At 43.9% G+C, this 71,808-nt stretch overlaps 4 protein-coding genes and 1 long non-coding RNA gene across 7 annotated transcripts; 2 read left to right on the top strand and 3 right to left on the bottom strand.

Moving 5' to 3' along the window:
* Nucleotides 1-30,653: 30,653 nt before the first annotated feature.
* LOC125507857 (vacuolar-sorting receptor 1) lies at nt 30,654-37,414 on the top strand. 3 transcript variants are annotated; one of them, XM_087525494.1, is made up of 10 exons: nt 30,654-31,108; nt 33,767-34,447; nt 34,533-34,621; nt 34,704-34,773; nt 34,870-34,953; nt 35,569-35,651; nt 35,751-35,832; nt 36,238-36,302; nt 36,642-36,681; nt 36,770-37,414. In XM_087525494.1, exons 1-10 carry the CDS (start codon nt 30,817-30,819, stop codon nt 36,796-36,798), a joined length of 1,515 nt encoding a protein of 504 aa, XP_087381620.1. In that variant the 5' UTR covers nt 30,654-30,816; the 3' UTR covers nt 36,799-37,414. The 3 variants fall into 3 exon arrangements, with proteins under 3 accessions (XP_087381620.1, XP_048528335.1, XP_087381619.1); XM_048672378.2 differs by lacking the exons at nt 36,642-36,681; nt 36,770-37,414 and having other exon boundaries at nt 35,572-35,651; nt 36,238-36,625; XM_087525493.1 differs by lacking the exons at nt 36,642-36,681; nt 36,770-37,414 and having other exon boundaries at nt 36,238-36,625.
* Nucleotides 37,415-37,688: 274 nt separating this feature from the next.
* LOC125507859 (NAD(P)-binding Rossmann-fold superfamily protein) lies at nt 37,689-39,498 on the bottom strand. Its single transcript, XM_048672380.2, has 6 exons — nt 39,201-39,498; nt 38,911-39,063; nt 38,725-38,818; nt 38,538-38,620; nt 38,281-38,434; nt 37,689-38,067 (listed from the first exon to the last, which is right to left on the bottom strand). Exons 1-6 carry the CDS (start codon nt 39,357-39,359, stop codon nt 37,835-37,837), a joined length of 876 nt encoding a protein of 291 aa, XP_048528337.1. The 5' UTR covers nt 39,360-39,498; the 3' UTR covers nt 37,689-37,834.
* Nucleotides 39,499-40,106: 608 nt separating this feature from the next.
* Nucleotides 40,107-40,967, top strand: LOC147968004 (uncharacterized). Its single transcript, XR_015603217.1, has 3 exons — nt 40,107-40,318; nt 40,495-40,721; nt 40,793-40,967. It is a non-coding gene; the product is annotated as an uncharacterized LOC147968004 (long non-coding RNA).
* Nucleotides 40,968-41,853: 886 nt separating this feature from the next.
* LOC147968003 (uncharacterized) lies at nt 41,854-42,986 on the bottom strand. The gene has a single exon (XM_087525492.1). The coding sequence runs from the start codon at nt 42,806-42,808 to the stop codon at nt 42,383-42,385; it is 426 nt and encodes a 141-aa protein (XP_087381618.1). The 5' UTR covers nt 42,809-42,986; the 3' UTR covers nt 41,854-42,382.
* Nucleotides 42,987-43,307: 321 nt separating this feature from the next.
* Nucleotides 43,308-51,146, bottom strand: LOC125507856 (uncharacterized). The gene is made up of 13 exons (XM_087525491.1): nt 50,507-51,146; nt 47,811-47,985; nt 47,636-47,719; nt 47,318-47,559; nt 47,010-47,247; nt 46,220-46,299; nt 46,063-46,147; nt 45,823-45,954; nt 45,638-45,751; nt 44,529-44,576; nt 44,240-44,324; nt 44,066-44,122; nt 43,308-43,969 (listed from the first exon to the last, which is right to left on the bottom strand). Exons 1-13 carry the CDS (start codon nt 50,710-50,712, stop codon nt 43,839-43,841), a joined length of 1,677 nt encoding a protein of 558 aa, XP_087381617.1. The 5' UTR covers nt 50,713-51,146; the 3' UTR covers nt 43,308-43,838.
* Nucleotides 51,147-71,808: the final 20,662 nt, after the last annotated feature.

Raw genomic sequence — 71,808 nt, 5'->3', positions numbered from 1 at the left:
CTCTTCTGAAATTCACAAGAAAATCTAGGCAGCAGGGAAAAATCTCATTTTTGGTGAGCTGCTAGATTTCTTTGCAAAGAACACAATGCAAAAAGAATCAATTCATTTGGACTTATGGTTGAAAAGTTATAGCTGTTTGAAGTTCTCTGGATATAAATGAAATTTGAATTTAATTAAACAGACTGGGGAGGGGGTGACGTCGAAGGCGTAAAGCCTCAGGGCGCCACCACTCGTACCACTTCGTGTGCGTACTGAGTGGCTGACTAGCAGGCCCCGCTAGTCAGGTGAGGGGGAGAGGGAGAAGGAAACAGAGGAGGTCGCGGCTTCGCCGGAGCATACGCCGGTGACGAGTGCTCCTTGGTAAAAACGAAAGGGAGGGATCGAGAGAGGGGATGGAGGCGCACCTGCCCGTACCTGTAGCGTAGCTAGGGGTGGACGGATGGCGTCGGAATCGACCTCGCAAGCGGAGGCAGAGACAGGAGGTCGCCGGAGATGAAGACGATGACGAACAGCGACGACTCTAGGGGCTCCAACGAGGCGGAACAGCACCACAAGAGAGTGGCGGAGGCCCTGGAAGGGTTGCCCAGGCCTGGGGGGCTGGAGCTACCGTGACGACCCGAGGTGAACGCCAGCGAGCTCGAGCTCCGGGACGGCGTCCCGCGGCCTGCCGGCCGGGCTACGGCTTTCTACTAGGTTGTGGAGTGTGTGGGAGTGGAGGATGCTGCTCGAGGAGGCTGGGGTGGCTCCATTTATAGGCGAGCAGTGAGGGGGGGATCGGGCTCCGCCGTTGACACCTGGACACGGCACCTGGCGATGAGCGGCATCAGTGAGAGGGGGAGAAGGCGACGCAGCTCACGCGGGGACTGTGGGTGAACGGGGACGAGCACAGGGGCACTGGGGTGACGACAAGCACAGTGCGCACCGCACTGTTGCGTTGGTCGGACCGTGCCCGTGCTCGCTGCGGTGAGCGCCGGTGTCGGCGAGTGCCACAGGAGATTTAAGGGGGCTAGGACGAGGATTGTGGCGCGGTTTGGCAAGGCTAGGCAGTCGGGGAAGCGAGCACGTGCGAAACAGAGCGCTCGGCGGCACTCAGAACGTGTCGACACGCGGGCTGGCAACGTGTACACGCGTGGTCACCACGTGAACTTCTCCCTCAGGCCGGCCTACGTCCAAAGTTCATGTCTGGCTTGTTGTTCATGGTAGTTTTGAAGATTACCACGATTTGGTTTGGACCCAGACGCAGTAGAAAGGATTTCACAAGCCAAGTAAGTTTCTGATCAGTAACTTTGAGAGTTTACTGAGGTCAAATGGCTGGGAGTTTGGAGCTGAGCTTTGGAGGGTAGCAATCATCTACTTAGGTGAAGATGCACCAGAAAAATCAGCCCCAAAGGAGCAAGTAAAATGGTAGTTGCTGTAGAAACTACCATTTCTGTCCAGAACAGAAAATATTTTCTGTAGCAAAAACATTCCAAAAAGTTGTGCAATATTTTTGCTTAGGAAGGTGCCCTAGGGTTTCAAGAATATTTGTGAATTTTCTCAGATTTTTGTGGGCAAGAAAAATCGGGGTTGCTTTGGAGCACACTGATCTAGCTAGGGTTTAAGAGAAGGAAATGAATATTTTTCATTAAAGAAAAATATTCCAAATATTATTATGAGGTGAACCAGAGAGGAAATGATGATTAGGGAGGGAGATGAGGCACTTGGGTGAAAGCCAAGGGTACCCAAGTGTTTAAGTCCATATGAAAGGATTCAAAAACTCCAAATTTCAGAATCAATTCAATTGAAAATCAGGCAAATAAAGGGGGCAAAAACTAGGCTGTCACAAACCTCCCCCACTTAGAATGAATCTCGTCCTCGAGATTCGATTGCTTGGGAAAACCATTCAGGATAATGTGTCTTGAGAAACTCTTCCCGTTCCCACGTCAATTCTGACTCTGTGTGATGCTCTCACTGAACCTTGTAAAACTTTCTTACTTTGCTACATGTGACCCTTTCCATCTGATCCAAAATTTTAACCGGCCTCTCTTCATATGTTAAGTCCTTTGCCAGCTCTACCTCAGTCAAAGCAGTCTTTTTGTCAGGCGGTAATATGCATCGCCTCAACTGTGAAACGTGAAACAAGCTATGCACGTCCGACAATTCAGGGGGTAGTTCCAACTGATATGCAACAGTACCCACTTGTGACATGACTAGAAATGGACCAATAAATCTGGGTGACAGCTTCCCACAAGTCTGAAATCTCTTGACTCCTTTCATAGGAGTGACTCAGAGTTAAACCTGTTCTCCGGGTTCAAAATTGATCTGTCGGTGCTTTGCATCATAATAACTCTTCTGTCGAGATTTGGCCAATTGCAATCTGTCTCTGATTTCCCTAACTTGTTTCTCAGCTTCCATCACGAGATCCGTCCCGAAAATACGGCTATCTCCGGTTTGAGACCAATTTAAAGGAGTGCGGCACTTACGGCCATACAAAGCCTCATATGGTGACATCTTTAGACTGGTCTGGAAGCTGTTGTTATAAGAGAACTCGGCATACGACAGACAGTCTTCCCATTTAGATCCTTGGGCCAAAGCACAGGCTCGCAACATATCTTCGAGTATTTGGTTCACCCGCTCTGTCTGGCCATCGGTCTGGGGATGATAAGCAGTACTGTATTTCAGTGTTGTCCCCAAGGCTTGATGGAGACATGACCAAAAAGCGGAGGTAAAAAGAGAACCTCGGTCAGAAGTGATGGTTCTGGGTACTCCATGCAGACTGACTATCCTGGATACATAGTGCAAGTTGATCTGCTCGATATGTGGTTCTGATTGAGATAAAGTGAGCAACCTTGGTTAAGGTGTCCACTATGACCCAGATTGCGTCATTTCCTCGCGGAGTCATGGGCGGACCTGTGATGAAATCCATGCAATCATCATCCCATTTCCATTGTGAGACTGGCAGGGGTTGGAGAAGTTTGGCTGGCTTCTGATGGTCTGCCTTTACCTTGTTGCATATGTCACAACAGGCTACAAGATATGCAATGTCTTTCTTCATCCCATCCCACCAAAATACTTGTCACAGATCCTCATACACTTTCGTACCTCCAAGGTGAATAGAATACAAAGATTCATGTGCTTCCGACAGGACCTTCTGCCTTATATCTGCCTGATTTGGTACACAAATTCTTCCACAGAATCGAAGAGTACCGAATTGATCCTTTGAGAAATCTGACGTCTGTCCTGCTACCACGTTCTTGGCACGCTTCTGCAGAATGGTGTCATCTGGCTGTGCCTTGCGGATCTCTTCTTCAAGGGTGGGAGCGACTTCCAAAATATTAGCAAGGCCAACTGATACGTCTCCATCGTATCTATAATTTTTTATTGTTCCATGCCAATATTATTGAACTTTCATATACTTTTGGCAACTTTTTATACTATTTTTGGGACTAACATATTGATCCAGTGCCCAGTGCCAGTTCCTATTTGTTGCATGTTTTTTGTTTCACGGAATATCCATATCAAACGGAGTCCAAACGGGATAAAAACTAACGGAGATTTTTTTGGAATATATATGATTTTTGGGAAGAAAAATCCACACGAGACGGTGCCCGAGGTGGCCACGAGGCAGGGGGCACACCTGCCCCCCTGGGCGCGCCCCCGCCCCTGGCCCTCGTGGGCCACCCATAAGGCGGTTGATGCCCTTCTTTCACCGCAAGAAATCTAATATCTGGATAGAGATCGTGTTAAAATTTCAGCCCAATCGGAGTTACGGATCTCCGGGAATATAAGAAACGGTGAAAGGGCAGAAACAGAGAGAGACAGAGAGATAGATCCAATCTCGGAGGGGCTCTCGCCCCTCCCACTCCATGGAGACCATGGACCAGAGGGGAAACCCTTCTCCCATCTAGGGAGAAGGTCATGGAAGAAGAAAAAGGAGGGGGGCTCTCTCCCCCTCGCTTCCGGTGGCGTCGGAACGCCGCCGGGGGCCATCATCATCACCGCGATCTACACCAACACCTCCGCCATCTTCACCAACATCTCCATCACCTTCCCCCCTCTATCTATGATTTCTATGATGATTGTTATGATCCCGTTGATTCTTCTGAAATATCCCTTTTTGATGATGCTTGCTATGCTTGTGGCCATGATGCCAATATGAATGATGCTTATAGAGATGAACTTGCTATAGTTCCTTATGTTAAACATGAAATTGTTGCTATTGCACCCACGCATGATAGTCCTATTATCTTTTTGAATTCTCCCAACTACACTATATCGGAGAAGTTTGCTTTTATTAAGGATTATATTGATGGGTTGCATTTTACCGTTGCACGTGATGATTTTGATGAATATAATATGCATGTGCTTGCTACTCCTACTTGCAATTATTATGAGAGAGGAACTATATCTCCACCTCTCTATGTTTCCAATATGATAAAATTGCAAGAAACTGCTTATGCTATGCATTGGTCTTTACTATGTGTGCATGAATTGTTCTTTTATGACATGCTGATGCATAGGAAGAGAGTTAGACTTCGTTGTTATATGATATATGTTACTTTGTGCTCATTACTAAATTACAAATCATTGTTAATTAAAATTGGCTTTGATATACCTTGGGATCCGGGTGGATCCATTACTTGAGCACTATATGCCTAGCTTAATGGCTTTAAAGAAAGCGCTGCCAGGGAGACAACCCGGAAGTTTTAGAGTCATTTATTTCTGTTGAGTGCTTTTATATAGTTTAAAAACAACAAAAATAAAGAGGGGAACCCAAAACTTTTTCAAAAAGGAAAGCGAAAGTGAGAAAGACAAGCATTGTTGAAGTGGGAGCTAGCCTTGAACTTTGTTCATGCTCATGGAAACTTTGTGAATCTTGATTACAGAAACTTTTCAATAAAAATAATTATCCCCTTGTACAATTCCATTGTATTATAAAACATAATGTGCCAAGGTTTGCCTTTAGGATGTTTACATTTGCTTGATGGTTTGTACGGTGCAGGACAGAAACTTTGTCTGTAGTGCGCGCGATTTTACATTTTTTGCTGGAACGTAAAATGGTTCTGATTCTTTTTGAACTGTATTCCTATACAAATTTTTTATTTTTCCTAATTTTTTTAGAATTTTTCAAGTATCATAAGTATGGTGAATGTTCAGATTATTACAGACTATTCTCTTTTAGACAGATTCTGTTTTTAATGCATAGTTTGCTTGTTTTGATGAAACTATCGATTCATATCAGTGGATTAAGCCATAGAAAAGCTATATTACAGTAGACACAATGCAAAAACAAAATATGAATTAGTTTGCAATATTACTTAGAGTAGTGATTTGCTTTATTATACTAACGGATCTTACCGAGTTTTCTGTTGAAGTTTTGTGTGGATGAAGTGTTCGATGATCGAGAAGGTCTCGATGTGAGAAGAAGGAAGAGAGGCAAGAGCTCAAGCTTGGGGATGACCGAGGCACCCCAAGTAAATATTCAAGGAGACTCAGGCATCTAAGCTTGGGGATGCCCCGGAAGGCATCCCCTCTTTCTTCAACAAGTATCGGTATGTTTTCGGATTCGTTTCGTTCATGCGATATGTGCAATCTTGGAGTGTCTTTTGCATTTAGTTTTCATCTTTGTTTTATGCACCATGCTGGTATGAGATAGTCCTTGGTTGATTTATAGAATGATCTTTGCACTTCACTTATATCTTTTGAGTATGGCTTTATAGAATGCTTCATGTGCTTCACTTATATCATTTGAAGTTTGGATTGCCTGTTTCTCTTTACACAGACAATCGCCATTTGTAGAATGCTCTTTTTCTTCACTTATATTTGTTAGAGCATGGGCATATCTTTTGTAGAAAGAATTAAACTATCTTGCTTCACTTATATCTATTTAGAGATATGACAGGAATTGATCATTCACATGGTTAGTCATAAAATCCTACATAAAACTTGTAGATCACTGAATATGATATGTTTGATTCCTTGCAATAGTTTTGCGATATAAAGATGGTGATATTAGAGTCATGCTAGTGGGTAGTTGTGGATTGTAGAAATACTTGTGTTGAGGTTTGTGATTCCCGTAGCATGCACGTATGGTGAACCGTTATGTAACGAAGTCGGAGCATGATTTATCTATTGATTGTCTTCCTTATGAGTGGTGGTCGGGGACGAGCGATGGTCTTTTCCTACCAATCTATCCCCCTAGGATCATGCGTGTAGTACTTTGTTTCGATGACTAATAGATTTTTGCAGTAAGTATGTGAGTTCTTTATGACTAATGTTGAGTCCATGGATTATACGCACTCTCACCCTTCCACCATTGCTAGCCTCTCTAGTATCGCGCAACTTTCGCCGGTACCTTAAACCCACCATATATCTTCCTCAAAACAGCCACCATACCTACCTATCATGGCATTTCCATAGCCATTCTGAGATATATTGCCATGCAACTTCCATCATCATCCTATACATGACTTCAGCATTCATTGTCATATTGCTTTGCATGATCATAAGATAGCTAGCGTGATGTTTACATGGCTTGTCCATTTTTTGATGTCATTGCTACGCTAGATCATTGCACATCCCGGGACATCGCCGGAGGCATCCATATAGAGTCATACTTTGTTCTAGACATTGAGTTGTAATATTGAGTTGTAAGTAAATAAAAGTGTGATGATCATCATTATTAGAGCATTGCCCTAGTGAGGAAAGGATGATGGAGACTATGATTCCCCCACAAGTCGGGATGAGACTCCGGACTTTAAAAATAAATAAAAGAGGCCAAAGAAGCCCAAATAAAAAAAAGAGGCCAAAGAAGCCCACCAAAAAAATAAAAAAATAAGAAACAAAAAAATGAGAGAAAAAGAGAGAAGGGGTAATGTTACTATCCTTTTTCCACACTTGTGCTTCAAAGTAGCACCATGTTCTTCATATAGAGAGTCTCTTGAGTTATCACTTTCATATACTAGTGGGAATGTTCATTATATAACTTGGCTTGTATATTCTGATGATGGGCTTCCTCAAATGCCCGAGGTCTTCATGAGCAAGCAAGTTGGATGCACACCCACTTAGTTTTTAGTCCGAGCTGTCATACACTTATAGCTCTTAGTGCATCCGTTGCATGGCAATCCCTACTCACTCACATTGATATCTATTGATGGGCATCTCCATAGCCCGTTGATATGCCTAGTTGATGTGAGACTATCTTCTCCTTTTTGTCTTCTCCACAACCACCATTCTATTCCACCTATAGTGCTATATCCATGGCTCACACTCATGTATTGCGTGAGGGTTGAAAATGTTGAAGCGCGTTAAGAAGTATGAACCAATTGTTCGGCTTGTCATCGAGGTTGTGCATGATGTGAATATTTTGTGTGGTGAAGATGGAGCATAGCCAGACTATATGATTTTGTAGGGATAACTTTCTTTGGCCTTGTTATTTTGAAAAGACATGATTGCTTTATTAGTGGGCTTGAAGTATTAATGTTTTTATGTCAAATGATAGACTATTGCTTTGAATCACTCGTGTCTTAATATTCATGCCATGATTAGATTACATGATCAAGATTATGCTAGGTGGCATTCCACATCAAAAAAAATTATCATTTACCTACTCGAGGACGAGCAGGAATTAAGCTTGGGGATGCTGATACGTCTCCGTCGTATCTATAATTTTTTATTGTTCCATGCCAATATTATTGAACTTTCATATACTTTTGGCAACTTTTTATACTATTTTTGGGACTAACATATTGATCCAGTGCCCAGTGCCAGTTCATGTTCGTTGCATGTTTTTTGTTTCGCAAAATATCCATATCATACAGAGTCCAAACGGGATAAAAACTGATGGAGATTTCTTTGGAATATATATGATTTTTGGGAAGAAAAATCCATGCGAGACGGTGCCCGAGGTGGCCACGAGGCAGGGGGCGCGCCTGCCCCCTAGGCGCGCCCCTGACCCTCGTGGGCCACCCATAAGGCGGTTGATGCCCTTCTTTCCCCGCAAGAAAGCTAATATCCGGATAGAGATCGTGTTAAAATTTCAGCCCAATCGGAGTTACGAATCTCCGGGAATATGAGAAATGGTGAAAGGGCAGAAACAGAGAGAGACAGAGAGACAGATCCAATCTCGGAGGGGCTCTCGCCCCTACCATGCCATGGAGACCATGGACCAGAGGGGAAACCCTTCTCCCATCTAGGGAGAAGGTCAAGGAAGAAGAAGGAGGGGGCTCTCTCACCCTCACTTCCGGTGGCGCCGGAACGCCGCCGGGGGCCATCATCATCACCGCGATCTACACCAACACCTCCGCCATCTTCACCAACATCTCCATCACCTTCCCCCCTCTATCTACAGTGGTCCACTCTCCCGCAACCTGCTGTACCCTCTACTTGAACATGGTGCTTTATGCTTCATATTATTATCCAATGATGTGTTGCCATCCTATGATGTCTGAGTAGATTTTCGTTGTCCTATCGGTGGTTGATGAATTGCTATGATTGATTTAATTTTCTTGTGGTTATGTTGGTGTCCTTTGGTGCCCATCATATTATTGCGCGCGTGGATCACACCCTAGGGTTAGTTTTATGTTGATAGGACTATGTATTGGAGGGCAAGAGTGACAGAAGCTTCAACCTAGCATAGAAATTGATGCATACGGGATTGAAGGGGGACCAATATACCTTAATGCTATGGTTGGGTTTTACCTTAATGAACATTAGTAGTTGTGGATGCTTGCTAATAGTTCCAATCATAAGTGCATATAATTCCAAGTCAGGGATGACATGCTAGCAGTGGCCTCTCCCACATAATACTTGCTATCGGTCTAGTAAAGTAGTCAATTGCTTAGGGGCAACTTCGCAACTCCTACCACCACTTTTCCACACTCGCTATATTTACTTTATTGTTTCTTTATCTAAACAGCCCTACTTTTTATTTACGTACTCTTTATTATCCTGCAAACCTATCCAACAACACCTACAAAGTACTTCTAGTTTCATACTTGTTCTAGGTAAAGCGAACGTCAAGCGTGCGTAGAGTTGTATCGGTGGTCGATAGAACTTGAGGGAATATTTGTTCTACCTTTAGCTCCTCGTTGGGTTCGACACTCTTACTTATCAAAAGAGGCTACAATTGATCCCCTATACTTGTGGGTTATCACTCATTAATAAGGAGCTCAAAAGAGAGGGTTAAACCCACACATGATGTGAAGAAGAAAAAGGAAAGACGGGCTTTCGACTGAGTGCATCGGCGACCACGTTGGCCTTACCCGGGTGGTAATTTATTCCAAGATCATAATCCTTGACTCAAGCCACCTTCGTTGATGGAGATTTAAATCTGGCTGAGTAAATATATACTTGAGGCTCTTGTGATCGGTAAAAATTTGGCACCTCTTCCCGATGAGATAGTGCCTCCAAATTTTTAGAGCATGAACCACCACGGCCAATTCCAGATCATGAGTGGGATAGTTTCCCTCGTGGGGTCGTAGCTGTCGCGATGCATAAGCTACTACCTTGCCGTCTTGCATAAGTACGCATCCAAGTTCTTGTCTGGAGGCGTCGCAGTAGACATCAAAACTGCAGTAAATATCTGGAAGAGTTAACACCAGTGTGGTCATCAGCCGTATTTTTAGCTCATTGAAACTTTTCTCACAGTCCTCTGTCCATTCAAACTTCTTATCCTTTTTGAGCAGCTCTGCCATTGGTTTAGCAATCTTGGAAAACCCTTCAATGAAACGACGGTAATACCCGGTTAATCCAAGAAAACTCCAGATCTGTGATACGGTTGTGGGTGGCAACCAATCGAGCACATCCTTTACTTTTCTTGGGTCCACTGCTATACCTTCGGCGGATAGCACATGTCCAAGGAACCCAACCTGCTTGAGCCAAAATTTGCATTTACTGAATTTGGCGTATAGCTGATGGTCGCGGAGTCGTTGTAACACTGCTCAGAGGTGTTCCTTGTGATCTTCTTCACTCCTTGAGTAAATAAGTATGTCATCGATGAAGACTACCACGAACTTATCAAGGAAGTCCATGAATACCTTGTTCATCATATGCATGAAGAAAGCAAGGGCGTTGGTGAGACCAGAAGACATCACTATATATTCATAAAGACTGTACCGAGTGGTAAAGGCGGTCTTAGGAATATCCTCCTTTTTAATCTTGAGTTGATGATATCCAGTCCGTAAATCAACCTTGGAGAATACTTTGGCCCCAGTGAGTTGATCAAACAAGTCATCAATCCTGGGCAGCGGATATTTATTTTTGATGGTGACATCGTTCAGTTGACGGTAATCCACACACATGCGGAGGCTGCCATCCTTTTTGTCCACGAAGATAGCAGGTGACCCCCATGGTGAGGAGCTAGAACGGATATATCCTTTCTGGAGCATTTCATCAAGCTATTTCTTTAGCTCCACTAATTCTGATGAGGGCATCCGGTAATACTTCTTGTATAACGGTGTGGTTCCGGGCACAAGATCTATTGCAAACTCCAGCTCGCGATCCGGTGGCATGCCTGGCAACTCTTCGGGAAATACATCTGGAAACTCACTGACCACATGAATTAATTCCAATTCAGCCACAGCTGTGAAGGCAATTTCTTTCTTAGGTATGCTTCTGCAAGCATAGAATTTGGTAGTCTTCCCATCCTGACTGGTCAAAGTGACCTCTCGGGTTGCGCAATTTATGCATACCTGGTATTGAGTTAGCCAATTCATACCCAAGATAACATCCAGTTTAGTAGACTCAATGAGTATCAAAGAAGTTGAAAAGCAGACTTCGTTGATCTTGATTTCCAGATTACGGCAGACCAGATTGCTCTTGATTAAGGATCCCGGGGTTTGTACCAATATATTCTTGCCCAAAAGCAAACAAGGAAATTTGTTTTGGGCAACAAAACTCCGAGAGATAAAAGAGTGGGAAGCCCCAGAGTCAAATAAAATTATTGCAGGTATGTTGTTAACAGGAAACATACCAATGACGACATCGGGGTTTTCTTGGGCTTCATCGGCGGAGAGGTGATGAACGTGCCCAGTGATGTGGTGCTGGTCCGGATATGATTCCATAAAGTTGACTTATAGCCTGTATAGAGCATTCGCCTTGCCGTTCTTGGGACACTGTCTGGCATAATGTCCGGTTTTCCCATAACTGAAGCAAGCATTGATGCGCTGGGGCTCCTCGTGCACTGGGTTGGGCACGACATTCTTGACTTGGGTGGTGGTCTTGTTAACATTTTGTTGCCAGTTGGGCTTGTATTCCACCTGAGTCTGCTGCCAGGTACGAGCCTTTTGAACGGGTTGCCCATCCTTCTTTGGTTCAAACTTGCGCTTGTGATCGTTATGGACAGGCCTGTTGTCTGACACGAGTTTGTGCTCCCTTTCCGCAATGAAAGCTTTGCTCACCAGAGTTTGAAAGTCTGGGAAATAAAACATGCTGAGAGTACACCGGAGTTGCGGGTTTAGCCCACCAAGAAATCTGTCAATCTTTCTTTCTTCAGTGGCCACGTCATGAATGGAGTAACGTGACAAATGATTGAATTTTTACAAATATTCCCCCACAGACTGATTTCCTTGGATGAGCGCGAGAAATTCTTGTTGCTTAGTCTTCATAATTTCAGTAGGGATATGATATTTCCAGAACTGATCCGTGAATTTCGACCAGGTGATTTCCTCATCAGCCGGCCACATGGCTTTTATATTTTCCCACCATATTGCAGCAGCGCCTTCGTGATAATGAGTTGCAAATGGAACTTTATCACCTTCTTCGGTACGAGCAATCTCAAGTTTACTCTCAATGGTTCGCAGCCAATCGTCGGCTTCCAAGGGGTCAATAACCTGACTGAAACTGGGAGGCTTGGTCCTTTGAAAATCTGACAGCTTTGAGTGATGACCGTTCTGATTCCCATTCTACCCAACCATAGCTTGCACACTCTTTAAAATTTCAATCCGATCATTATTCCGTCTTTCCTCAAACATACTTAGTATTTGCTCGGTGGAGGGCGGATTTGGCGGTGGAGGCGGTGGTGGAACGTATGGCTCGGGGGAGTGTCCTACCTGTCGTGCGAAACGACGAACAGGGGTACCCTCGCGAACGTTGCTACTGCTGCCCCCCGCGGCATCCTATTGTGAACTTTCCCAAGACAACGCAACCGAGATGAGAAGCATTCAAAATAAATTTGGGAAAGGCCAGCAAAAAAAGCCTGAGAAAAACCGAAATGATGAATAAAACATGGCGAAAGAAATAGAGTTCCAACATAATTATACATAGACTCATATATGAAAGATACATAACATGCCAGGTTCAACTACCCTTATACATGAAGCGAAACCTCATGACTCGTACGACCACACTCGTACAACATCCGGACGACTGCAAATACTTAGAAGCTCTACTGCTCTGCTGGTGCTGCGGGGTCCTCCCCGGACTCGGATCCTGAACTGACATGGTTAACTGAGACCTCTGGGTTAAAGGTAACACGGCGACGCTGCCTCAAGGGCTCTCCCTCAGGGGCAAGTGCGGGGTGAAGCATCGGGGCTACAGGAGTAGTGAGAAGTGAAACCCACTCAGCAGGAGCACTGAGAGGATTCATGGTCGAGGTGCCCGAGCTACTCGGAGGAGTAATCGGTGAAACCGGGGAGCTAGAACTGACTGGAATATAAGGAGTAAATCCCAAAGAGGATGGAGTAGTGGAAGATCTAGTAGTGACTAAAGCAGCGGCTAAAGCAATACGGGCACGAGTCAGCTCCCGAGCCAGCTCGTGGATCATAAGATAGCTAGGGGTGATGTAACGAGCAAGATGGCTGGCAACACCATCGGACTCCGAATCAATGATAGGGAAGCGGACACGACCATTGTCGTGCAGAGAAGGATAGTAGTAGAAACTTTGGTGGTTCTGCATCCGGACCTCGTTGTAACGAAGCTCAACAAGGACCTCAAATGCAGTAAACTAGACAGCCTAGGATGCGGTAGAAGCGCAACTGCTCCGAGAGGTATGGGTGTAAGTGTTGGAGTCGGTACTGGTGCACAGAGTGACTACTGCGTGATACTCATATACTGAGTCAGCTAGATGCTCCCGGTACACACGATAAATTGGATCGTCACCGAGGGGGTACAGCGGACGCCACATGTTACGAAGAAGATGTGGCGACGTGTACGGCATCAGCTGCAACTGGCATGGATACGGCACCGGAGCCATCTACACTCACAACCATTAGTAGGTTAGTATAACAATAAGACAAGTATATGCAATGCATCATCCAGTTACCAATGCTACCGGCACTCAACGTAAACTCGTAGCTACCGTCTAGTCAACACGTCGTAGTCTAGCGTGGCCTATAGTCAGCGCGGCTCTGATACCAAGCGTTGTGGCATCCCGGCTCAGAGCAACCGGTTTACCATGCATTGCCAGCCCAGAGACCATGTCTTCTGGCAACACACAACATCTTGGTACAAAAAACAACCGCTTTATTGATGCTAGTGGATCAAAGTTTACATTACAACAGGTAGCGAGGCCAAGCGGCACACACGGTGCAGCTGGAAAATATGTACATTATTTAGTGAACATAAAGGCCTCGATCATAACAACTACGCGGCAGCGGAACAACGTCGTAGCGGAAGCTCCATAGTATAGGGACACCGATGTGGACACGATCTAGACTCGGACAGCACTCCTCTCCAACAAGTCTTTTCCTAAAATCTGGCATGACACGTCAGGTCAGTACATTGAATGTACTTGCAAGCTCACAACAGACATAAACATAATGACAAACAATATCATGATCTTTAACCAATTATTTATAATGCAACAATATATTCAACATGTTGTGATCATATCCTTGTGAGGCAAATTCCTCTTACCAACGGTGGTCACTTCTTGGATCACCACCGTACCAACCTCAACATCTTAACCATGAATATCTCGTGATCCTTTCGACGATCACAACCACGACCCATACTAGGTCTGCAACAATGATCCTTCCGACGATCACGACCACGACCAACACTTGGTCTAAACAGTGATCTTTCCGGCGATCACAACCCCGACTAACACTTGGTCCTATCCAACCGGTGGCCTTCCCGCCATCCTCAACAGTGTAGAGTTCATAACTTAGTGTGCAAGTTTTTATTAAATGTTGACCCATGGTGTGACCTACTTTCGAGCGTGTCTGTAACCGTGGACTCGGCTATCGATAGATTAATACACTCTGCAAAGGTAGCGCGTTGTACCCACACCACGGAACCCATGGCCTCGTACTCCCATTCGGGTGGACCAACGGCATTCCAATGAAACCCCTCCGTTGCCATGACACTCTCTCGGCCACTCCAACCCACTCCCCAACTGGGCTAGTCCTGGGTGGCCCCGTGTCTACCAAAGACACAACGACCACCGTCGTGGCCAATGTCCCACACGGGGACCAGTACCAAAAATTCTCAACAACAGGTTCACAAGGTTATGTCTGCTTACCGGGCCAGGGTACCGCACGCCCATAAACTTCCCTAGTTGGAGGCATCGACCAGAGGCATGACAACGGACCGAATAAAGACCTTCCAATACAGGCAAATGAGGTTGCACTGGGAAAAACTCGATTTGGTGGCACCATGACCCGGTCAACGATATATTCAAGTTGTATTATTAGCAGGTTCAACTTAAATTGAAAATAACCGATGTCATAGTATGCCATGAAGTGCAACAATACCATATGCATCACATAATACCGGAAAAGACTGAGTCAACTATATCCACACTAAACATAATCATTAACAACTCTTGACACTCCTCTGGTCAAGGTTAAACCTCACTTTAAACAGAATCTTTTCTAACAAGTTTTATCATTATCCTCATGCAAGCAAAATGACTTCAATGAATTACTTATATCCATAACCCTATTATTTCTACCATAGCAAAATAAATTTTAGTCTCTTTATCAACTTAGTTGGCTCTAAACTTTATGTAACACAAGCATATTAACTTGAACTAGCACTTAACAGAATATGAGTAACACAATAATGATCTATATGCATGGCTTAAATCATTCATTCAAATAGGAAAATCACAAATAATGCAATGGCACCATGAAAATGTTGTTGTGGCTTGCCTTAGTGCAGATGAGGCTCACAAGCCTCCTGGTGACCCTCAAGACAAGCTTCCCTGCTCTGAAATCAATTACAAACACAAAAAGAAAACATCAGAACTCTTCTGAAATTCACAAGAAAATCTAGACAGCAGGGAAAAATCTCATTTTTCGTGAGCTACTAGATTTCATTGCAAAGAACACAATGCAAAAAGAATCAATTCATTTGGACTTATGGTTGAAAAGTTATAGATGTTTGAAGCTCTCTGGATATAAATGAAATTTGAATTTAAATAAACAGACTGGAGAGGGGGTGACGTCGAAGGCGTAAAGCCTCAGGGCGCCACCACTCGTACCGCTTCGCGCGCGTACTGAGTGGCTGACTAGCGGGCCCCGCTAGTCAGGTGAGGGGGAGAGGGAGAAGGAAACAGAGGAGGTCGCGGCTTCGCCGGAGCTTACGCCGGCGACGAGGGATCCTTGGTCAAAACGGAAGGGAGGGATCGAGAGAGGGGATGGAGGCGCACCTGCTCGTACCCGTAGCGTAGCTAGGGGTGGCCGGACGGCGTCGGAATCGACCTCGCAAGCGGAGGCAGAGAGAGGAGGTCGTTGGAGACGAAGACGACGGTGAACAACGGCGACTCCAGGGGCTCCAACCAGGCGGAACAGCACCATCGGAGAGTGGAGGAGGCCCTGGAAGGGTTGCCCAGACCTGGGAGGGGCTGGAGCTACCGTGACGACCCGAGGGGATTGCCGGCGAGCTCGAGCTCGGGGACGGTGGCTCGTGGCCTTCCCGGCCGGGCTACGGCTTTCTACTAGGTTGTGGAGTGTGTGGGAGTGGAGGATGGTCCTCGAGGAGGCTGGGGGTGGCTCCATTTATAGGAGAGCAACGAGGGGGGATCAGGCTCCGTCGTTGACACCTGGACACAGCGCCCGGCGACAAGCGGCGTCAGTGAGAGGGAGAGAAGGCGACGCAGCTCACGCGGGGACTGCGGGCGAACGGGGACGAGCACAGGGGCACTGGGGTGACGACGAGCACAGTGTGCACCGCACTGTTGCGTTGGCCGGACCGTGCCCGTGCTCGCTGCGGCGAGCATCGGCGTCGGCGAGTGCCAGAGGAGAGTTAAGGGGGCTGGGACGATGATTGTGGCGCGGTTTGGTAAGGCTAGGTAGTTGGGGAAGCGAGCACGCGCGAAACAGAGCGCTCGGCAGCACTCAGAGCGCGTCGACACACAGGCTGGCAACGTGTACACGCGTGGTCACCGCGTGAACTTCTCCCTCAGGCCGGCCTACGTCCAAAAGTTCATGTCTGGCTTTTTGTTCGTGGTAGTTTTGAAGATTACCATGATTTGGTTTGGACCCAGACGCAGTAGAAAGGATTTCACAAGCCAAGTAAGTGTCTGATCAGTAACTTTGAGAGTTTACCAAGGTCAAACGGCTGGGAGTTGGGAGCTGAGCTTTGGAGGGTAGCAATCATCTACTAAGGTGATGATGCACAAGAAAAATCAGCCCCAAAGGAGCAAGTAAAATGGTAGTTGTTGTAGGAACTACCATTTTTGTCCAGAACAGAAAATATTTTCTGTAGCAAAAATATTCCAAAAAGTTGTGCAATATTTTTGCTCAGGAAGGTGCCCTAGGGTTTCAGGAATATTTGTGAATTTTCTTAGATTTTTGTGGGCAAGAAAAATTGGGGTTGCTTTGGAGCACATTGATCTTGCTAGGGTTTAAGAGAAGGAAATGATGAACCAGAGAGGAAATGATGATTAGGGAGGGAGATGAGGCACTTGGGTGAAAGCCAAGGGTACCCAAGTGTTTAAGTCCATATGAAAGGATTCAAAAACTCCAAATTTCAGAATCAATTCAATTGAAAATCAGGCAAATAAAGGGGGCAAAAACCAGGCTGTCACAGCTTGACTGAGATAACCAGATAGCACATCACTTATACTCAGATGAGCATAGTGAGAGATGTCAAACCTCACTTTCTGTCTCTCCATGGCTTCTTGCTTGGCGGAGTGTTTTGCCAGCACAGTTGGATTCCCCGGCTCAACGAATCTGGAACGAGTAATCAGAATACCATTGCCATGGGTCTCTGGCGGCTTAACTAAGCTTGTCGGTTCAACAGTTGAGGGATCACGAGTGGTTTCGTCAACAGACGGTTCAGGAAAAACCGGATGAATGTTGACAAAAGGATCCTCCAATGCTTCAGACTGTTCTGGTACAAGAGGTGGCTGCTCAGATTCAACAGTTTTTGGATCCTCAGCCGGTTTTGACACCTTTGCTTTTTTAGGCTTTGCTTGACTGGTATAAGAGAATTTGTGATGAGTCAGCATGGTGACAAAGATATAAAGGAATAGAAAGAGAATTAGTTATCTTTACCCAGGGGCAGTCTTGAAAGCCGGTAGTTGAGTCTGTGAAGAATCACCATAAGAACGAGAGACCTCCTGCAAAAGTGCAATCACAGTTAAGAGAGCAATAGAATAACTCATGGGTAAGGGCAAAGGTCAAAGATGAAAGGAACCTCATTTTGGCATTTCTGGAGAGTCTTTGGTAAATAGGAGGGTAAATTGTCGTCTCCGCCGGTCCGGGTCTGGCAGCGGCTCTCATGTTGCTGTCGTTTCAAAAGAAAATGAGGATCTAAATAAGCCAAGGGGTGTGAAAACCTTACTTTCCGGGTTACCCGCCGAGGTTTCTGTCTTGGTAAAGGTTATGAGTCGGAGGAAATAATAGTTACCTCGTCTTCGACTACATGACTAGTTCCCGTGTCACCCTGATAATAGTCAGTGTCAATAAGGTTGTTAAAAAACTGGCCAAGAGAGTCAAGAGCTACCTCCGACTTAGAGGTGTCGTCCAGCTTGAGTAAATTAGAGGAGGTTTGTTTCTTCCTAGATTTTTTGATGGTCTTCTTGGCGGCCATCATAGCAGCTTTAGCTTTTTTGGCAGCCTCATGGTCATATTTGGCTTTCCAAAAATCAGATTTGGCCGGGGAAAGGATAACATGTTGAAATTTGTGCGAATACTTAACTGCCAAGGGAAAAGAAGTTAAAAGGATTTACCTCTGGAGCCGGGTTAAGCTTGCAGAAAGGATTTAAACCCACGATGCTGCAATCTTCATATTTGCCGTTAACAAGAGTGCTTGCCATTTCAATGATGGCCTCTTCGCTCAGACATAGAGGACTATGGTGTAGAGGGTCATCTGTTCCTCCAGTGTAATTACACATCAAGCCGGGTCGGCGGCTTAGAGGGATGATCCGCCATGCGACCCAGCAACGGACTATGTCAACACCAGTTAACTCGTTTCCCAGCAAAGCTTGAACCTTTTTGATCTTCGGCATAAGTTTCTTGCGTTCGGCGGCAGTGAGTTTATCAGGGAGTTGGTAGGTGGTGTCAAGACGCTCAGCACGGTAACCCGGCATCGAATTTTCATCAGACGGTGAGGAGTCCTGGCAATAGAACCATGTTTGATTCTGGTCCTTGGGATGGCTCGGTAAGACTACTAGAGGGAAGATGGCATCTCGTCGGCGCTGAATTGAGATCCCACCAAGTTCCAAGCTAGGACCATTGGTGCATTCATTCTGGTGGTTCAAATAAAAGTATTCACTGAAAAGCTCAACAGTGGGTTCTTCTTGCAGATAAACTTCATAGAAAACTTGAAAGTTACAGATGTTGGATATGGAATTGGTTCCGATATCATGTGGATGAAGCTTGAATAAATGCAGGATATCTCTAAAGAATTTTGAGCTGGGCGGCGAGAAGCCCCGGTTCACATGGTCGGTGAAGACAATAATCTCGCCGTCCTTTGGTTGTGGTCTTTCTTCAGCCGGATCAGGAGCACGATAAGACATGACACTTGTTTCAGGTAAATACCCAACGGTGACAAAATCTGTCAAAGTGCTCTCGGTGACTATGGAAGGGTCCCAGTTGCAAGTTGTCATCGTCTTTGGCGGCATTGTGAAAGGGCAATCTAAAAGAAAACAATTCACCGGCTTAAATTAGTTGGTGGGATTACAAGTTAACGTTTACAGTGCAAGTTTATCACGACGGCTTAAAGAAGGGCTAATGATATATGGATAAGCCAGCTAAACCGGCGGTGTAAGCCGCCATGATTAGAGGCATTTAAGATCTACCAAGGCTGTAATTTGCTAAGTGTCAGGACAAACAAGTTCCGCAGATTGAGGGTATAAATTTAGATCTACCATTTTCAAAAAAGGGGAGATAAATGTTGGGTTACGCAGTAATTTCAAAAAAATTCCTACGCACATGCAAGATCATGTGATGCATAGCAACGAGAGGGGAGAGTGTTGTCTACGTACCCAACGCAGACCGACTGCGGAAGCGCTGACACAATGTAGAGGAAGTAGTCGTACGTCTTCACGATCCAACCGATCAAGCACCGAAACTACGGCACCTCCGAGTTCGAGCACACGTTCAGCTCGATGACGATCCTCGGACTCCGATCCAGCAAAGTGTCGGTGAAGAGTTCCGTCAGCACGACGGCATGGTGACGATCTTGATGCACTACAGCAGCAGGGCTTCGCCTAAACTCCGCTACGGTATTATCGAGGACTATGGTGGCAGGGGGCACCGCACACGGCTAAGGAATAGATCACGTGGATCAACTTGTGTGTTTCTGGGGTGCCTCTGCCTCAGTATATAAAGGATCCAAGGGGGAGGGGGCCGCCGGCCAGGAGGAGGGCGCAGGAGGAGTCCTACCCTCCCGGGAGTAGGACTCCCCCCCCCCAATCCTAGTTGGACTAGGATTCCCCGAGGGGGAAAGAGGGAGAGGGGGGCCGGCCACCTCTCCTAGTCCTAATAGGACTAGGGGAAGGGGGGAGGCGTGCGGCCACCTTGGGCTGCCCCTTTCTCCTTTCCACTAAAGCCCATTAAGGCCCATATGGCTCCCGGGGGGTTCCGGTAACCTCCCGGTACTCCGGTAAAATCCCGATTTCACCCGGAACACTTCCGATATCCAAACATAGGCTTCCAATATATCAATCTTTATGTCTCGACCATTTCGAGACTCCTCGTCATGTCCGTGATCACATCCGGGACTCCGAACAACCTTCGGTACATCAAAATGCATAAACTCATAATATAACTGTCATCGTAACCTTAAGCGTGCGGACCCTACGGGTTCGAGAACAATGTAGACATGGCCGAGACACGTATCCGGTAAATAACCAATAGCGGGACCTGGATGCCCATATTGGCTCCTACATATTCTACGAAGATCTTTATCGGTCAGACCGCATAACAACATACGTTGTTCCCTTTGTCATCGGTATGTTACTTGCCCGAGATTCGATCGTCGGTATTCCAATACCTAGTTCAATCTCGTTACCGGCAAGTCTCTTTACTCGTTCTGTAATACATCATCCCGCAACTAACTCATTTAGTTGCAATGCTTGCAAGGCTTAAGTGATGTGCATTACCGAGAGGGCCCAGAGATACCTCTCCGACAATCGGAGTGACAAAACCTAATCTCGAAATATGCCAACCCAACATGTACCTTTGGAGACACCTGTAGTACTCCTTTATAATCACCCAGTTACGTTGTGACGTTTGGTAGTACCCAAAGTGTTCCTCCGGTAAACGGGAGTTGCATAATCTCATAGTTATAGGAACATGTATAAGTCATGAAGAAAGCAATAGCAACATACTAAACGATCGGGTGCTAAGCTAATGGAATGGGTCATGTCAATCAGATCATTCAACTAATGATGTGACCTCGTTAATCAAATAACAACTCATTGTTCATGGTTAGGAAACATAACCATCTCTGATTAACGAGCTAGTCAAGTAGAGGCATACTAGTGACACTTTGTTTGTCTATGTATTCACACATGTATTATGTTTCCGGTTAATACAATTCTAGCATGAATAATAAACATTTATCATGATTATAAGGAAATAAATAATAACTTTATTATTGCCTCTAGGGCATATTTCCTTCAATAAATTCATCTGCAAAATAACAGAGGAAGAATAGAGGAGCCCTAGAAGCAATCTGTCGCAGTAGGGATGTGTTCTAATGTTTAAACAAGTGCGGAAACTGCGGCCGCACAAGATTTTCGTGGCTTTTGGGTCTAATCTATGGATTTAAGACAAAGGAAAAGGAGGGCAGTGATGAACATCCACGAACTCCGACGAACACCGACAAAACCCTAGTAACAGATCTATGACCAGGAAAAAGGAGCTTACCGAGATCGTCAGGGCAGCAGAATGGCGCCGCCAGTTTCTGGTCTATTCAGGGCGATGCAGCGGCCGGAGTTGAGGCTGGAGACAGGAGGTCCGCGGCGGCGAAGCTTGAGCGAGTCGGTGCGTCGCAAGGAAGAAGAAGGAAGGAGAAGGAGAAGACCGAAGGGCAGTGTGCGGTCCTATTTATAGGGAAACAGGCAAACAGGCAGATACGAAAAACGAGGAGGTCGAACAATGGTTATCCAGCTAGATGGACGCCTCGATTTTCAGAAAGGCATTAAGGCAAAGATCCATTGAAGATGACGTCGTTGTAGTTTTCCAAAAAAATTGGAGATGACGTCATGGCGGGTTATAAGGCTTTCACAACAGATGATAAAGGATTATTTTTTCTAAGTCTTGAAGATTGACATGAACAAGTTCAAATCAACCTAGGGCCTAATGTTGGGGATATGACTATTAGGCATGACCCGCCCAGGAGGGGCCGGGTCATCCCTATGACGGTTCACCATAATGAAGCCCAAGATTGTACGGCGATTCACAGATAGGCTTAGTAGAGGGCCCAGACCCGAAGGCGGCTCAAGGCCCATAAGTATAAACCGCCATATATGTGTAACTTGTGTTGTAAGATAAGAAAGGGCAGAAACCGAGCCGGACACGTTGATGAGCCGGCCGGGATTCTGTAAACTGCCAGGCGTCAACCTGTGTATATAAAGGGATGACCTGGCAATGGTTTAGGGACAAGAACAATAGATCGAGAGCCAGGCTTAGCGTATTCGCTCCCTGGTCATCGAAACCCTAGCAATATCACCTCAAACTGGATTAGGCTTTTACCTTCACCGCAAGGGGCTGAACCGATATAAACCATCGTGTCCTTTATCCCGTTTTAACCCCTTTAAGCTTCCTAGTTGCGATGGCTCCACGATTAAGTCCTTCCACTAGGACATCTGCCGTGACAATTCCACGACATCGTCCATTTAGCGTCTACTATGTAAACAATACCATGGTAACTTTGACCTGGGAGGAAAAGTTGTTAAAAACATACCCGGTAACTTCTGAGTGAATAACATGATAATTTACGCACCACATACCTAATAAATTATGTACGAACAACGCGATGATCGCTCCCTGACTATAGCGCCAGAAAGCTCCTGTCTGCTAGGTATGTGTCGGTATTTCTCCAAAGAGGAAGGGATGATGTAGCACAGCGAATGTAGGTATTTCCCCCAGTGAAGAAACCAAGGTTATCGAACCGGTAGGAGAACCAAGCAACACAACGTAAACAGCACCTGCACACAAATAACAACACCTCGCAACCCGACGTGTTAAAGGGGTTGTCAATCTCTTTCGGGTAACGATGCCAGAAATTTGTAATAGACTGAAATAATAGATCATAAATAGAATAAAGTGCAGCAAAGTATTTTTGTATTTTTGGTTTAATAGATTTGAATAAAAATGCAAAGGAAAAGAAGATCGCAAGCAAATATATGAGAGAGAAGACCGGGGGGCGTAGGTTTCACTAGTGGCTTCTCTTAAGAAAGATAGCAAACGATGGGTAAACAAATTACTGTTGGGCAATTGATAGAACCTCAAATAATTATGACGATATCCAGGCAATGATCATTACATAGGCATCACGTCCAAGATTAGTAGACCGACTCCTGCCTGCATCTACTACTATTACTCCACACATCGACCGCTATCCAGCATGCATCTAGTGTATTAAGTTCATGGAAAAATGGAGTACTGCAATAAGAACGATGACATGATGTAGACAAGATCTATCTATGTAGAGATAAACCCCATCATTTTATCGTTAGTAACAATGATACATACGTGTCGGTTCCCTTTCTGTCACTGGGATCAAGCACCGTAAGATCGAACCCACTACCGGGCACCTCTTCCCATTGCAAGATAAATAGATCAAGTTGGCCAAACAAAACCCAAATATCGGAGAAGAAATACGAGGCTATAAGAGATCATGCATATAAGAGATCAAAGAAACTCAAATAACTTTCATGGATATAAAAAGATAGATCTTATCATAAACTCAAAATTCATCGGATCCCAACAAACACACCGCAAAAGAGTTACATCATATGGATCTCTAAGAGACCATTGTATTGAGAATCGAGAGAGAGAGAGAGAGAGAGAGAGAGATGAAGCCATCTAGCTACTAACTGCGGACCCGGAGGTCTACAAAGAACTACTCACGCATCATCGGAGAGGCACCAATGGAGGTGGTGAACCCCATCCGAGATGGTGTCTAGATTGGATCTGGTGGTTCTGGACTCTACGGCGGCTGGATGAATATTTCGTCGATGCTTTTAGGATTCTGGTATTTTGGGGGTATTTATAGAGCAAAGAGGCGGTCCAGGGGGCACCAGAGGTGGGCACAACCCACTATGGCCTCCTGGCGCACCTTGGTGGGTTGTCCCCTCCTCGGGACTGCCCCAGGTGCAACCAGAGCCCGTTGTGTTCCTTCTGACCCATAAAAATTTTCTGTAAAGTTTCGTGGCATTTGGACTCCGTCTAATATTGATTTTCTGCGATGTAAAAAACATGGAAAAAACAGGAACTGGCACTTGGCACTATGTCAATAGGTTAATACCAAAAAATGATATAAAATAACTATAAAATAATTATAAAACATTTAAGATTGATAACATAATAGCATGGAACAATTAAAAATTATAGATACGTTGGAGACGTATCACGCGACAACTTTGACTCGGAAGGCAAAAAGGGTTGAAAATATACTCTGGTAAATTTTGTGTGAATAACATGATAATTTATGCACCCCATGGTAACTTTGACCCGAGGGAAAGAGTTATTGATAACATACCTATGTATTTATGTGTGAATAGCATGTTATTTTACTCACCGCACATCTGATGACTTACGTACAAACGGTATGGTATTTTTTACCGAAAAAAAGTTGTTGAAACATGCCCCAATGACTTTTGCATGATAGCATGGTAATTTACGCACCGCATACATCATAACTTCCGTACCCTTGTCTTGGTAACTTGGACCCAAAAAAGTTGTTGAAACATACCCAAATAATTTTTTTGTCAAAAACATGGTAACCTACGTACCGCAAGGACGGTAACTTGCTTACCCTTGGAAAGTAACTTTGGACATGAAAAAAAGTCGTCGTCAATTACCAACATGGTGTCTAATTTTGAAGGTCCCATCGCGATGAATTTAATGGTGAAAATGGATTTTGAATTGGACTTATAGTTTGAGCTAGAAAACATTTTAAATTTTTGAAATAAGGAGAATCTAGGATGACAACAGTTTTTGGTTCTCTAATGCAAGCATGAGTGTGTATGTGAGGAGAAGGTTGGGGTACGTTTTTTGTGCCATGCAATTTTAGTATAAACATCATGGTAATTTACGTATCGCAAGTGTGATAACTTATGTAGCCCAGATGTGGTAGCTTTGGACCCAAAAAGAGGCGGTAAAACTTAACAACATGGAAACTAGTTTCGAAAATATCGTCGTGAATTTAATAGTGAAAACAAATTTTGAATTGAAACCAATGATTTAAGCTACAAAAACATTTTAATTTTTTGAAATGGTGGAGAATTTAGTATGACATTAGTTTTTGTCATCTAGTGCATGCTTGCATGTGCATGTGGTGAGTAGAAGATAAGGTGTTCGTATCTAGCTCTAAAAACATAACATTCTCCTATCAGTCCACTATTATTAAAGGAGGACCGACCATCATGATGATTTCACCATCTCTCCGCATTAAAAAGATCTCGCTTCCACATGTGATTTCACTCTTCATAAAAAAGAAGGGGAAACACTTCCCCTCATATGTCTGATTGTTTCCCATCATTAGACCAATCATATACCCTCGATTCGGTTTCCATCGCATGGCCGAGGAGCTCTCCCTCCCTCCCCACTCCCATGCACACATTAACCACGGAAGGAAGCTGCCAACTGGCCCGTTAATCATGCACCCACGATTAGTGGGGAAATCAAAAGAGATCCAGAATTGGTTGTGGTTCGTCGTTCACATAAGCAGGAGGTGGTTGTAGCAGCTCGCATCCTCCGCAAAGGCAGCCGTCGTGACCACTCCGGCAAGCGGCAGATCCGATCTGATAAATTGCTAGATGTGCGCCGCCACCGTTGCCTGCACCACCGGTTCAACAAGGCTGCACGTCGGCGACCTTCCTCGTCTCTCGTTCCCATATCACATGGCCACAATGCATGTCTCCCAAGAAAGGCCAACAATCCTGCTGCACTATCTATTGGTTTGTCTTATTTCTTGTCAATTTCACAGTTCAAAACACTGTACAATGCAAACAATTGATACTCTTACATGGATGCAGATTTGTCACCGTCTTACTTCCTCCACGACTCAGATGCTTCGGGCTGTCAGGGAATACAACATCAAGGACGACATGGCAAACAAGATCGAGGGGTTTGGGCAAGGGCACCCCAGCTTCTACCCGCCCGCGTCATGGATCACGCCTTCAATCACGATGCCTAGGTCACATTTGAATTAGCGAAATTCGACGTATGGAAGCGGTTTGACTTTACTTGGCAGTAGAACTTCCTCTCTCTTTGTAAACTAACCAAGAATTAGTATGAACCATGTGTAATTATGATGCAATATGTTTCTCTTTAATGGAAGGAAAATAACATTTTATTGGGAGCAATTCTCTAGTCCATGGAGATAAGATCGTGATTCTTAAATACCACTGCTCGATACCGCCCCCGCGCCGCTCCCTCCCCGGGGCGACACGGGCGGCGGCTCCCACCCCCACAGCTCCGTCCCTCCCGTCTCCTTTCTCCCCCTCGCCGTCGCCGGTGGCCTCCGACAGGCAAAGCCTGCGTGGAGCCGGCGGCGGCGGGGCGCTTCTCTGGCTGCTACTCGCTCGCGGGAGGGGGATTCAGCGTGTGGGCGGCGGCTGGCCGGCGCTTGGCTCCGGGGCGGCGTCCTGGCTCGCGATGGAGGAGGTCTCCGACGCGAGGCTCGGGATCTGGTCGCGGAGCTGGGCGCGCCGTTGCGAGCGGCGGTCGCGGTCGTGGCACCCGTGCGGGCCTGATCTGGATCCTCGCGAGCTGCGGCCGGCGCGGACGGTGGTGCTGGGTTCGAGGGAGGCTCGGACCCCTGCTGCTCATCGTGGAGGGGCCCTTGCTGCGTTCTCCTGCTTGTTGTCGTGGTGGTACCGGCTGGTGTTTCGGCTGACGAGGCGGCGGATCTGGCAGCTCGTCCAGCGAGTTGGGGTGGGGTGGCAGCCCCCCCTCCCTGCTCGTGTTTCCTCTCTGGCTGTGCTGTGTGCGGCGGCCGCGCGGTGGAGGTCTTCGATTGCCAGGGCGGCGGCTACGGCCCGGGAGGTGGTGCGTGTCTGGTTGCGGTGGATCGAGGGATCCCGCGGCCGGAGTGAGGTTGCTCTCGGCAGGGGTGGTGGTTGGTAGGCGGTGGTCGGTGGCGGATGGTGGACGGCGCAACTCCGGGAGAAATCCTTGCTCCGGTCTTCGTCGGAGCCGGTGACGGCGGCGCCCGCGGGTGCCGTGATCTTTCTTGGAAGCGTCATCGTGGAGGTGCTCCTGCTTCTTCCCACGGCTTTGGCTCCGGAGGGAAACCTCAGATCCGCTGGATCGGGCGATGGAGGCGTCTTCGCGTCTTTCTCCTCCTTGGGGGCATCGTCTCGGAGTCGGCTATGACTGGGAGACCGGTGGATGGCGGCATCTTCGCCGCAGGGGTTGCGGCATCTTCGCCGCGTGGTTTGCGGCATCTTCACCGCGTAGTTTGCTGAGGCAGCCTTTTCGGGGGCGCTGATTTCTGTTTGGCAACGATGATGGCATCGAGATGAGCTTTGGTCGCGGCTCGGGCTTCGGTAGTCGGATCTTCCCGGCGTGTCCGAGGTGCTCTTTAGGGCACGATCGGCGCAAGTCCTGCATATTTCCCTTGTGATGATCGTCGTCAGAGTCGGAGCTGTCGGTTGTTCGCGTGTGTGGCCTTCTGTTGGCATGTGCCGTCATGGTTTCTGTGCAGCTGTTTGCGGGTCGGCTTCGACGATGGAGGTCTACGGTGAAGTCGGAGTCGCCCGTTCGGAGGTAGCCGGTGATGACGATGACGCTTGCAACTGCTCGGCGGGTGTCTTTCTCTCTTTGTAGCTCTGTGATCCCATGTCGGTGGCCAGGTTGGCCGATGGTACCCATTTTATGTGGGTTGGTTGTATCGGTTTTAGCCCGGTTTTCCGTCAATTAACCAGGCAATTCTCACTCCTTCTTAATCAATGAAAATGGCAAGTCTTTTGCCTTGTTTCAAAAAAAAAAGATCATGATTCTTCCGAAACATGTGGAATATTTTTCCTTTCCGATAGGAGAAGGTTTGAAACAGTCGTCTTGTCAATGGAAGCAAGATCGTGATGCTTCCCAAACGTGTGGATTATTTTTCCTTTTAAGAGAAGAAGGTTCGAAGCAATTCTCTAGTCGATGGAAGCAAGATCGTGATGCTTTCGAAACATGTGGAATATTTTTCTTTTTTGACAAAAGAAGGTTCAAAGCAGTCATCTTTTCGATGGAAGCAAGATCGTGATGCTTCCGAAACATATGGATTATTTTTTCCTTTTTAACAGAAGAAGGTTCGAAGCAATTCTCTAGTCGATGGAAGCAAGATTGTGATGCTTCTGAAACATGTGAAATAATTTTTAATTTTTGACGGAAGCATATTCGAAGCAATTCTCTATTACTATAGCCGATGAGAGCAAGATTGTCATGCTTCTGAAACATAATATAATGTTAGATAGGACAATTTTTTAAATAAATCAAAGCAGACATTCACCGCATAAGCAAATTCTCCAATCAACGCAAACATAAACAAATTACAAACAAAGGTATAGAAGCACGTGCATCTGATGCAAATTTGGTGTTGGTTAAATGTTTCGCTTCCACGAGCAACCTACCTAAAATCTGTAAGTTGCATCCTACTAAATCCAAGGGTGCATATCGTCAAATAATTACATGTAATTAGAGGCCCACTTAACGGCCCACTAAAGTGCATGATTTGTGGAAGCAGTTTATATAGGCTGGATTCTGTACGTACGTACGAGAAATAACTGCCCAAGCTCGTAGGGCTCACGAGTGGTCTGAGGCTGGGCCTAGCGCTGCCCAAAAAGAAATACTCCAAAACAATCGGCATGTCTGTCCTGCGTCCTAGCTAGCCGCCGCTCGACTAGGAAATCATGCACATGCATTCAGTTAGCCTTTAAAGTTACATTGTTTTTTTTACCAAAGATTCAACTACAACATAACTTCTACAAAACTAAAAATTACAATAAATTATTTCAGATACACCTGCTCTAAAGTACTCCCTCCGTCCGTAAATACTTGTCGGAGAAATGGATGTATCTAAACGTATTTTAGTTCTACATACATCTATTTTTATTCATCTCTACGACAAGTAATTCCAGAAGGAGGGAGTAATAATTAGTGGAAGATGAAATTCTACCATGACTTCGACAAGGACACTTCAATTAGACTGGATCGGTGTTATTATCCTCTTGTCTCATATGACTGGAACCCTAGCACCGCCATGAGAGCTAGCCTTCCAGCACCGCCCTTCGGCGGCTCCCTCCGCTGACGTCCCCGTCCATCTTGTGGTAAGGAGGGTCGCCGGATCCACACGTGTGGATATTTTTAGCCCAACGTAGTTTAATTTTTTAGGCAGTTCATCGCCTTGGCTTCGTCGGCGATGATGGCGGCGCTGAATAAAGTTTCTTCAGATTTTACTCCAACGAGACAATTGGTCATATAGTTGGGGATGGATTTGAAATCCAGTCTGTTCAAACAAGGATGGTGTGGCGGCGGCATCCTCATGGTGGACATATGTCCTCGGGCTCCGCCATTGCGATGGCGTTTTGGGAGGTAGTCTAGGAGCGGATGCAGATTGTGGCCTGCATCAGTGGCATCTGGAAGATGGTGGATCGTGTGTTGGGTTTGTGGTACGTGGATGACAGATATGGTTTCCTCCTCCGGCGTCTTAGTTATGTGGGGGTGGCAGATCTGGAGTTTGATGGCGTGTCCGGGGTGTTGCCCCGGTCTGATTTGTTCACGGTAATGATTTCACCTTTGGCGAGCCACCTTGAAGGTCCACAAACCTACATATCAGGATGTAGCCGCGTCGAGCTCAGGTGTGGAGGAGACACATCATTTTTTTCCTTTGATGGTAGTTGTGGTGGTGTCAGAGACAGGTGACGGACATTGGTGTCAAGCTCAAAGGTTTTTTGTTCTTGTTTATAATTTTACTTCTTGACTGATGTTTCTATGTGCAAAGACCAGCATTCTGCTATTTGTTTAGTTTTATGAGGTCAGTGTGTATATGGCTTGTATTATAATTCTTATGGTATAAATAAGACACGTACTACCATGAAATAAAAAGACTAGACTGGTCATGACACCACTCGTACCTCTGCATAAGAGGTCTCATAGAGCCCCTAGAATTGCCCATCTAAAAAGATGGAAAATCATGAACCATGAACGAACTTGGGGATTCCCTTGAAATGCAAAATGTGAGCCACCAGATCTTTGCCATATCACCGAGGAAATATTCCAACTCCACAAAAATCCAAACCAACAAAGGCACCAAGACACATGGATCAAAACTCAGTAAATCCGAAAAATCGATCCTACGATGACACAAACTCAAGATACCTACCAACATATTTAACATTTAGGAGGTACAAGGGTTTATGACCTTCAGTTGCAGAAGTGTTTACAAACTAGTTAGAGTAAGCTCTAGGCGGAAATTCAATTCAGCTATTAGGAGCTTATGCTCCTGCCCATCAAAAAAGTTTTCTGGAAATGTCAACAAAATTTTTCTAAAAAATATATGTGCTCATCGTCACACCAGAACGCTACCTATAAATTTTTACAAGGAAAATTTAAGTATTTTGATCAGTGCAAAAAAAATCAAATGACAAATGTTAGCTTCAAATGTTATATTTTTGTTTTTTCATCGAGGAAGCACCGTCATCCCGTTTCACATGAAAATTAGCAAGCACACTTGTTACACTAACAAGAACTTTAACAAAAAAAATCAGAATTTTTAAATTTTATTTGCTACTTTCGCTGTTCCTGAATATAAGTTTATTTTTAATTAAATATAAGTCTTTTTTAAGATTTCAATATGAACTTGCTCCGTATGTAGTTCATATTAAAAAAATTTAAAAAATATATATTTAGAAACTGAGGGGGTTATTTATTTTGAATTGACTGTCATTACGGGGCATATGCACCCAGAGTCAAAACGTCCCTCTCAGCTGGCTCTAGGGAGCATTCTAGGATTGTACTTGGTCATTCACGACTTGTATAATTTAATTATCGCACAAACTCTTTTATTTTTCCAAATTCGTATGCTAGTGAACACAAGAAACGCCCGGAAATTCCCAAAGACGTCCGTCGCTGTCATCCCCGACATTTCGCTGCCGGCCGGCCGCTCACTTGCTCTGTTTTCCCCGCCGTGTCTCTCGTCCTCTTCTCCATCCATCACATGAACATAGTTACAAGAGCATGCAGCTAGCATCACTAGCTCCGTAATCCAATCGACACAGCCGACATGCTGAGGCTACTGATCATTTGGGCAGCGATCTTGGGCTGCTGCCATGGGCAGTCCGAAGTGTCCCGGAGGAACAGCCGGCTGAGGGTGATGTCACCGCCGGAGCTCGAGGGCACATACGGCTGTGCCAGCACCGACTTCGGTTTCCCGCAGCACGGTGGCTCCATGACCGGCGTGGTCGTCTACCCAAGGCGCAACACGATGGCCTGCACGAGCTTCGATGACTTTGGCATCTCTCTCCGTTCTCGCCCAGCCGGCGCGCTTCCTGTTATCTTGCTCGTCGACAGGGGAGGTACATAACACATGAATTTGTCCTCCTTTTTGATAGATACTCCTACATCTGATGATAAATTTCATATTCTCTGCCGCTGATATCCTTAATTTCACAGTACTGCCTTTATCCGGATTTAGGCCCTGTTTGGTTATAAGTCCTATGACTTTTTCTAGTTCCAACTAAAAAATTTCTAGTCCCTAAAAAGTACCCCTCTGTTTGTTTCAAGAGACTAAAAAGTCTCTAGTCCCTTCCTAAAGGTTATTAAATGACCATGTTGCCCCTAATATATAGAGAAATAACAATCAAACAACATCATGGGGTGGCGGGCCAATAAATGCATAGAGGGGCATTGTTGGAAAAGTCCTAAAAAAGACTCACCTTAAGAATCTTCTTCATTTAGTCTCAAATGCCTAGTTTAGTCCCTAAAAAGTCCCTCCCGTTTGGTAAAAAAGTCTTTAAAAGGGACTTTTCCTAGTCCCTACACAAAAAAATCCCTGGAAACAAACACCCCTTTATTAGTCAGGCAATGGGTTTTTTAGGTCTTCAATCTGACCAGCGAAACATGGTTTATTGGTATAAATGCCTACAAATGTGTATCCAAATTATAAACCCAAACGATGTGATACTATTTTTCTTGATTAAGGGTATCTCCAATATCGACTGAAACCTTCCGCATATGTCCAGACCGCGGAAGCCATCCGACGTTGTCCTGTATCGGTCTGCGGTGCGGTCCGTACGTACTTTCTCCCACAAAGATAAACATCGGGGGTTTTGCGGGAGTCCGGACTACTGCCATGCCCGCTTCTGACCGCCCTTGCCCTCCCAAAACCCCTACTCCCTACCCCGCGCTTCCCTTCCGGCGCCAGCTGCCCGCATTCATGTCACTCCACATTGAAGACGGCTCAGGGCGGACACAACCTCTCACTGCCTCCACCATTGAAGCGGCGCGCCGGCCGTGGGCGCCGCGCACTGCACGCCCGACTGAACATGCCTCCTCGCCGCATTCAAACGCCTCCAATAACCCGCGTGGAAGCCAAGGAACCTAATAATTTCATCTGGTTTGTTAAAAAAGAGTTTGAAATATATGCGGCTACGGTTGGATGACAGTCTTCCGCATCCATATCCACGGATGGACGCAGGAGAAAATTTGCGCATTGCCGTTGGAGATGCCCTAAACTCAGACAAGGTGATACTATTTGTCCCCCATAGGTAAGTGACACAAGCGATGATAATTATTAATCTACTCCCTCCGTTCCTAAATATTTGTCTTTCTAGAAATTTCAACAAGTGACTACATACGGAGTAAAATGAGTGAATCTACACTTTAAACTATGTCTATATACATCCGTATGTGGTAGCCCATTTGAAATCTCTAAAAAGACAATTATTTAGGAACGGAGAGAGTAAAATTCTAAAACCTAGCACTGGCATTTTCTTGCTATATAATGATGTATGGTATCCAGAAAATTGTAGGAATATATCCATACTTATATGAAATATAATTCAGCACTCACGTGAAATCATGCATATGTAAACAGAATGCTTGTCCAATAAGGATTTGAGTAAATAGACACACTTCGAACACCTACTAATTGCTTTACATTTTCTTTAAAATGAAGCGTCTTGTGTCATCGACAGTTCAAAGGTTCTGAAAGACGATTCACCACTAGAAATCTGCACCATGTTTGATTGTTCCTAATTTAGGAGTGAAAATGTATATTAAAATATGTTTTCTTTTTTGCGAACGAAAACTAGGGGATGTTTGGTTCTAGGCCTAACAATGCCACGCTTTGCCATATAATGTTGTCAAACTTGCAGTTTTTTAAAATGAGAGTCATAAGTTGGCAAGCCTAAGGGAACCTTGTCACACTTTTTAAGTGTATGTGATGTGGGACTCTGGTAGTGTGGCTTGTCTAAGGTGTGGCTTGAATCAAACACTCACATAAATTGGTCAAACTTGCTTAACCTTGAGTGCGGCAACCTTAGACAAATTTAGTCTCAAAGAAAAAGATAAAGATATAACAAAGAAAAAGATGAAGGAGGGCTGATGTTATCTTGATTTTTTGTTGACTCGATGCACAATCTACATACACCTCTATTAACTAAGTGGAAAAATCTACCTAGCACACGTGTGCTACTCTAGAGAGAGCATGCGCATACATGCACAAATCTACAGCCACATGCTGACTTCATTGCAATAATTGCTAAATCTGAATTTACAAAATGATTTATCTCACAAACTGTTAATCTGATTAGTCTTCACCGGTGAGTTCGACTCGGCATGGGCTTCAAATAAGATCTCATGTTGTCATGTTTCAACGAATTTATTCGCCGTCACTAGTTGCTAGGTTATGTCATCATAGTTGCGATGTTATCCGTAAACCGTGGGCATAATTAGTGTGTATGGTTACCAGGTAGTGATAGTTTCGCATTAAAAAAAGGTAATAGTTTTGGACATTGCAACTATAATCCTAACTAGAATGTCTCAGTGCATTGTAGCATTTCATTTGAGTAAACTTATACTTTTATTAATGTACATTTTTAGATTAAACTATGTAAACTGAAGTATTTAAAACTATATGCATACTTTTTAAAGTACTCCTACATCTATTTATAATACCACATGTACTTACGACCCGATGGAGTAATACAATATGGTTGGATTGCTTTAAATAGAATGTTACTTCACAACCAAGGTGAGGAATGGGCAGAAAGCAGGAGCAGCAGCAGTTCTTCTTGTTGATCAAATAACTCAACCATTATTTACAGTCGACAAATCAGAAAGCAGCCAGGCAACAAATGATTTACAGGATGTCACCATTCCTTCAGCACTTATAACCAGAAGCCTTGGGAACAGTCTCAAGAAAGCAATTGATAATGGCGATTTGGTTAATGTAAACTTCAACTGGGGGGAGTCCCGATTGTACCCTGATGAGCGTGCTGAGTATGAATTCTGGACAAACAGTAATGATGAATGTGGTCCAAAATGCGATAGCCAGGTTGATTTCCTAAAGAGATTTAAAGGTGTAGCCCAGACACTTGAGAAGAAGGGCTACACGCAGTTCACTCCTCATTACATTACTTGGCATTGCCCAGAGAGTTACCAAAATAGCAAAATGTGCAGGTCCCAATGTATCAACTATGGGAGATATTGTGCACCAGACCCGGAACAACATAGGTATGATGGGTGCGATGTAGTGGTTCAGAAATTACATCAACTTTGTGTGTTCAAAGTTGCAAAGAGGACTGGGAAGCCTTGGTTATGGTGGGACTATGTGACTCATTTTGCTATTAGGTGCTCAATGAAGGAAATGAACTACAGTAAAAGATGTGCTGACAGAGTAATCGAATCACTTGGTATGCTAATGTTGCACCAGCTGCTCTATGTTTGAAACTGAAGTGCAGTTATAATAATAGTGGTGAATGTGTATGTATTTTGCAGGCCTTAATCAAAAAGAGGTTGACATGTGTGTTGGTGATCCTTCCGCGGACGAGGAAAATCCTGCGCTAAAAGCTGAACAAGACACACAGGTTACTAGTTGAGCACTATCTTAGTTTTTGCCTTTACCAAGTTAGTCCTCTGAAATGCAGAAGCATCTTCTATTTTGCACAGATTGGCAAGGGTTCTCATAGTGATATTACTATGTTACCAACACTTGTAATCAACAATAGACAATACAGAGGTCAGTGTTTGTCCCTCCAATTTAAAAAAATGGAATAGCTACATGAGGTGTGGTGACTGATGAGCCTTAACTGCTTACTGAATCTTTATTTCCCAGGGAAACTTGAAAAAGGAGCAGTTCTTAGAGCTCTCTGCGCCAGCTTCCAAGAAAATAATAAACCATCTGTTTGCTCAAATGAAGGTTTGATTTGTTGGTTCCCATGATTTTCTGTAGTTGTCTATATTTACCATGAATAATGGAGAAATATAAAACATTAACTAAAAGGGGTAGTATGTAAGCAGTAGTGTTATGGACCAGCAGCCCATGGGGCTAGGATGGTCATCACACACATATGTCTCTTTTCTGCCAAGTTCCCAAATCGTACCCTACTAACTCCATGCATTACAGCATGAATAGTATTTCCTCCGTTCCCTAATATAAGACCTTTTAGCTATTTCAAATTATTGACTACATACATATATACTAAAATGAGTGAACATATAGTAAAATGTGCCTAGATACATATGAATCAAGAAAAATCTAAAAGGTCTTATATTGGAGAACAGAGGGAGTAGTAGAGACCAGGGTTGTGAAGAAACGCCTACAATGCATTGTGTACGATAGCAACCTACAATGGACTAGTATAATGTTGTAGACACTACACAAATATATGTACAATGGTATAGACGGCAACAAGCTTATAAATGTAGAATAGTAGGTAATATATTTCTAACCTACACCATATAACCCAAAATTCTATACGACGCCTCTTATAACTACTGATGTAAGCTTATTGTAAATTGTCTAACGATCAAGAAGAAGACATACAAACCAATCAATGCTTGGACAACAATGGCGGTTGTTGGCAAGATATGGCTGCTAACGTGACTGCGTGCAAGGTACATGTTCTACTGTTCTATTTTCTCCAGATTACGTTACTTCATGTGCTAAATATTTGTTCTGTTTAGCTTCATGTATGCTGTTTTGTGCACATGTAGGACACCTCCACTGGAACAGTTTGTGAATGTCCAGTTTTGCAAGGTGTGAAGTACATTGGTGATGGTTACAACGACTGCAAAGGTACACTAATAATTTTCTATATTTATCTTTTCATAGCTTTTGTTTGTTCTTTTGAAGTAATGTGCAGAAGATGCTCATTTCTCTGTGGCAAACATAGGTACCTAGACAATCTGCCCATCTTCCTGTCCATAGTTCCTTTTATAGAAAAGAACAGGGGAAGCACACAGTTAAGTTAATGGGGCATACCCTTTTGTATCAAAAGGTAGTACTAGAGGTATTACAGTGATGGAGTTGACACACAATAGCACTAACAGGCTTTGTAGAACAATTTTGATTGGTCACAACATAGAAAATCCTGAGGTTAAGTATTAGTGCAAAGCTTCAGCTTTTAAATATTGTGCAGCGCTATCTTTGGTCATCTTTTCCTACTCTTATTAACCATTTCTACTCTTCTTTAATGTGCAGCTCCCATGTATCAAGATTGGCAGCCGATCAAGATCCGTAATACCCATACATATTCTTCTTATTTAGTAAGTATTTTTCATCACCTTTCTTACGGTACCATGGTTCTCAAATGGATGAATGCAAAGAGCCATTTCAATTGAACTATATAAAAGGATTTATTAGATCATTTGTATCTAGTTGTTCGATCGAATGAGAAATTCTCCAGAGTGCCTTTTGAGTTCGTAATATCTCAAGTATCAGAACCTTGATAATAATTGGAAACTATATCTGTTTATACTCTATACCTAAGAACCAGCTTGGTAACAGAAAAAGAAAGCTTTAACTTGCTAGCCCAAAACTAATGCACGCAAATACTAAGGCATATAGAAGGTTACTGACATAGTATTATTTTTCTGTGGATCCAGACAGAGGTTGTCCATAAGGCCATTTACAACCTCTTTGCAGGTGCATGCACAGACATTCGATAACAACCATCGGTGTACTTTAATGTTATATGTACAACTGATTAATCATATTAATGTTCTTTTGTCAGGAATATTTGCGGCACATAAGGTGTTCTAATAGGATCTGCAAGGTATTGTGGTGATGTGTGGTATTTTTCTGATTGATACAACATGTACATTTGACAGTTATGTGAAGAACATGGCATGAAGGTGGTTTCTGTCACAAGTTTGGTGCTTGCTCTTGCTATTGTGTAATGTCATAATCTATAGCCTTATATGTTTGTCTCTGGTGTTTTAAAATATTAGATTAGCCCAAACTATAATGCTACGCCCTTTTTCCTCCTTGATCATGGAGCGACATAGCTACTTGGGATGCAAAATATTTATGAGTTGCCGCTTTACCATGTTCCTAAGAAAGGCAAAACACAAGGATCTCATGCCATAACAAATTGGCAGAATTGGCCCCTAGACACCATTAAAACTTTGCTTTTGCCACAGGACACTGAAAAAACATGGATTTGCCGAAATCCATTACAGTTTGATGGTTCTTTCCCACAAGACAGCCAGCCTTTATAATATTCAGATTCGATCAAACCGACGATGATTTGTACAAATTATCCCCATGCCCATCAGGATTCATACTAAATCGGCCAAGTGCCAAACGAACTCGCAGCCTTACTCTTCACTCACAGGGATAGCACGAATTGGGACGATTTGAACGTTGATGCTGGTACAGAGATTAAGCTGGGATCTAACTACAAGTTGTGTATGACTTAACAGGATAAAGAGATACACAGCTATGAAGAGGTTACTTCTCACCAGAATTTGCTTTGTGCAATTGACATGTACTGGGAGACAAGAAAGATCCCACTGCAAGTGTGTGTATATTTAGTAGACTGTAGGCACCAGTGCTTATACATATACAAGGAAACAAGCTTGACTTGTAAAGTTGTACTCAGCGCTAAACATCATATATGCATAATTTTCAAGTAGTTAAAAATGAAGAGGAAAGGGAAATATACTTCACATGCTTTTCATATCAATGGTCTTACTAGAGCTGGGTTCAGGCATTTGAATTTAAGGCTAAAAAGACACACAGGTGGTTCTGAAGAAGAAAATTGGGGTAGAAATGATCACTGACTGGAAAACAGTGGTCACCAAGGAATTTCTTGGCCATCCCAAGCGAAGAACTTCCCATTGTCAGTCTTCTTGGCATTGTCGATGATAGACAGGAGCTTCTGTACAGAGAACTCCCTCGTGAAGAGCTTATCTTTGGCCACGTTTCTCTGGAACGGCCGTGAGAGATCGGTGTCGACTGTTCCGGGATGCAGCAAAATGCAGGCGATGTTGTCCTTCTTGCCCAACTCGACTGATGCAGTCTTTGTCACTGCAAAGACATGACCAATGCACGTATTTCAGAAATCTAAGACAAAGAAAGGTACATACATAATTGTGGTATGATTAGTTTGCTGTGGATCAAATTGACAAAACGCTGCATGAGGGAAAACTATCCTGATGACAAATTAACAAGAATGGTATGAACTACTCAATAACAAGCTAGTGAAATCTGAATGGAGCATGCATCTTGCTGTTAACATACATTGATTCAGTGCTGTTTTAGAAGCTCTGTACGAATGCCAGCCTCCCAGAGCATTGTCTCCTATCGAGCCAACCCTAGCGCTCATATTTGCAACCAACGAGAAACCTTTCCCTGTTTCCAAGCTCGCACCAATCTTCAGGAACGGACGCATATGCTGACAAGAACAAAGCTCAGTTCAGACACTGGGGTAAGCACAGCGCGGTGATAAGCAGAATGCAGACGCAATTCGGAGCAGAAAGAAAGGCGGTAACCGCTACCTTGATGACTAGAATAGGACCGACGGCATTGACTTCATATGCCAGTAGCAGGGATGACTTCTGAACTTTGCTCAACGAGGTCTCTGCAACATGAGGTCAGAGCAACCTGGTTTCAGATAAGTCATTATAATCCCATAACCCACCTAATGCAAGCTGGAAAGCAATTGCTCCAATGTGAGGAACGGACCTGGCTGTATCACATTTGGGATCGAAAGTATGCCGGCGGCATTGATCAGTAGGTCGAGAGATCCGTGGGTCTCCCCAACTGCGGCTGCGGCGGCCTGCCATGGAAAGGTTCGATCCACTCGTGCTATCACTGTATCACCTTGGGAATCTGTGAGGAGGGGAAAAGCAGGAGAGGTTACCCCGTTACCTCTATGGTGCTCTCGTCGGTGACGTCCAGGGGCAGCACGGTGAGGCGCCCCGCGTGCTCCCGCCTCAGCTCCTGGAGCTCGGCGGCGGAGTCGGGGGCGCGGCACGTCGCGACGACGCGGCCCTGGTCGCTCCGCCGCAGCAGCTGCCTCACCTGCCGCACGCGGGCAATGCGGGTACGCGGTGAGCGAATCGGAAATACGGAGGAGCGCGAGGGCTGATGCGCAAACGGAATGGGGATAGGACAGAGGAAGAAGGAGAAGGAGCGAGCTAGGATTGGGAGGCACTCACGAACTCGAGCCCGATGCCGCGCGACGCGCCCTGCACCATGGACACGCCGGAGGCGGGAGGGGCCGCGGCCGCGGACGAGAGCGCCCTTGCCGGCGACGACAGCGACGACACCGCCATCCTCGCCGTCGCCATTGCTGCTCTCAGCGTGTTCGCGCGCATCGTCGCAGAGAAGAGAGGGCGTGGTGGTGGCTTAATGGCGCCTCCTCCGCAGCATCACATGGTTGGGTTGCAGTAATGGCGGGGTGGGTCGGGCCGGCGAAGGCTACGGGGATGTGCGCGGCTGGACGAAGGCACACGTCCACTCTTTTCCCTTTTCTTTTCCTCCATTTTTTTTATTTTCTTTTGCCTTTTCTCGGGGGCGCTACTGGCTAGGCGCCGGACTACCGGCGCGATTTTAGATCGGTCCATTCCGGAGCCGTTTGATCGTGCTTGTGGGTACGGTCAAGATCAGCTCGCTAGCTCGTGGGCAGAAAAGAGAGTGGCCATGTGAGCTGCTAGAGTCGCTCTTGCCTTCTACCCCCTCAACTCTCCCACCCCCTACCCCCTTGGTTTTATCTCAAAAAAACCTCGGTTTTAGGTTCTGTCACCGACGGTGACAGCCTTATCGAGTCATCGTAGCTCCAGCCAACACCGCTTCCAGCATCGCCATCTCTATGAGAGTTGTTTCTTCTTTTAGTGAATGAAAACGTTGTTCATTCCTTCCCATTGGGGAACAAACGTTCGCTCGGATTACCTCCTTGAGCTGATATTCGCCCATTATCCGCGTGTAAAAACTTATCAAATTACAAAGTAGTGGCAAAATATCAAAGTCCAAAGTAAGTGGTGGCAAAAAAATCAAATTCCCCAATTGGAAGCAAGTTAGAGGGCTTTGCGGGAGTCCGGACACCAGCCACCTAGGACTACGACGCCCTCGACACACTCAAATCTTCCTCCCGCTCCCCTTTTCTTCCACTTCGCCCCTACTCCCACTTCCTTTCGTCCACCAACTCCTCATCTGGCGTCGTCGATGTACCTCTCGGATCGCCGCCCAGCCATCCTCGGACATCCGGAGACCCCACTCACGCGCCTGCCTACCTTGGACTATGTCATAGTCCACTCAGGACTCCCTCTGCAGCTAGGTACCCCCCGCACCAATGCTGATGCCGTCCATGGCGGACCACGCCCGACAGGTGTTCGGTCAAATGCCATTGATCTTTTTTTTGAACTTCTTGTTGTTTCCTAGAGTAACATGATGATGGGGTACTCGATGATCGAGGGTGAGTTGTTTGTGATGCATGGTTGGACGTATTTGCAGACTTTATAGGGATGAACGAGGGCCTGACTTTTTTTTGGCAAAGTTTGCACACTTCGTTTCATGAGCGGAAGTACTTCGCACCCTACGATATGCACGTCATCCATGAAAGCCATGTGAAGTCGCTAACACATCGGTGGTACACCATCTGCAATTTTGTCATGAAGTTTTGCGGCGTGGTTGGATGAGTGGAGGCAATGTGTCCATTGTGCGCATCAACCATGGAGATCGTAGGTTTTGCTTCTTGTTGCTATACATGTTATTCATTTAGTCACTAAATGTTTCTCTACACGTTATATAGCATGCATCGCTGCCATGATGTACTACAGGACCGGGGGCAGGCCATTCGCGCGCATACATTATTGGATGAAGCTCAAGGGGCAGTATGTGTGGGACAGCATGTGTCGGTTCTAACTCTAGTATTGTTGAATTTTGAATCGATGATTTTGAAAAACTATTATGGATGGATTGTGCTATTTACATGCTATTTATGGATGAATTAATGTACTAGATATATTTGCATGCTATTTGTGGATGAATTGTGCTATTTTCTATAGTTACTTTGAGTGTTGTGTGCTTGGTTTAGCTAAATTATATCTGAACTTCGCTGAATTCTACCATGTTTGATGAAAATTGGTCGGTTTGTTGTAATCCGGTTTCAAATGTATGTGAGAAGGGTTGGATGGCCACCTCTCACATCAGTGTTCGCGGACGGATTTGGTGTCCGCTTAAGGGTCAGTGTTGAAGATGCCCTAAGCTATGGGCTAGGGAGGACGGGGGAGGGGTTACATCAGAGAGAGTATTAATGCCGCATGGATACTACTCCGGCAAGATGTTGGCCAAGCCAATGTCGCATGCGGCGCCCCACAAGCGGATTGCATTTATATCATGACATACATAGATTCATCAATGATTTATAAATAAAAATATGCCTTTTATCTCAACCTTTCAAAAAATCCAAGGGAAGTCATTCTACATAGTTCGTTTCATTCAACTAAAAGTAAGTTTTCATATTTAACGACGCCATAAGACTTCAACACGAGTTATATGGGCGAACGGCATCATATACTCATATAGATGAAAACACAATCTATATGCATCCACGAACTACAAAGCAAGCTTATTATAGTATGCACACAATACATTGTCTTTGAGCTCTACGGCGGAGATTATTGTTCGATCGCCGCTGAATTGGACTTGGTGGAAGGATCCTCCGTGTCTTCTTTTTTACTGATTTTTTGTTTTGCAGGGTAGTTTCCTTTTTTACTGAAATTAACCTAAGAGGCCACATTTCTTTACAGAAAAGAATATACACATTTTTTCTCTGTACATAAATAAACTGATCAGAGGTCACCAGAGATGAAATGGAATGAAAGTATACATAATTTACTTTAGGCAGCACGACCTCTTTACAGTTTACACACGCTTTAGATCGCCACGACACAAATTAAATGCAAAAATACACATCTCAACAATACAAGTTTTATGGTGATTGGCTAGAACAAATACAAAACCATTAGCTAGAACAAATGCAAAACCATTAGCTATGAAGCAGCTCTGCCTATACGAAGTTACGAACGAACCCAAGGTATATACTCCCTCCGTTCAGAATTACTTGTTGCAAAAATGGATGTATCTAGACGTATTTTAGTTCTAGATATATCCATTTCCGAGACAAGTAATTCCGAATGGAGGGAGTATCTTCTACTTGGCGCCCGAGAATCTTAGATCTCGCGCAAGAACACACAAAAAGAATCAATCAAATTCAGAGAGGACCAACACCAACACGCATATGGTTCATGCAGCATCGTTGATCATATACGGAGTACTATATATGAACCGACGTAGAGCTGGGCCAGCTCCCTGCAAGTTGATCACCTGCAAGTTGCTATCACGTGGCGTAGAGCTGGGCCAGCTCCCTGACGGCGTCGTCCTCGCCGCCGGCGCCGGCGCGGAGGTCGACGGCGTTGTCGAGCATCCACAGCAGGTGGTCGAACAGCACGACCTCGCACCTCACGGCCACCGGCTCCTTGCTACCATCCCCGACCCCGCCGCCGCCGGCGTCGTCAATGAGCGCGGCGATCAGCGGGTGGCGGAGGTGCCTGGCGCTGATGACGTACCGCCGGCGCGAGCTGCCCACGAACACCACCGCCGACGCCCCCTCTGCAGCCGCCGCCTCGCTGTCCTCGCCGGCGGCGTCGTCCCTGGCCGACATGGAGCGGAGGTTGCTGTAGGAGCTGGAGGAGGACGCCCGCCTGCTCCCCGCCCGCGACAGGCTCTTGCACCTGCGCAGCACCACGCTCCTCAGCCTGTCCATGCACGCACGCACGCACGCACGCGCGCGCGGAAACCAGACTGGGAGGTGGATGATCTGATCCGCAGGCCGAGAGCGAGGTTAATTAGGTGCAGATGTGGTACGTAAGTACGTGTTGGGTCGTGTTGGTGGGGAGGGGTTAGAGGGGGAGGGTGGCACGTCGCGGGAGGCAAGTGAGGTAGCCCATCAGTGCTCTCACCGCACTTGCATGGGGGTTGGCCTAGTTATTAATGGGAGTGCAGATGTAGGTAGGGCTTGACCTGACTGGGGCCGTCATCCATTGATGCGCTGCTGGGTGGATTAAGTTGTTGGTTAATTAGTACATCTTGTGTTTAGTGGTGATTAATTAAGGGCCAAGCATGGTTGCTAAGATAACCAAAGAGAGCGCAGACGATGATCACAAGCAATCGGATTTAGTTTCAGGTACAAGAAGCCACTTGCTCGAGGACATCATAACCATGCATTAACAGTATACATCGACATGAAAATGTTACTGCAGATATGGACTGAAGAACAGTTTATAGCTATATAGATGGCAAAGTGAACATTCTTTTACAGGGTATCCTTGATGGTACAAGTTGCTCGTTCCTCGATGAACTTCTTTACGTTGTCGCAAATCTTACGACAGGAACGCGGAAATGCAGATTTCTGCGCCAAAAAAAACCAGGCAGCATACCATGACATGTTCCAACGAATGCAACGAACCTCGTCCCTGCACAGGATCCATCCATGAATTTACAGCAGATAGCCTGGCTCTCTGTATGTCAACCAAACCTGCTCAGGACTATGGATTCGTCAGGAAACAAATGAGGTAACAATGTACAGGATGACCTGGAGCTCCAACATACACAATGACTTGACTTCAAACAGCTGCACGAGAGCAAAATCCACGGTCTTATAGATACTCTAAGATTTGCCCTTTAAAACAGCCACTTGAGCAGGCTGCCATCTGTCCATATGCGAAGGACCCAGATTCTGTGGGTGATTTTCTGCTTTCGTTTATGGGAGACGGGTAGCAGAAAACACACACCTGTTATCTGTGTTGTGCTTGGGAATCTTCGGAGGAGATACTGGAATGAGGCGAGGGGCTCTCAGGCAACTCTAGCTGAGGCGGCAATGGGCCCAAAAGACTGCCTTCAGGCTGATCGTCACTTTCAGCACACTCTGTACAGATGTCAGTGGATGAATCATTAATATTATGAGTTTATGACATTGTTTGAACCCAATACCTTAAGAGAGCAAGGACTCTGAAAAAATTACCAAATAATGATTTGATGGTTGGTCGTTTTGGTTTGTTGTTCTTCTTCTTTAATTCAGCTGCAAAGCCAAACAAGAAAATCACGAATAATGCATTGTGCAAAAAAATATGCCCAAGCCACTTTTTGCGAAGAACACAACGAGAAACAAGTGAGCAGGAAAGGAAATATATCCAACCTATTCCTGGAAGTTCAGGATCATTCACTATTTCGAAGTTCTTGTAAGTATAACCGACAAAATTCATGTCCTTGGAGGAAAGCATCTGCACAAACGAACATTGGCTCAGGACCTAGATCATGTAGTGAAAGGAAAGGAATGCTAGAGAATAAAATATCAGGGATCAAAATTCAATTCTAAGTGCAGTAACATTTCGCTGAAAACCATGCACTAAAAATGCTCTGGAGGTCTTTTGACAACGCAGAACACCAAAAGGATATTGTATTCAATTGATCTTTGTAGTAAGTACCTTTCTCCAAGGACCTGCCTTTGATGAAGTTTGCATGGTAGGCGCAGCCTGGAAGAACACCAGATGCAAAACCGTCAGTACACATTGAATAGAACAGATGACAAGAACCAAGATAATATTTGCACCAGCCAATGTACCATTTCCGGCCATCTCACAGTATATTTTTCATAATATAAGCTAAACAGGAAGCATAGCATGTTTCCCTGCAAATACATAGAACTGATTCTTTTGACCTATTCCTGAAAAGACCCCAGTATGATTAACACCTACAGGTTCAGTCAGATGCCACAAGCTCAGTTCCCTTGTATCAAATAATGCAGTAATACAGGCCCATAGTTCTGCTAATGAGATGGCTCATGTGTTCATGAAAACCAATTGTAATTACTATAATTCTGTTGTTTGTTGGAGTGATGTTGATTCATAGGTCCGGCAGTTCACTCCAGAAAAAAAATTAAAAAAAAGGATATCAAAGAATATTCATGCATCTACACCATTAAAAGTTTTCATGTAAAAAACTATCTTTTTGCATTTTGAGATTGCGCACTAGTCTGCATACCATACCGTTTCCAAGCAAATTGAAGTCAACTACCGAGACAATCCAAATGCGCACCATAAATTATAAAGTAAATCCTCTATCTGCCCTGCTCTATGCTGCCCCCACCGGATGGCACGTCCTACTTTGGGCTAAAGCCGGACAGCATCGGCTCTCTTCTACCATTGTCGCCTCCTCCCTTCCTCCCAAAATTCAGCTGTTGTTCAGCCCAACACATCCTTGATCAAGACCAGCTAATGGCGACTCTCACCTACTGTCACATCTTCCCTCCTGACTGCCACCACTCTGTCTTGACAAGCCTCCTTCACAACCAACAGCAGGCCAGCATCAGCATAACCTGTTGGTCTGTTCAGTAGCAAGTTGCAATTTACAACTAGAAGCTCCAACTTATGGTATTTATTGCCCAGATAAGTAGATCTCAGTTTCTCATGCTAATAGCCTTTTTTATGATATTCTTATTTATGGGAAACATGGCTTATAGGTATCTCGGTACCTTGTCGTATATCAGGTTAACTACTTGAGAACTAGAGACTAGCCTAAGTAGCTTGAAACTCACCTCCTCAAAATTCTCGAAGTTTTGTGTGTCCAACTCATCAATAACTTCAGGTATGAAAGCTGCTTCCATTTGATATAGCTTTTCCCATTCAACACTTCTAAACCATGGATGAGCCTGTAGGAAGGATCATGAATGATTATAAATTCAAAACTAAAGTGAAAACAATTAATTTGAACAATTTTTACCTTTATCTCATGTGCTCCTTTCATCCCAAGTCTCTGATCCACATTACATAATAGCTTATTAATTAGATCTTTAGCTTCTGGCGAAAGTCTGGCCTCTTCAGGAAATTTAAGATGGCTTCTCCAATTTACTATCTGCATGATTGGGCCCACTCAATGGTAACAAGAATTCACATAGAAAAGCACAATTCTTATGAAAGCGTATGGCACCATAATTGATGTAAAAACAGCATTCAAATTTACCTTCCTACATGTTGACATTGGGTCTTCAGAATAAAATGGTGGGTAACCCACAAGCATCTCATACATAATGGCCCCAAGTGACCACCTATAAAATGTAAATGTGAGAAACAAAACATCATAATTTAGTCATGCATTGCATAAGAAGGACAAAACTAACCAGTCACATTCCATTCCATATCCTTTCTTCAATAGGACTTCCGGGGCAATGTAATCAGGTGTACCAACAGTTGAATAAGCCTGAAATTCCAGTAAACAGCATATATAAATGAATGTAGAGCCAAGGCAGTGATATCATGTACTCCCTCCGTAAAGAAATATAAGAGCATTTAGAATACTATTTTAGTGATCTAAAAGCTCTTATGTTTCTTTACAGAGGGAGTAAAATATTACAGAGCCAGAGCAATGGTAGTACACACAGCTAAGACACAGCTGCTATTGGGTGTCAAACAAATGGCGGCTATGTTATCTGCTTAGAAACTTTATTTAAACATCCTATCATTTAAATGGATTTCATATGCTAATACAACATATATTGGAGAAATTCATTTCCATGTTAGGCTGTATAAATTTTCACCATGTAATGCCGCAGGTTAAATGACAAATGCATTAAAATCTTAGAATGGTTTCTCATCACTCATGCAGTATGTTTCACATTGAGAACGCCTGGATGTTCTTGACTTCTTATGGCCACATTGAATGGGATGCTTCTGTCCATGCTTGCCTCTTTATGACTTACAACTATTCCGCTAGAAATGTACGTGTGCAAATTGTTGGACCTAGAACTCCCTACTAGGGAATGCATAAGAATTAAGCAGCACATCGCTAGATGGCAGGAACCAATCTATTAGTCTACTAGACAGTAGTCTTAGTCAATGTTTGAGTTGCAGTAACCACCACAATGTTATAAGTGGAATGTTTCTCCTTTTATAAGCAAGTATATAACTTACCAACATCCGGCGATTCTTCTGCCAATGCAATAGTTGTTCCTGCTGTGTTCGCCTGGGAACAGCAGTGCTACTTAATAGCTTATCACCATCTGCTGATGTATTGGTGATATTCCCCGCTGCATTGTCAAGTTCAGTGAGATTTGGAAAGCTGCTACTATCTAGAGGCTTGCATAGGCCGAAATCTGAAAGCTTCAGATGGCCAGTTCGATCTAACAATAAATTGTCAGGCTTGATATCCCTGAAAAGATGTAACAAAGAGTTAGCTGCATGTTGCAATTACTATACACTTAATGGTGTTAATCTATTACCTATGAATATAGTTATGCTTGTGAATGGATTCAATTGCTAGTATTGTCTCTGCAACATAAAATGAAGACTCGTCCTCTGTAAGTGTATCCTTTCGCATGAGCAGAGTCATCATGTCACCACCAGGAAGGTACTCCATAACGAGGTATAGAAACTCATCATCTTGGAATGAGCAGTAGAGCTTAACTATATAAGCACTATCAACTTCTGCAAGGAGGTTCCTTTCAGCTCTCACATGCTCAACCTAGAAAGAACACATTAGAAAATAGAACATTTTGCCACACACCCTGATTTAATACTCAAGTAAGCAAACGAAGTACCTGGCCTCTTCGTAACATTTCAGACTTCTTGAGCTTTTTCATTGCATATACATTGGATGTAGCTTTTTCTCTACAAAGTCTCACCTGCAGAATATATCAGTATAAAGCAGAGGTAAGCAGTAGCAAAATACGATGAATAAAGATCCCTCGAGAAAAGAAAAAGAGACTTTATCACCTCCCCAAAAGCACCTCTCCCAATAATGGTCAGCAATTCAAAATCATCAACGCCCATTTTGTGCCTCCTTAGGCGCATGTATTCTGTCTCCTTTTTTTCTAAATCCTTCAGGATATTGTTTTGCTCCTCTTCAGATACATCAGCATCAGCAAGCTTCTTCTCCAGCATCCAACGCCTACAACATAACTATATATTAAGATGCAGTGATGAATGGCACCAAACAAGAAGTCCAGAACAGACATTCAATGACATGCAAACCATGCTTAGACACAACCAACATAAAGCGGTTTCACCAGCAGGTCACAAGGGAATAAATGCAGACAAGCACAAACTATGGCTATAAGGACCCCGTGAACAGCCTCTGTACTCTTTACGCTAGAGATATTTTCTTGCATGCCATCTTCCTTTAGCAACTTCGAGCATAGTTCTCAAAATTTACAGCATCATAATGCATTGCTTTTATCAAGTACAATAGCTCGTATAGGCATTGTGGGAATGAACAATTTAAGGCATATATACAGCAACAATTTATATTGAATGCTCCCTGTTCAATTAATACATGCAATTATTATAGAACACGTGTGTAAACTTTGTTGTAGAACATACCAACAACAATTAGGTCAATCAGCATATCGGATTTTGGTCCAAAACAGAAGGTGATAAACCATTTACCAGCTTCCATCCTATTTTGGTCTAAATGACACACCTACCTTACCTACTTCAACCCTATTTTTACTGCACAGCACTACAGATATGCACACCAACTTCTGCGTTGCTATGCAGTGCAGCTTTATCTTGTCTTATCCCAAAATTATAATAATTTTCCCTCCACAATCCTGGCAATATTATGCTGACATCAAAAACTCACATATATCAAGTTTGGTAACACTAACACTAACTAAATGCACAGCCATAGAATTGCAGGAATCCACCTCCCCGTCCAAAATTAGGAGGCAGCTGTCACATGTCATTCAAAACAGCCAAAATTAGACATCTGCATCCTAAGCACCAGGTGCATACTAGTACGGCGATGACAGGACCACACACAAAAGTCAACAGTAACTACTACTCTGCAAGTTGTGAGGTCAGCATGTCACACCCAGTTGTGGATCAGAGGGGTTGAACTAGGAATTAGGGCTCCAAGATGGATCGCAAGAGGAAAACTGTATGCCTGGAGGAATATTCATCTCTACATGATATATGTTGTATGTGTTTGTTGAGAGAGATCTCACATTCAGGAATGATTCATTAAAGCCACGTGCTTGGTATCTTATAGACAGCTATGAAAACGGAATAAAGCTACAACACGACAATAGGAAAATACACAGCGCATTAGGTAAAAGGGAGGGAGCGAGCCGTTGAATCCTTCTCGCCATCATCCATCATAGCCGTCCATTGGCTGAACTTCATCTTGTTAACTGAAGAAACAGAGACTACAGGTGCCATAGACCTGACACGGCAGCACAATTCCACTATGACGCAGCCAGCTTGGAAGAGACTAGGGCACAGATCACGACAAACAAATCGAGGGCGCAACTACTCAACCAAATCGAGGGCGGTTACGAATTAATACCTCCGCACCAGAACACCCACAGTTCAAGCCCAACTCACACAAACTGCCAATTCAACACCAGAATCCTGGCCCTCTTCAGCAGGCGATCCACCAGACCACGTGATCCGCAGGCACAGGTATATATACAGCAATATTTATTCTGAATGTTTCCTGGTCCAATTAAGTTTAGTAAATGGACATCGATTTACGGCGCTTATCACTTATGGTAACCTCATTATTATAGAGCACTTATGTAAACTCTGTTGTAGAGCGCACAAGCAACAATTAGGTCAATCGGCACATTAAAGTTTGGTCCAAAAAAGGAAGTGCTTCACCATTACCAGTTTCCACCCTATTTTGCTCCAAGTGACGCACCACTTTACTCCACAGAACTACAGCCATGCATATCAACTTCTGCAATGCCATGCAGTGCGGCGTTATCTTTAGTTATCCCAAATTTTCAATCATTTTCCCACCAGAATCCTGGCAAAGTAATGCTACCATCAAGGGAGCATATTTTAACTAAATGCACAGGCATAGAATTGCAAGAGCACAACTATCGTCCAAAATTAGGCGGAGGCGGTCACATGCCATGCAGCACATCCAAAATTAGACATCTGCATCATAAGCGCCAGGCGCATAACACTAGTACGGCAACACCAGTACAGCATTCAATAGTCAACAGCAACGGCTAGTCTGCGAGTTGCGAAGTCGGTTGCACAATGCTACCATGACAGCAGCCAGCTTAGAAGAGCCTTGGACACAGATCACGACAAACAAACGGAGCGCGCAACGAATCGACTAAACAGGGCGCCAGTTTGTGGCTACTGATCTGATACCTCTGCACCAGGACACCCACCAGATCCCAACCCAACTCATTGTGAAGTCAGCATAATTCCACCACGATGCAGCCAGCTTAAAAGAGAGACACTGATGACCCGTGCCCAAACAGGACGCCAGCTCGAGGCTACTGCCTACTGATCTGATACCTCCCCACCAGGACACCCAGGGATCAAGCCCAGCTCACACACATTGCCAATTCCACGCCGAAATCCTAGCCCGCTTGAGCAGGCGATCCACCAGACCAGACCGCGTGATCCGCGGGAGCAGGGAGAGCACCGAGCGAAGGCAGCGAGCGACTGACCTCTCCTTGCGCTCCTGGAGCGACCTCATCTGCGCCTTGTAGTGGTTCTCGATGCACTGCTTGGCGGCCTCCACCTTCTGCTTGGTGGCGCTGGACAGCACCGGCTCGTCCTCGTCGTCCCCGGCCATCCCGGCGCCGAGTGGCGACGCGCCCGGCCTGGCCTTGTCCTTCTGCAGCTTCTGCAGCCAGCTCCGGGCGGAGTCCATCGGCGGCGCGGGGGGCAGCAAGCGGCGGGCCGGATCGGGGGGATCAGGGTGGCGCCACTAGGCCCGCCATTGTGGGCGCCGATTCGCGTCCGTGGCCGCGCGGGATCTCCGGATCTGGTAGGGTGGTGGTGGGGGTGGTGGGGGGCTAGGGTTGGGTTTGGACCTGCGCGCGCGGCGGGGGCGGGCGCGGGCAGGAGCACGAGCTCCGCGCCGATTCGAATCGGATAGGAAATTTGTCAAGTGGGCGCGCGGTGGAGTTGTTCTATTCCGCTTCGATTCGGTGGGGCTGGGGCGCGGCGGGGAGGGGAGAGGCGGCGCGGGCACCACCGGCATTCGGCGCACCCCCGCCGCCGATTCGTTGCGGTTTGTTTTACTGTTTCGTTCGAAGTCGAAGCAGGACCTGGAGCAAGGAGGGTGGGGGAGGTGGCGGAGTTGAAGTGGGAGAGCGCGCGTTTGTTTGCTTTTCCTACCAAGACCCTGGCATTATGACATAATATCGGGGTTATTTTAACAATGTGATAATTTCTTACTGTAATTTATACTACTCCCACAACACTTGTGTTCTCGTTCTCCCGTTGCAACTATGTGTCGATGTTATGTAGAAACCTATATTCATGCCTCGACTTCCATGGGCTCTCCTAACCTTTTTTATACGAGATATGGTAACAACTACACCATATATACTTGACTAAAACAATTTTCATGTATTTACCTCTAGTGACGCTTCATGTTGGGTGTAGTGTTTATATTTGGCGATGACCATGAATTTGACCCTAAAAGCACCCTAAGAGAAAATACGATAAGAGAAGTATAGCCGGTTACGTGGCATTGTTGTGGATGTCACATTTGTTTTCTTTCCCTATAAACCTGACAGGTTGACTTTTATTTGAAAGGTGCAGTAGTAGTATGTGATATTTGCATATTTGCTCCCTAAAACCATAATCAACATGCTTATAATTTCATTGTGTCCTAGAAAATGAGAACCCGCACCTATTAATTTGCTTTAACCATTTAAAAAAAATCATAGCTGCCCCGCACCAAGTGTATCATCATGTAGTAGGTTTTCCGGTGTTTTCTACTTCACGCATTATACTACCTATTTTCCTTGCCATCCTTCTGCTCTTCGAGCCTTCTTTTTGGTGATAGTGATCAACAATGAGAGTTGACATTATAGTTAGAGCAAAGGAGGCAGGCATACAATTTGTGAAATCATGTAGATTTTGAATTGGCGTAATGTTTTTTTTCTAAAATGGACAATTTAGCAGGAGCCCTCGACATGTAATGCCCGGATCATCGTCCCACAAACAATGTAAGAACATTCATGATTTCTTCTCCTTCAATGTAGTTGCTTGCATTCACTAGATCACGTGTTTAGTTTATTATTACCCTTTTACGTCTGGTATGAATGTCTTTTTTATATCATTTTAATGGCCAGGTCTTTTAAAAGTGGCCCAATGAAGCTTATGGCCCCCTTTTATCGTTGCAACTAGGCGTTGGTCTTATGTAGGAGTGTAATATTTACACCTCACCCTCCATATGTTCTTGTTATAACTATGCATTCTGTTGGGGAACGTAGTAATTTCAAAAAAATTCCTACGCACACGCAAGATCATGGTGATGCATAGCAACGAGAGGGGAGAGTGTTGTCTACGTACCCTCGTAGACCGGCAACGGAAGTATTGACACAACGTAGAGGAAGTAGTCGTACGTCTTCCCGATCCGACCGATCCAAGTACCGAACGTACGGCACCTCCGAGTTCTGCACACGTTCAACTCGGTGACGTCCCTCGAGTTCCGATCCAGCAAAACGTTGAGGGAGAGTTTTGTCAGCACGACGGCGTGATGACGGTGATGATGTTCTACCGACGCAGGGCTTCGCCTAAGCACTGCTACGATATGACCGAGGTGGAATATGGTGGAAGGGGGCACGGCACACGGCTAAGGAACGATCACGAGGATCAACTTGTGTGTCATGGGGTGCCCCTTGCCTCAGTATATAAAGGAGGGGGAGGTGCGGCCGGCCCTATGGGTGCGCCTGGAGGAGTCCTACTCCAACCGGGAGTAGGACTCCCCCCTCTTGCCTTGTTGGAAAAGGAAGGAGGAAGGAAGAAAGAGGAAAGGGGGGCGCCCCCCCCCCTTCCTTGTCCTATTCGGACTAGGGGGAGGGGGCGCGCGGCCTGCCCTGGCCGGCCCTCCTCTTCTCCCTTATGGCCCATGTAGGCCCAATAACCCCCGGGGGGTTTCGGTAACCCCCCGGTACTCCGGTAAAATCCTGATTTCACCCGGAACGTTTCCGATATCCAAATATAGGCTTCCAATATATCAATCTTTATGTCTCGACCATTTCGAGACTCCTCGTCATGTCCGTGATCACATCCGGGACTCCGAACAACCTTCGGTACATCAAAACACAAAAACCCTAATTACGATCGTCACCGAACTTTAAGCATGCGGACCCTACGGGTTCGAGAACTATGTAGACATGACCGAGACACGTCTCCGGTCAATAACCAATAGCGGAACCTGGATGCTCATATTGGCTCCTACATATTCTACGAAGATCTTTATCGGTCAGACCGCATAACAACATACGTTGTTCCCTTTGTCATCGGTATGTTACTTGCCCGAGATTCGATCGTCGGTATCTCAATACCTAGTTCAATCTTGTTACCGGCAAGTCTCTTTACTCGTTCCGTAATACATCATCCTGCAACTAACTTATTAGTTGCAATGCTTGCAAGGCTTGAGTGATGTGCATTACCGAGATGGCCCAGAGATACCTCTCCGACAATCGGAGTGACAAATCCTAATCTCGAAATACGCCAACCCAATAAGTACCTTCGGAGACACCTGTAGAGCACCTTTATAATCACCCAGTTACGTTGTGACGTTTGGTAGCACACAAAGTGTTCCTCCGGTAAACGGGAGTTGCATAATCTCATAGTCATAGGAACATGTATAAGTAATGAAGAAAGCAATAGCAACAAACTAAACGATCAAGTGCTAAGCTAACGGAATGGTCAACTCAATCACATCATTCTCCTAATGATGTGATCCCGCTAATCAAATGACAACTCATGTCTATGGTTAGGAAACATAACCATCTTTGATTAACGAGCTAGTCAAGTAGAGGCATACTAGTGACTCTCTGTTTTTTGTCTATGTATTCACACATGTATTATGTTTCCGGTTAATACAATTCTAGCATGAATAATAAACATTTATCATGATATAAGGAAATAAATAATAACTTTATTATTGCCTCTAGGGCATATTTCCTTCAGTTTCCCACTTGCACTAGAGTCAATAATCTAGATTACACAGCAATGATTCTAACACCCATGGAGCCTTGGTGCTGATCATGTTTTGCTCGTGGAAGAGGCTTAGTCAGCGGGTCTGCAACATTCAGATCCGTATGTATCTTGCAAATTTCTATGTCTCCCACTTGGACTAAATCCTGAATGGAATTGAAGCGTCTCTTGATGTGTTTGGTTCTCTTGTGAAATCTGGATTCCTTCGCCAAGGCAATTGCACCAGTATTGTCACAAAAGATTTTCATTGGACCCGATGCACTAGGTATGACACCTAGATCGGATATGAACTCCTTCATCCAGACTCCTTCATTTGCTGCCTTCGAAGCAGCTATGTACTCCGCTTCATATGTAGATCCCGCCACGATGCTTTGTTTAGAACTACACCAACTGACAGCTCCACCATTCAGTAAAAACACGTATCCGATTTGCGATTTAGAATCGTCTGGATCAGTGTCAAAGCTTGCATCAACGTAACCATTTACGATGAGCTCTTTGTCACCTCCATATACGAGAAACATATCCTTAATCCTTTTCAGGTATTTTAGGATGTTCTTGACCGCTGTCCAGTGATCCACTCCTGGATTACTTTGGTACCTCCCTGCTAGACTTATAGCAAGGCACACATCAGGTCTGGTACACAATATTGTATACATGATAGAGCCTATGGCTGAAGCATAGGGAACATCTTTCATTTTCTCTCTATCTTCTGCAGTGGTCGGACATTGAGTCTTACTCAACTTCACACCTTGTAACACAGGCAAGAACCCTTTCTTTGCTTGATCCATTTTGAACTTCTTCAAAACCTTGTCAAGGTATGTGCTTTGTGAAAGTCCAATTAAGTGTCTTGATCTATCTCTATAGATCTTAATGCCCAATATGTAAGCAGCTTCACCGAGGTCTTTCATTGAAAAACTCTTATTCAAGTATCCCTTTATGCTATCCAGAAATTCTATATCATTTCCAATCAATAATATGTCATCCACATATAATATCAGAAATGCTACAGAGCTCACACTCACTTTCTTGTAAATACAGGCTTCTCCAAAAGTCTGTACAAAACCAAATGTTTTGATCACACTATCAAAGCGTTTATTCCAACTCCGAGAGGCTTGCACCAATCCATAAATGGATCGCTGGAGCTTGCACACTTTGTTAGCTCCCTTTGGATCGACAAAACCTTCTGGTTGCATCATATACAACTCTTCTTCCAGAAATCCATTCAGGAATGCAGTTTTGACATCCATTTGCCAAATTTCATAATCATAAAATGCGGCAATTGCTAACATGATTCGGACAGACTTAAGCATCGCTACGGGTGAGAAGGTCTCATCGTAGTCAATCCCTTGAACTTGTCGAAAACCTTTTGCAACAAGTTGAGCTTTGTAGACAGTAACATTACCGTCAGCGTCAGTCTTCTTCTTGAAGATCCATTTATTCTCAATTGCTTGTCGATCAACGGGTAAGTCAACCAAAGTCCACACTTTGTTCTCATACATGGATCCCATCTCAGATTTCATGGCTTCTAGCCATTTTGCGGAATCTGGGCTCACCATCGCTTCTTCATAGTTCGTAGGTTCATCATGATCTAGTAGCATGACTTCCAGAACAGGATTACCGTACCACTCTGGTGCGGATCTTACTCTGGTTGATCTACGAGGTTCGGTAGTAACTTGATCTGAAGTTTCATGATCATTATCATTAGCTTCATCACTAATTGGTGTAGGTGTCACAGAAACCGATTTCTGTGATGTACTACTTTCCAATAAGGGAGCAGGTACAGTTACCTCATCAAGTTATACTTTTCTCCCACTCACTTCTTTCGAGAGAAACTCCTTCTCTAGAAAAACTCTGAATTTAGCAACAAAAGTTTTTCCTTCGGATCTGTGATAGAAGGTGTACCCAACAGTCTCCTTTGGGTATCCTATGAAGACACATTTCTCCGATTTGGGTTTGAGCTTATCAGGTTGAGGCTTTTTCACATAAGCATCGCAGCCCCAAACTTTCAGAAACGACAACTTTGGTTTCTTGCCAAACCATAGTTCATAAGGCGTCGTCTCAACGGATTTCGATGGTGTCCTATTTAACGTGAATGCAGCCGTCTCTAAAGCATAACCCCAAAACGATAACGGTAAATTAGTAAGAGACATCATAGATCGCACCATATCTAATAAAGTACGATTACGACGTTCGGACACACCATTACGCTGTTGTGTTTCGGGTGGCGTGAGTTGCGAAACTATTCCGCATTGTTTCAAATATAGACCAAATTCGTAACTCAAATATTCTCCTCCACGATCAGATCGTAGAAACTTTATTTTCTTGTTACGATGATTTTCAACTTCACTCTGAAATTCTTTAAACTTTTCAAATGTTTCAGACTTATGTTTCATTAAGTAGATATACCCATATCTGCTTAAATCATCTGTGAAGGTGAGAAAATAACGATATCCGCCACGAGCCTCAACATTCATTGGACCACATACATCTGTATGTATAATTTCCAATAAATTCGTTGCTCTCTCCATAGTACCGAAAAACGGCGTTTTAGTCATCTTACCCATGAGGCACGGTTCGTAAGTACCAAGTGATTCATAATCAAGTAGTTCCAAAAGTCCATCAGTATGGAGTTTCTTCATGCGCTTTATACCGATATGACCTAAACGACAGTGCCACAAATAAGTTGCACTATCATTATCAACTCTGCATCTTTTGATTTCAACATTATGAATATGTGTATCACTACTATCGAGATTCATCAAAAATAGACCACTCTTCAAGGGTGCATGACCATAAAAGATATTACTCATATAAATAGAACAACCATTATTCTCTGATTTAAATGAATAACCGTCTCGCATCAAACAAGATCCAGATATAATGTTCATGCTGAACGCTGGCACCAAATAACAATTATTTAGGTCTAATACTAATCCCGAAGGTAGATGTAGAGGTAGCGTGCCGACCGCGATCACATCGACTTTGGAACCATTTCCCACGCGCATCGTCACCTCGTCCTTAGCCAATCTTCGCTTAATCCGTAGCCCCTGTTTCGAGTTGCAAATGTTAGCAACAGAACTAGTATCAAATACCCAGGTGCTACTGCGAGCATTAGTAAGGTACACATCAATAACATGTATATCACATATACCTTTGTTCACTTTGCCATCCTTCTTATCCGCCAAATACTTGGGGCAGTTCCGCTTCCAGTGACCAGTCTGCTTGCAGTAGAAGCACAAAGTCTCAGGCTTAGGTCCAGACTTGGGTTTCTTCTCCTGAGCAGCAACTTGTTTGCTGTTCTTCTTGAAGTTCCCTTTCTTCTTCCTTTTGCCCTTTTTCTTGAAACTGGTGGTCTTATTGACCATCAACACTTGATGCTCCTTCTTAATTTCTACCTCCACGGCTTTTAGCATCGCGAAGAGCTCAGGAATAGTTTTATTCATCCCTTGCATATTATAGTTCATCATGAAGCTTTTGTAGCTTGGTGGCAGTGATTGAAGAACTCTGTCAATGACACTATCAACAGGAAGATTAACCCCCGGTTGAGTCAAGTGATTATGATACCCAGACATTTTGAGTATATGTTCACTGACAGAACTATTCTCCTCCATCTTGCAGCTATAAAACTTATTGGAGACTTCATATCTCTCAATCCGAGCATTTGCCTGAAATATTAACTTCAACTCCTGGAACATCTCATATGCTCCATGACGTTCAAAACGTCGTTGAAGATCCGGTTCTAAGCCGTAAAGCATGGCACACTGAACTATCGAGTAGTCATCGGCTTTGCTCTGCCAGACGTTCATAACATCTGGTGTCGCTCCTGCAGCAGGCTTGGCACTTAGTGGTGCTTCCAGGACGTAATTCTTCTGTGCAGCAATGAGGATAATCCTCAAGTTACGGACCCAGTCCGTGTAATTGCTACCATCATCTTTCAACTTGCTTTCTCAAGGAACGCATTAAAATTCAACGGAACAACAGCACGAGCCATCTATCTACAATCAAACATAGACAAGCAAGATACTATCAGATACTAAGTTCATGATAAATTTAAGTTCAATTAATCATATTACTTAAGAACTCCCACTTAGAAAGATATCCCTCTAATCCTCTAAGTGATCACGTGATCCAAATCAACTAAACCATGTCCGATCATCACGTGAGATGGAGTAGTATCAATGGTGAACATCAATATATTGATCATATCTACTATATGATTCACGCTCGACCTTTCGGTCTCCGTGTTCCGAGGCCATATCTGTTATATGCTAGGCTCGTCAAGTTAAACCTGAGTATTCCGCGTGTGCAACTGTTTTGCACCCGTTGTATTTGAACGTAGAGCCTATCACACCCGATCATCACGTGGTGTCTCAGCACGAAGAACTTTCGCAACGGTGCATACTCAGGGAGAACACTTATACTTTGATAATTTAGCGGGGGGTCATCTTATAATGCTACCGTGAATCAAAGCAAGATAAGATGCATAAAAGATAAACATCACATGCAATCAATATAAGTGATATGATATGGCCATCATCATCTTGTGCTTGTGATCTTCATCTCCGAAGCACCTTCATGATCACCATCGTCACCGGCGCGACACCTTGATCACCATCGTAGCATCGTTGTCGTCTCGCCAATCTTATGCTTCCATGACTATCGCTACCGCTTAGTGATAAAGTAAAGCATTACAGCGCAATTGCATTGCATACAATAAAGCGACAACCATATGGCTCCTGCCAGTTGCCGATAACTCAGTTGCAAAACATGATCATCTCATACAATAAAATTTAGCATCATGTCTTGACCATATCACATCACAACATGCCCTGCAAAAACAAGTTAGACGTCCTCTACTTTGTTGTTGCAAGTTTTACGTGGCTGCTACGGGCTTAGCAAGAACCGTTCTTACCTACGCATCAAAACCACAACGATAGTTTGTCAAGTTGGTGCTGTTTTAACCTTCGCAAGGACCGGGCATAGCCACACTTGGTTCAACTAAAGTTGGAGAAACTGACACCCGCCAGCCACCTGTGTGCAAAGCACGTCGGTAGAACCAGTCTCGCGTAAGCGTACGCGTAATGTCGGTCCGGGCCGCTTCATCCAACAATACCGCCGAACCAAAGTATGACATGATGGTAAGCAGTATGACTTATATCGCCCACAACTCACTTGTGTTCTACTCGTGCACAACATCAACGCATAAAACCTAGGCTCTGATGCCACTGTTGGGGAACGTAGTAATTTCAGAAAAATTCCTACGCACACGCAAGATCATGGTGATGCATAGCAACGAGAGGGGAGAGTGTTGTCTACGTACCCTCGTAGACCGGCAACAGAAGTGTTGACACAACGTAGAGGAAGTAGTCGTACGTCTTTCCGATCCGACCGATCCAAGTACCGAACGTACGGCAGCTCCGAGTTCTGCACACGTTCAACTCGGTGACGTCCCTCGAGTTCCGATCCAGCAAAACGTTGAGGGAGAGTTTCGTCAGCACGACGGCGTGATGACGGTGATGATCTTCTACCAGCGCAGGGCTTCGCCTAAGCACCGCTATGATATGACCGAGGTGGAATATGGTGGAAGGGGGCACCGCACACGGCTAAGGAACGATCACGAGGATCAACTTGTGTGTCATGGGGTGCCCCTTTCCTCAGTATATAAAGGAGGGGGAGGTGCGGCCGACCCTATGGGTGCGCCTGGAGGAGTCCTACTCCAACCGGGAGTAGGACTCCCCCCTCTTGCCTTGTTGGAAAAGGAAGGAGGAAGGGAGAAAGAGGAAAGGGGGGCGCCGCCCCCCCCCCCTTCCTTGTCCTATTCGGACTAGGGGGGAGGGGGCGCGCGGCCTGCCCTGGCCGGCCCTCCTCTTCTCCCTTATGGCCCATGTAGGCCCAATAACCCCCGGGGGGTTTCGGTAACCCCCCGGTACTCCGGTAAAATCCTGATTTCACCCGGAACGTTTCCGATATCCAAATATAGGCTTCCAATATATCAATCTTTATGTCTCGACCATTTCGAGACTCCTCGTCATGTCCGTGATCACATCCGGGACTCCAAACAACCTTCGGTACATCAAAACACAAAAACCCTAATTACGATCGTCACCGAACTTTAAGCGTGCGGACCCTACGGGTTCGAGAGCTATGTAGACATGACCTAGACACGTCTCCGGTCAATAACCAATAGCGGAACCTGGATGCTCATATTGGCTCCTACATATTCTACGAAGATCTTTATCGGTCAGACCGCATAACAACATACGTTGTTCCCTTTGTCATCGGTATGTTACTTGCCCGAGATTCGATCGTCGGTATCTCAATACCTAGTTCAATCTTGTTACCGGCAAGTCTCTTTACTCGTTCCGTAATACATCATCCTACAACTAACTTATTAGTTGCAATGCTTGCAAGGCTTGAGTGATGTGCATTACCGAGAGGGCCCAGAGATACCTCTCCGACAATCGAAGTGACAAATCCTAATTTCGAAATACGCCAACCCAACAAGTACCTTCGGAGACACCTGTAGAGCACATTTATAATCACCCAGTTACGTTGTGACGTTTGGTAGCACACAAAGTGTTCCTCCAGTAAACTGGAGTTGCATAATCTCATAGTCATAGGAACATGTATAAGTTATGAAGAAAGCAATAGCAACAAACTAAACGATCAAGTGCTAAGCTAACGGAATGGTCAACTCAATCACATCATTCTCCTAATGATGTGATCCCGTTAATCAAATGACAACTCATGTCTATGGTTAGGAAACATAACCATCTTTGATTAACGAGCTAGTCAAGTAGAGGCATACTAGTGACTCTCTGTTTTTTGTCTATGTATTCACACATGTATTATGTTTCCGGTTAATACAATTCTAGCATTAATAATAAACATTTATCATGATATAAGGAAATAAATAATAATTTTATTATTGCCTCTAGGGCATATTTCCTTCACATTCGTGTTATGTGAAAATCTAATATTAATTCAAGCCTCGCCCTCCATAGGTTCTTCACATTCTTTCCATAAAAAGCTACGGGGATAATTGCACCTTATGTACTTCACTATAACAGCCTTGATGTATTTACTTCTAGTGTCACAATTCTTATGTATAAACTCTTCCAAAAGAAATCGTTTGTATGATAGCCCAGTGTCATTATTTTCAACTCCTGCAGGTACCTCTTCACATGTACTGATATTTTGGAAGCTGGGTTATCTTTGAAGGTGTTATGCTGCCATTACAATGGAGCAGTCTACCTGTTGATATCGAATCAGATTGTCTGGAGACGGTTATAATGATCAAAGGTGGACAAGGAAACAAATCAAAGTATGCTTTTGTTATTAGAGAGGGCATTACTAGTATGAGTGAGAGACATTCTTGCATTACTCATATCCGCCGAAACTGTAATAGCGCTAGTCATTTCATGGCCAACTTTGATAGGTTGCAACTTTGAGTAATGCAAGAATTTATTCGCAAAACAAAAATAGCCCCAGTGTCGCTTCATATACTCGCGTGGTGACCAAGTGCATCACCCTAAAAGCACCCTCTCCAAAAAAACATGGGCATGGGTGACCCGGCCCGACAGGCCTGACTCGAAGCCCGATGTATGGGCCGGGCACGTACCTCACTTTCTAGCCCGAAGCCCAAAAAGCCTGGCAAAACATGATTTTTTAAAGTTTTTTAATATAAATATAGGCATAGTATCTATATATATACCAATATAAAAAGACCCAAATGGGCAGATCCAAACCATCTCCACCATCAAATCATGTTATCTAGCGGTTCAAATCGCTCCAATGTTGAGCACCAAACACGTTTAATGCTCTAATTACCCACCACAACTATTGGTTATAAACACGTTTTGACTCAACGTTGTCCCTTGAAATCTGCCATGTAATTAATATCCTACCATTCTCGCAAAAAAGTAATTCATATCTTACCAAATACCAATGTGCAACATATATATCTTACCTAATATAATGTGCAATTAATATCCTACCGTCAAAAAGCGTCTTACATTATGAAACGGAGGGAGTATACCTATTATAAATGTGCATTGCATGTACATTATTACTCTCTCCGTTCCCAAATATTTGTCTTTTTAGAGATTTCAACAAATAACTACATACGAAGCAAAATGAGTGAATCTACGCTCTAAAATATGTCTACATACATCCGTATGTTGTAGTTCATTTGAAATGCTAGAAAGACAAATATTTAGGAACGGAGGGAGTACTAATTATAGTATTAATTAACCCCCGAAAATAGTTATTTTATTGTTTTAAATACTGAAGTTAGGCATTTTCTCGGGCTGCAGGCCGGGCCAGGCCATGCCCGGGATTGGTATTTTGGAGTCGGGCTTTCTTAAAACCCGGCCCGGAAATGCCCAGGTCTACTCCAAAACAAGAGGCTCCGCGTGCTGTTACACTCGATCACAAATCCCCAGACACAAGGGACCAGACCGCAGAGCTCTTCTTCCCATCCCAGCGCGTCCTACGCTACGCTGTGGGCACGTTCCGGTCCAACTCAAGTACTCCAGCTGCGGTGCACCGCGCGCAGGCACGGGGAGCAGGCAGGGATGCATATAGCAAACTCATGTCGCCTACGAGCACATGATTCGGCACGCCGTGTCTTGTGCCACGGATCGCGGGATCACAGCAGCGTGCTCCCGTTCCAGTGGGCCCCACGCGAGCTTGACCGATCATCATGCGCAGCATGTGGGGGGAGATCGTGAATCTGTCTTCGTTCAAGGAGCAGCTAGCAAAGCAACCGTGCAGGCGTTGCTGCAGCTGGCTAGGGCTAGCTGCTGGCTACATGATCGTGTGGCATGACCGGTTAGCAATCTTTATCCCGATATATAATAATCAACAACAAAAAAAGGGTATGGTTGGGTCTCGATTGACCGAGACTTAATTAAGTTTTAGTCAAGTAATATATACCCATTCGTTTCTAAATATGGGTCTTTTTAGAGATTTTAACAAGTGACTACATACGAAACAAAATGAATGAATCCACAGTCTAAAATGTGTCTATATACATACATATGTGTTAGTTTATTTGAAATATCTAAAAACACTTATATTTAGGAACAGAGAGAGTAGTATGTATGTATGTATGAAGAAAAAAGGAAAAATCAAAAAGAATTTTTTTGTACGAATCTCCATGCAAAATCAAAGGACGATAGTATCAACCGAGACATAACGAAGTCTTGGTCGACTGAGGCTTAGCAAAAATCGAAAGGAAAAATGATCGCCAATGGAGCATAGCTAGTGCGCGCATGTTCTGAATTTATTTTAGATTTCAGCGATCACTGTTCAGTGGGAGACAATGTTTCGTCAACTATAGTGACTTCGTAAATTTCAACATGTGCCGACTCGGTTTTTTGGACGTCACAATATCTGTCGTTCTAAATAAAAGTTCAAAAAAAAAATATCGTGTGATATGTAACCAACATTCTATTTTTGCTCCCATGCACCCAACCGAGATGCATCATGGTTGATTAGACATGACACATAATCGTCTAGACATCGTTGAATACAGGATTCCCACGGTATGATCTTGGTAATCTCTATAAATTGTGTTCGGGCATTGATAAATTATATGTATTACATCTACAGTACTTCATCGTCGCTCGCAAAAGAAAAAGCATCTCATTGTCATGTACTCATATGTAACTAAATAGGTTATCAACGCTAATATATTTTCTCAACATTTAACTATGGCACCTATAAATGCAAAATGACTCGCCTCAACTTAGAAATATGCATGAGAAAATGTCCATCTTAACATGCAACCATGCATGCGAAAAAGGATTGCATTTGGTTATGTTACTTATATAAAATAAATGTTTACAATTATACCATTATCTAATACAATAAAAAGTTATTCTAAATATACACGTTGTACCACTAAACTTTCATTGAGATATATTGCAAAACATCATCTCTAGTTTTTACTACACATTTGCGCTTTTTTTCACTGGGATGCATCAATTTGTGTTTTGCCCCATATTTCTAACCACACATACGTTCCATATTTTCTTTTACAGTTTTGTTATGTACACATATTTATTATCAATTCCAAAATTTTGTGCTTGTAACTCATAGACCCCCAAAATGTACACATAAATACGAGTAAGATAAGATTGGATGTCACTACGTAGTGATGAATCCTAAAGAAACGAGAACATATGGATTCACATACATGTCCATTTGAATGTGATAGATACTTCACATGATTTTGGACAAAGAGAAGGTGCAAACGAGAGATAAGATGGAATTATTGCAAGTGCTGCCATTTGTAAGGAATCCTATAGTAAGCATGGTCTTTCCTAACCCAGACCCCAAAAAATACTATGGATTGAAGCTTATAAGTTTTCACAAAAAATGAACAAGTCACATGAACTATCTGATCACCTATGTAATTATGTGATCTTACATAATCCTCATCTTAAATAGTTGCAACCCACTATCTAATTTACCTAACCATGCAAGTATGCCACATCAGCGAGTTATGCATATCTGCCACACCATCATGCCATCTCATGCATGTGGTGCATAGAATTGATTTGGGGCGACCCTGTGCATTGATTGTTGGTGTTTGAATTAAAAAGTGAAAATATGGAGTGGAAAAAAGCATACATATGGTGTACTATTTCTTTTTTTTTGAGAAAAAGCCAGCCACAAATTATATTACTAACGGACTAGGATTACAATCCTCCATGAGGATATCTCTGAGGTTTGGAGGAACATTTCCGAAAGTAAAAAACTGTCCTTGTCTCCTAGCGAGAGCGGCTGGCTCATGTGCCATCCTGTTGCTGGACCTTTTAACTGCTTTGAAGCTTACTTCCTTGAACACTTTTGTCAGGTGCCTGATGTCCGTAACCAGGGGGAAAAGCGCAGACTGATTGCAAGATGTGTTGTGCAGTAGAGATGGTACTGTAGCACAATCAGATTCCACACATACAGGACCATTGTAGTATTTCTTCAGAACGCCGAGGCCAAACAACACAGCAGCCATCTCAGCTTCTTCTGCATCTTTACAGGCCTGGAGTCGTTGTCCACAAGCCAAAGCAACCACACCCCGGTGATCTCTGACAATAATTCCCGCCGAAGTATCCCCGGTGTCAGGAAGGAAAGATGCGTCCGAATTCAGTTTCTAGATGCCCGCATCAGGTGGTTCCCACAGACTCCCGGTTGTTCGTCTTGGTTCCTCCCTTGGCGCACCCGAATGGATTGCATACCCAGCTACGTCAGCACTGTCCACACTGTCGCACTTCGTATTCTGCCCCCAAGGTAGCTTCCCTCTTCTGATTTCCTCACGCCTCATGTCTATAATATGTGCACCTTGGTCTCCCATCAGGTGGTATGTGTCGGAGTAAGGGTGGTTCACTGATCCACTAATTCCAATCTCTGTAGCATATTTAGCTAGGAACTGGACGGACTGTCCTATCGTTGCTTTGCCCTCCCCATGGATGCAATCATCACGGAGCCACCAGGCCCTCCATAACAGGAGCATGGTTTTGCTACGTACATCGGCAGTATGTTTGCCCAGAAGATTGTGAAGCCAATCGTTTCCAGTAAAACGAAATTGATCCTCCACCGGCAAGTTCCAATGCTTCCGCATTTCCTCTCTGATCGCTCGTGCTTTGGTGCACTTGATGACAGCATGGAACTCATCTTCCTCTTCCCTCCCGCAGATCGTACAGACACTGTCAGTCTCAATAGTTCGTTTCCATTTATTCTTCTTTGTTGGGAGGGTTTCAGTGGCCACCCGCCACGCAAAGATCTTAACTTTTTCTGGGACTTTTGCTTTCCAGACCATGTCCCAAATGCCTCTATTGTCCGCTTCAGTTCCAGAGCTGGAGGCCCTCATATTGCCTTGCTGTTTTATGTTAGCTCCCAGCTTGTAAGCACGCCGGACAGAGAATATCCCCGTTCTTTCCTCATGCCAAGCAACACAATCATCCACCTCATTCCTTGGAGTTTTAATTTTGCAAATTTCTTCTGCATCATATCTATGGAATAATTGGTGGATCAAGTCCTCATCCCATTCATTTCCTCCTCTCTTCATTAGCTGATTCACCCACCGTAATCTCGATCTCCTCTTGAAAGTGGTAATCTTCAGACCACTCTTCCTAGGAACCCATTGATCTCTTTGGATTTGGATTTTCTTCCCATTTCCCACTCTCCAAATCAGGCCCTTCTTCAGCAGTTCTAGACCATGCTCTATACCTCTCCATGCTTGGGAGGCGTCAGAGGAGAAGACGGTATCCAGTAGATCACCTTTTGGATAGTATTTGGATTTCAAAACCCTCGCACACAAGCTGTTTGGATTCTGAATGAGGCGCCAACCTTGTCTCGCTAAGAGAGCTTGGTTGAAATTTTGCATGTCACGGAAGCCAATCCCTCCTGCTCTCTTCGGCTTAATCATACATTCCCACGCCATCCAGTGAACTTTCCTTTGTCCCTCCTCCTCTCCCCACCAGAATTCCCTAATGAGACGCTCGTACTTCTCCCAGAAGCCCACTGAGAACTTGAAAACACCCATAGCAAAGGTTGGCAGCGCTTGAACAATTGCTTTGACGTGCACCTCTTTTGCAGCAAAAGACATATGTCTTCCAGCCCAATCGCTACACCTTTTCAAGAATCTGTCCATGATAGGTTGGAACTTCTCATCTTTCATTCTACCCTCCGGGGTTGGGAGCCCCAGGTACTTGCTTTCGAACATAGAGGAGTCACAAGCTAGGATCGCCTTGATTTCATCTTGCAAAGCACTAGGGCAACTCTCACTGAATAAAATGGAACACTTGCTGCTGCTTAAGAGTTGGCCTGTACATCTCTGGAACATATTGAGAGCGCTTTTCACTGTTCTGGCTTGGTCACAGGAAGCTTTAAAGAACACCAAACTATCATCCGCAAACAGTAAGTTTGATATCCCCGGGCTATTGCGAACCACCTTCACCGGAGACAAGTTCCCTCCTCGAACCTCATTATTAAAAACGGTAGCAAGCCCATCAGCAACGAACAAAAAAAAAATAAGGGCTTAGTGGGTCACCTTGTCGGAGTCCTCTCGAGGGGATGAAAGGTTCGAGTACTTCTCCATTCATTTTCACTGAAAAACGGGCTGATTTTACACATTTCATTACCCAACTTATCCAAAGCGCACTGAAACCCAACTTCTCCATAGCACCCTCCAAAAAGTCCCAATCCACCCTGTTTCTTTGAAAGCGACATGTAATAAATAGTCAACTAAGTTCTAATAAGGTAGGAATCTTGGGATTGTCTTTGTTATTCGATTTCTAGGCCTAAAAACTCCCAAAGGTTTCACATTTGTGAACATAAATATCATATTTTAACTTTATAACCATTTTGTTTTTTCTCCAACGATGCTAGGCATTTAACTTGGCATCTAACTTGGGGCTTAATCGATTTATAGTTTGCATAGACCAATTAACATCACATCGGTTGGGCTCTCCATAGTTTACTTCTGTTCGAAGCATTTCCTATATGGCGCTTCTGGCACCCGTTTTAGTACATTTAGCAAGCGGGTGCACACTCCTCCTGAAGTTGGGCCGGCCGATCCAAATATTTATGTCTGTTTTTAACCCGCAAAAAATGTGCACACTCCTCGTGGATTCAAACCCGCAATATCCTGTTCATTGTACACCACAGTAACCAACCGGCCGCCTCATTTGATGTGTTTGTTTGCATCTACTTCCCTCTTTTCCTCTTTCTTTTTTCCTTTCTTCTTGTTCCCTCTTTTCTCTTTTTTGGAATGGTTTTGTTTTTTTGTTTTTTTTCTTATTTCCTTTTGCTAAATGCGTGAACTTTTTTCAACTTCATGAACTCTTTTTTCAAAATCGATGATCTTTTTTTTAAAAATGGATGAGTTTTTTCAAATTTGTGAACTTTTTAGAAAATTGATGAATTTTTAAAAAATTGTTGAACTACTCTAAAAGTAGATGATTTTTATTAAAAAAATATATTAAGTTTTTTTCAAAATTGATGATTTTTTCCCGAAACAGATGGACTTTGTTTCAAATATGGTTAATTTTTTTGGATAGCCATTTTTTGGTGGTTTTACGGCATTGTAATATGATTTGCTCCTCTGCTCGTCGGTGGGCTGGCCCACCAGTCACTGTAGTGAGGACCACTACTCTTTTGCGACGCTAAAAGCATTGAATAGGCGCTCCATTTGTTCGGCAGACTGGCCTAGTTTTCGTTCCAGTCTGCTCAGCTATCCGAAACAACTAATTAAGAAGAATCCTTTTAAAGATCACTCTCATCTCCCCAGGTTGCGACAAGTGGCACACTACGCCACTTCTCGCAACCTGAGAGTTTTTCCTTTTTTTCCATAGATCCTTTTATTCAAAATATTTTATCTCATAAATCGTGCGTCCAAATCTTGAACCATTTTCTTCTATGTTGTTAGGTTTTGACGCACAATTTTTTTCATGAAAAAACAGAAGAAAAGACTAAACATGGAGCACCTTTTCCCTTTTCGAAAGCCATTTCCGAGAGGCATGACCGTACGTCTCGCGGAAACAAAACTGTGTCTCTCGTGAAATCAAAACCATGCCTCTCACGAAAGGAACAGAAAAAAGAGAACCGTTTCCGAGAGGCACGGTCGTGCCTCTCGCGGAAGTAAAACCGTGCCTCTCACGAAAGAAAAAAAAAGAAAACACGTCTTTTATGTTTTCAAGAGGCACGGTCATGCCTCTTGCGGAAGCAAAACCGTACCTCTTATAGAAGTAAAAAAACAAAAAAACACATTTTTTTCATTTCTGAGAGGCACGACCGTGCCTCTCGCGGAAGCAAAACCATGCTTCTCGCGGAAGGAAAAAAGAAGAGAATATATTTTTTTGTTTCTGAGAGGCACGATCGTGCCTTTCAGCGAAGCAAAATCATGCCTCTCGAAAGCAAAACCGTGCTTCTCACAGAAGAAAAAAAATGAGTTTTTTTGCACAAAAAATTGTTTTTGAATTTTTTTATCGAAAAGTTAAGAAAGACCGGTGAAAAACCAAAGACGAAAAAACAATTTAAAAGTAAAAATAAAATAAAATCTGAAGGGAGCGCCTAGAGCACGACACGTGGTGTCGGCTGAGAGCATGCCAAGACATCCGCAAGTGATCCTTGGGAGGCTACCGAATGAGCGCTACTCAATTAGTTGCTCTCATATCTCGCTTATGGTGAGATGGTAGTTCTCCTCGTCTGAAGCACTCCGTAGCGCCACCTGAATGGGCTGGCACAGTAGAGAGTTTTGTCGGTCGTGTGTCGTTCGTTTGTTGCTTCTGATCGTTGTGTGCTTCGGTTTTTTTTGTTTTTTTATTTCTTCAACAATTCTGGTTTCCCTTTTTCTTTTCTTTGTTATACTTCCTTTTTTTCTTCCTTTCTAGGTTTTAAAGTTTTCTTTTTTCCCTCTTTTTTGCACAGGTTTTTCTCTGTTCTTTTCTTCTTAGATTTTTTCCTTTTCTTCCTTTCTCAGTTTTCTTCGGTGTTTTCTCAAGACAAGTCTGCATTTTTCGTACACATCAGGACATATTTATGCACATTTAACAATTTTCAAATATATATTTTAATGCCTATTTTATTTTGAATACGCATTGCACATTTTTCATATACCTGAGGTACAGTTTTTATATACTCCCTCCGTTCCTAAATATAAGACTTTTTAGAGATTCCACTATAGACTATATACAAAGCAAAATGCGTGAATCTACACTGTAAAGTATGCCTATATACATCCGTATGTAGTCCATAGTGGAATATCTAAAAGGTCTTATATTTAGGAACGGAAGGAGTACATAATTAACAATTTTCAAATACATGATTAAATATTTTAAATATCTTCTTTATATCTACATTTTCTACATACACCTTCTCCATTTTTTTTATACATCAGGAACATTATATTGCACATGTTTAACTTTTTTAAATACATGATTAACATATCTAAATACATGAGTAAGTTTTCTTTTCATATTCATTTTTTATGTCTACTTTTTTCATACATGTTGTACGTTTATACATAAGAAACATTGGTTTATAGATGTTTGACATTTTTGTGTACATGACTAACATTTTATGTTAACAAAAGCAAAAAAAATTATGAATGCTTAACATATTTTCGATACAGGATTAAATTTTAGCCATGTTTATATTTAATATCTAGTTTTTTCATACATATTGTACATATTTCTTATACATTAGAAACAATATTTTGAACGCATTTAACATTTTTCAAATGCATGATTCAAAAAATTTCAAAATTTTATGTAAAATGTTTTTCGTAATAAATATTTGGAATATTTAGAAATATAAACAAAAGTTTAAAAAAGAAAGAAGAAAACAGAAAACAAGGACACATAAAATATAGTAAAAAACGAACGCTTAAGGCCCTTCGTACTGGGCCGGCCCATTAGTGCAGGTGCTCCGGATCAGAGTAGCCGCTTCCCGCACGCTGCTCATTAGTCATTGTTGTCAGTCTTGGTACTTCCAATGTGTTGCTCGCTGCTGTGAACTGCCGAGCAAACGGAAAGGGAGTTCGACTGGGCCCGAATTGTGCTACTATAGCGCAATAGTGAAAATCACAAAAAAGAGTGCACTTACACGCAGGATCGAACTCGAAACCTCGAGCTGATGGGCGCTAGTGCGTAATGTGCAACCTGAAACATAAAGAGCTAATTGCAGCTTTGAAATTCTGAACAATTTTTGTTTGGTAAATGCGTACAATTTAAAAATTCTTTTTTTGAAAAGCACAAACATTTTTTAAATGTGATCTATTTTGGGGGTCCCTATTTTTTGGAACAAAAATATTTTCAAAATTTTAATTTTTTCTTGAATTTATGAACATTTTTCATGGAAGCGAACACTTTTTAAATTGTACGGCATTCTTGAGTTTCTTTTTTTATTTTTTTGAAAATATAGGAAATAGGAACATTTTATGATTCTTTGAAATTTATGAAAAAATTGAACATTTTTAAACATTCAGAAGACTTTCCGAATATGTGAACATTTTCTAAAAAGGGAAAAATTGGAAAATAAAAAAGGAAGAAGGAAAATAAAAGAAACAGAAAAAACTGAAATGGGTCGGCCCGGTTGATGAGTGATATTTTTGGGCTCATCATAGCGTTGTTTAAGCCTCATAATCCCAAAATGTCTGAGAAAATCACTTCAATATTGCCATTAATAACTAATGAATGTGAGACATCACGGAATACTTTGCTTAATGTTTTTCCGTGGGAAAAGGGCCTAAACTTCACACACAAGGAAACATGAAGTTTGGTGAAAGAGAGAAGGCAATTGGATGTACACACAAGTCAACAGAGCGCAAGGAAAAAGTCAAAGAATTTCTGAATTTAAAAAAATCAAACAATTTGGAAATTTCTGAACATTTTTTTGGAAATCTCTGAATTTATGAAAAATAGAAACAATAAACAGAAGAAAGGAAAAAGTCAAAGAAAACAGAAGAAATACAACTAATTATGTTGTACCACAGGAAAGGTAAAGATCATAATCTTTGCATATAATAAATAATAAACATGATGGGTTGCTGGCTTGCTGCAAAGAATACATGGATAGGTTTCTTATTTTTGTTGTGCACCTCTAAAGTGCTAGGCTTGCATTGTTGGCCTATACTACCATGTTTATATAGGAAGGTGACTGATACTGATAGCACACTGATATGATCATTTTTAGAATCGTGACATAAATGTACCATAACTCTTGGATGCAACATTCTGCACTTTTTTTTTACATTTTAGAAATTTATCTGGTCGCATTATGT

This window comes from Triticum urartu, chromosome 5A, assembly GCF_056163025.1.
Source record: "Triticum urartu cultivar PI428250 chromosome 5A, HENAU_Tu73, whole genome shotgun sequence".
Taxonomy (NCBI): Eukaryota; Viridiplantae; Streptophyta; class Magnoliopsida; order Poales; family Poaceae; genus Triticum; species Triticum urartu.
The sequence above is the reverse complement of the archived record's forward strand: the minus strand, read 5'-3'. Positions and strand labels throughout refer to the sequence as shown.

Coding starts and splice junctions, on each gene's coding strand:
- LOC125507857 (XM_087525493.1), top strand. CDS start 30,817: ATGCTGAGGCTACTGATCATTTGGGCAGCGATCTTGGGCTGCTGCCAT. Junction 31,109..33,766: donor CTTGCTCGTCGACAGGGGAG/GTACATAACACA, acceptor TGCTTTAAATAG/AATGTTACTTCACAACCAAG. Junction 34,622..34,703: donor AAGCTGAACAAGACACACAG/GTTACTAGTTGA, acceptor TATTTTGCACAG/ATTGGCAAGGGTTCTCATAG.
- LOC125507859 (XM_048672380.2), bottom strand. CDS start 39,359: ATGCGCGCGAACACGCTGAGAGCAGCAATGGCGACGGCGAGGATGGCG. Junction 38,435..38,537: donor GTCCTATTCTAGTCATCAAG/GTAGCGGTTACC, acceptor TGTTCTTGTCAG/CATATGCGTCCGTTCCTGAA. Junction 38,068..38,280: donor TAAAACAGCACTGAATCAAT/GTATGTTAACAG, acceptor ATGTCTTTGCAG/TGACAAAGACTGCATCAGTC.
- LOC147968003 (XM_087525492.1), bottom strand. CDS start 42,808: ATGGACAGGCTGAGGAGCGTGGTGCTGCGCAGGTGCAAGAGCCTGTCG.
- LOC125507856 (XM_087525491.1), bottom strand. CDS start 50,712: ATGGACTCCGCCCGGAGCTGGCTGCAGAAGCTGCAGAAGGACAAGGCC. Junction 47,986..50,506: donor CTCCAGGAGCGCAAGGAGAG/GTCAGTCGCTCG, acceptor GTTATGTTGTAG/GCGTTGGATGCTGGAGAAGA. Junction 47,248..47,317: donor AAGCATAACTATATTCATAG/GTAATAGATTAA, acceptor ACATCTTTTCAG/GGATATCAAGCCTGACAATT.